Genomic DNA, 72089 nt, shown 5'->3' with positions numbered 1-72089 from the left:
CTTTCCCTTTTCCGTCCACGCCCTGGATGTAGCACATCCTCGCCATGGATTGGTCTCCCAACATCACGGCGATCCCTTTATCGGTCGGGAACTTCATCATCAGGTGGTACGTGGACGTTATGGCCTTCAACCGATTGAGAGTCGGGCGGCCGACGATGATGTTGTAAGCCGAGGGCTGATCCACCACTAGGAACGACACGATGTGGGTAACCTCGAGCCCCCCCGGCGTACCGAAGGTAATCGGGAGGTCGATAGTTCCCTCCGTCATAACCCTCTCCCCAGAGAAGCCGAAGAGCGGGGTTGAGATCGGGGTCGGTCTTACCCCGGATAGCTTCATCCTGTCCAACGCCGATTTGAAGATTATGTCGGCGGAGCTCCCATTGTCAATCAGGATTCTCCGGACGAGGTTGTTGGCGACCGGGGCAGAGACTACTATCGCGTCGTTGTGTGGATGGAGAACTCGCGTTGCTTCTTGTCCGGTGAAGAACATGGACTCGAAGGGGGCCGGAGGAGGGACCTCGTACGTGTGGTTGATGTAGTGCGCTATTTTCCCTTGGAAAACTTCGCGCACGTACTTCTTCCTTTGCGTAGCCGAGTCTCCGAACTCCGGGCCACCCAAGATTGCACCCATGACGTGAAGTTGCGAGCTCTCCGGCTCTTCGTTTGTCGCGCGGTCCGTGACAGTCACCGTCGCCGGGCCTTTCTTCCCTTGCCACGGGCGACCTCCGTGCGCCGCGGCCGTCCCGATAGTTGTCAGGACGTACTCTTTCAGCTTCCCATCTTGAATCAGGGCCTCAATCTGACGCTTAAGTTGATAGCATTCGGATGTCAGGTGCCCGTGATCTTGATGGTAGTCACAGTACTTGCTTTGATCCCTCTTGGCGGGATCCTTCGTGAGCGGGGTCGGGCTCCCCAACTTGTCACAGTGCAGAGCTAGGATTTGCTCCGGCGGAGTGTTCAGAGGAGTGAATGGCGAGAACCTCCGGAAGCTGTCGACATGCGACGGCTTCGGCCCTGGGAGGGAACGGCCGTTAGGGGCCTGGCTTCCCTTATTCCTCCTCTTTCGGGGGTCGGGACGATCTTCATCTCGATCGTCGCGGCGGCGACTCCCCTGTCCTCCTGCCTTTCGGCCATCTCGGCCATCGAGATAGTCCTCGACTCCCATGTATGCGCGGGCTCTTGTCATCAGCTCCGCCATGTCACGCGGGACTTCGCCAACAATAGACTTGAGGAAGTCGCTAGTGCGCACTCCCTCGGTGATCGCCGTGATGGCGTCCCTGTCGTCGAACCCTTCGACCTTGTGAGACTCCTCGGTGAAGCGAGCGAGGTATTGTCTCAACGTCTCGTCTCTTCCTTGTCGGTTAGAGAGGAGGTGGGTCTTCGGCTTCTTTTGCGCCACGAGGGTGGCGAATCGGGCGAGGAAAGCCTCTCGCAAGGCCCGGAAAGACGGGATGCTTCCCGGCCTCAAGCTTCGGAACCATTCAAACCCCGAGCCTGTGAGGGTCAGGCTGAAGGCTTGGCAGAGGGTGGCGTCCGCCTGCCCCTGCATAGTCATCCACGTCTCATAGTGTTGGACGTGGAAGTGGGGGTCCGTACGTCCATCGTAGGGGGGAATGGACGGTAACTTGAAGTTCCCCACGCATGGTTGCGCGAGGATTTGCGCGGCGAAGGGAGAGTATGATTCCTCGATCCCTCCGTACGGCCTTTGCCTCCCCGACTCCCTCATTTCGATGATTTGATTCTGGAGGCTTTGAATCATCGTGACCATGTCGAGCCCGTTAGCGGGGCCGACCGTCGGGGCCACGGGAGTCACCGGTTGGCGTTCGTTGGACGCTTGGTCCACGACATTGGCCTGCGGCCGGCCGAGAGTTGTGGCGGGGAGTGCGTCCCTTCGAGAGTTTAGCCTTTGGCGGAGATCCTCCCCTCGGGAGTTTCTCTGCGCCGTCAAGCGCTCTCTAAGGTCCGCACTCGGTGCGGGGCGAGGTGAGGTCGCCCTTGGTCGGGCCGTCCGGCGGGCGCTTCGGCTGTCGGCCCCATCGTCTACCAGAGTCGCTCTCTCCTCGGCGAGGGGCCGTGTCCGGCCACCTCTTGAAACCGAGGGGGCGAGTCCCCGGGAATGTGACCCTGCCTGCTGCCGCGCTAGGTGCGACGGCCCGGCCAAAGCATCGTTGGGCCTCTCGGGCCGCGAAGGGGCGAGGCTAGGCGTTGCCTCGTTGGTCCTCGACTCCCCCACATATTCGGAGTCGGAGTAGTCTTTGGCGGACCTATCTTCAACGTCATAGCCGAGGAGGTCGGCTATGAGCTCCGCAAGCCGCCGGGCCGTGTCCTCTCGGAGCACGGCCTCGGGGTCAATCATCGGGACTAGAGAATGGACTCCTCTATTTATAGGCGACCAAGAGACGTGTTGAGGGTCCCTTGGCCGAGTGAGGCTGAGTCGGCCATCGGCCGAGTGAGGTTGGGCCGGCCGATGGCCGAGTGAGATGATGGTCGCCGAGGGAGATTCACTCGGCCAATGGCCGAGTGAAGGAATGGACGCCGGGTGAGCTTGACTCGGCCATCGGCCGAGTGATGGCCGAGCGAAGAGTCTGGGCCGAGAGAAGACTCACTCGGCTGTTGACCGAGTGAGCTGTTGGGCCGGCAGGGGTCTTCATTCGGCCTTCGGCCGACCGAGCGTGCTGGGCCGCCCGGGGCCTCACTCGGCCATTGGCCGAGCGAGCATGGTGGGCCGGCTGGAGACTTCATTCGGCCTTTGGCCGGGCGAACACACTGGGACGTCTGAGGCTTCATTCGGCCTTGGGCCGAGTGAGCATGGTGGGCCTCGTTCGGCCATTGGCCGAGTGAACATATGGAGAAGTTCACTCGGCCATTGGCCGAGTGATGGGCTTGGACCGAGAGAAGGCTCACTCGGCCATTGGCCGAGTGAGTTGACGGGCCGGCCGAGTGTGGGCTGGAAGTAGGGTTTCACTCGGCCAATGGCCGAGTGAGCTTGCCCGGCCGCCCGAAATGCCGATCGAGTCGTCGGACCTCGTCGGGCCGATAACAAATCCCACAAGGTCGAAGGGTTCGATGACAAGGACGCCATCACGGCGATCATAGAGGGAGCTCGTGCAAGCGACTTCCTCAAGTCTATTGTTGGAAAGGTCCCTCGGGACATGGCAGAGCTGATATCGAGAGCCCGCACCTACATGGGGATCGAGGACTACCTCGATGGCTGAGACCGCCAGAAGTCTGGGGGACAAAGCGGTCGTCGTCGTGATGATCAGGACGGAGATCGTCCCTGTTGGAATTGATCTAGGGTTTAAGAAAAAGTTTAACGCTTCGCAAAGCGGCGGAATTTTAAAAATTTTCTTTTCAAGTAAAAACGGTTTTTACTAACCTAGACAAAGAGCAAGCACATGTAAATAAAAACTATTATGAGCATAGAAGTTTACTAACCTTTCTTGAAGCTTGAACTTTGAGAAGCTTTTGGAAAGTTGCAACGCTCGTCTCCCTCGCATCACGTCTCTCTTTCTTTCCTCGGCACCTCGAGCAACCACGAAAGTTTCTATCACTAAATCACTCGAAATAAAAGGAATTAGTGAGTCAGCACTTTTAAACACTACGACTTAAGAACGAGTCTTGAAGTCGCAGAGCTAAACTCTAGGTCAAATGAGGACCTAGGTGCCAAAACAATAAAACGAAATTGAAGAGAGAGGGAGAGACAGGATCGGTCAAGTCTAGAGAGAGTAGCTCTCAATCTCTAAAACTTGGAATGAATAAAAGTGAGGAATGAGGCTCCTATTTATAGGAGAGGTCTCACCTTCAATAAGGTAGTTTCCTCTTCTATAGAATATCACATATTCATGAGCCAATTTCCTCTTTTTCCCTTTGAGATACTCGGCCAACACAAGCCTTCTAGAGGCCTTGATTTGTTTCCTTTTTTTGTTCCTTTCTAGCCTTGACCGATTCCCCTAATGCATCCATATGCAAATTTGTTTCCTCTTTTTCTTTTGGCAAGTATCTTGATACATTTATGCACAAAATAATCTCTCCTATTTCTCTATAGGGTAGGCGCCAAAATGTTGGAATTGATCTAGGGTTTAAGAAAAAGATTAAACGCTTCGGGAAGCGGCGGAATTTTAAAAAATTTCTTTTCAAGTAAAAACAGTTTTTACTAACCTAGACAAAGAAGCAAGTACATGTAATTAAAAACCAATATGAGCTAAGAGTTTACGAACCTTTCTTGAAGCTTGAACTTTGAAGAAGCTTTTGGAAAGTTTGCAACGCTCGTCTCCCCTCGCAGCACGTCTCTCTTCCTTTCCTCGGCACCTCGAGCAACCACGAAAGTTTCTATCACTAAATCACTCGAAATAAAGGAATTAGTGAGTGGGCACTTTTAAACACTACGACTTAAGAATGAGTCTTGAAGTCGCAGAGCTAAACACTAGGTCGAGTGAGGACCTAGGTGCCAAGACAAGAAAAATCGAAAATAAACTAGAGAGAGAGAGAGAGGATTTTCGGCCACAAGTTCTAGAGAGAGAGTCTCTCAAATCTCTTAAACTTGGATGAATGAAATGTGAGGAAATGAGGCTCCTATTTATAGGAGAGGTCTCACCTTCTATAAGGTAGTTTCCTCTTCTATAGAATATCACATATTCATGAGCCAATTACCTCTTTTCCAACTTGAGATGCTCGGCCAACATAGGCTTCAATAAGCCTTGGATTTGTTTTCTATTTTGTTCCAAGCCTTGCTTTGTCTCTCTCTTGGCCGAAGTTATGCTTTCCTTCTAGAGGAAATTTGTTTCCTCTTTTTCTTTTGGTAAGTATCTTGATACATTTATGTACAAAATAAACTCTCTTTCCTTGGATATTATGGGCGCCTATTCTCATCTAGAAGGAGCTTCTCGAAGCTTCTTCATTTGTTCATGACAACATGAGAAAAGCCCATTAAGAATTTTCAATAAAATTCTTATGAAATGAAATTAATTCACAAGGCCCAATAATCAAGTTATGGCCGAGTGACATTAAGTCATCAAATGAACTTGTCAAAAAATTTATTGACATTCATTTCATCATATGTCTCAAAAGACAAAAATACCCTTTTGACTATTTTCGTTCTTGTTTTGACTTAGCTTCCAGTTTAACTATTCCTATCGATGTGATTCGTGACAGTGACCTCATGGACCCAAATGAACAAAGCTTGAGCTAAACACTTGGACTCAAAAGTTCACAAACCTTTTCCAAGTTTAGCTTAATGCCAACTGACTCCACTAAAGAGCTGACACTGAAAATCTCTCGGTTCAAATGAATTTGTTTTCTACTCAAGAATTCGACCTAATTATGATGAGCGGATCCACTGAATATTATCTATGTTTACCCTTCATGAATGTCATCAGCTAGTCGGGATTTACTAAATTACCATTTTACCCTTCTAGCTGTTATTTCCTCAACTCCTTTGTCGCTTGTGAATAAGTTAGGAACAATGTATTGACGAGGAGCTAACAAGTCACATTGTTTCATCCAAAAGAGTCAGGACTCAATTTGGACACTGGCCAGTTCATTTATTCACACTCCATGGAACAAAGCATGAGGTGACATACATTGCATTTCAGCAATCTTGTACATGAATTCCATATCTATGAGAACTTCACAAAGTTACTCATGACAGACTCACAACTTAGTACTTCACCAATAGGCCTTGTTCGGAATCACATAGTGAGTCCGAACTTTGACTTTCTCAAATGAGAATACTAAGGTGTGAAATGGCATGTCTCATTTCAGGATTAAGGTAAGCATGATGCAATTCATACATAGTGACTTCGAGACACAGGAGGTTAAATGGTTTGTTCTTATATTGTCTCTAGAAGTGCACTGGTCAATTCAGTACCTTCGGAAGATATCTAGAAGAACTATAGAGTCCCCAACTCTCAATGCCTCATAACCAGACATAGATTGTTCTAACAATCGTACTGAGGTCAATAGTCCTTTGACCCTAAGATTGCGAATATATCGTTTTAAGCAAACTACGAAGAGTTTGTTCATGCAAATCTACATTTGTCTCTTCGTAAGTTGTTTAGTTTGTTTATGGACTAAAAGACTAAGGTTTTATCATAAAGCTTCATGCAAGGAAGATTGAATGAACGTTTCAACTTTTTATTCATGAATAAGCAATTACAAGCAAGAGTCTTCGTAAGACTATATGACATCAAATGTACATAAATACACACTACAACTCTTCTTGTGGGCACCATTGACAACAAACTCCCACTTGACTCAAAGAAGATGTGTGTAGTCCTTCATGCCTAATCCCTCTCGAAGTTGGTCGAAGACCTTGTTCGCTAGGGCCTTGGTGAATGGATCTGCCAGAGATCTACTTCACCTCCACGTCTCCGCGCTGCGCGATCTCTCGAATCAAATGGTATTTCCTCTCAATATGCTTAGAGCGCTTATGGCTTCGAGGTTCCTTTGAGTTAGCGACAGCCCCACTATTATCACAATAAAGGGTCATGGGCTCGTCGACGTTTGGAACAACTTCCAAATACTTAAGGAATTTTCTAAGCCATACAGCCTCTTTGGATGCTTCACAAGCAGCCACATATTTTGCTTCCATTGTGGAGTCAGCAATGCAAGATTGCTTAATACTTCTCCACACAACAGCTCCACTATTAAGGATGAACACAGATCCCGAAGTGGATTTCCTGGAATCCTTATCCGCTTGAAAATCGGAGTCGGTATATCCTGTCATAGTCAGGTCACTACCTGAGTATGTAAGCATCAAGATCCTAGTTCTTCGAAGATACTTAAGAACATGCTTAACAGCAATCCAGTGCTCGGGTCCAGGGTTCTATTGGAAACGGCTAACTACGCCAACGGCGAAACATATATCAGGTCTAGTGCAAAGCATAGCATACATGAGGCTTCCTACGGCAGAAGCGTAAGGAATTTTCCTCATATCTTCAATCTCTTGTGCACTCTTGGGAGACTGGTCCTTAGAGAGTGAAACTCCATGCCTAAAGGGTGTTTGGCTCTTCTTGGAGTCTTGCATCGAGAAGCGATCCATCACCTTATCAATATAAGATGCTTGAGAGAGCGACAGGGTCCGGTTTTTCCTATCTCGAAAGATTTGGATTCCCAGAATGTACGCGGCTTCTCCTAGATCCTTCATATCGAATTGCTTTGCCAGCCAGACCTTAACCTCAGATAACTTACCCACGTCATTACCAATGAGTAGTATATCATCGACATATAGTACCAGAAACACAACTTTGCCTTCGCGTATTAACTTGTAAACACAAGGCTCATCTATTTACTGTTCAAAGCCGAAGCTCTTTACAGTTTCATCGAATCTAATATTCCATGACCTAGATGCTTGCTTTAGTCCATAAATGGATTTAAGCAACTCACAAACCTTGGTCTCTTGACCTTTATCCACGAAACCGTCTGATTGAGCCATGTAAATGCGCTCGTCAAGATTGCCATTCAGAAAGGCTGTCTTGACATCCATTTGCCAGATCTCATAGTCGAGAGCTGCAGCTATGGATAGGAGTATGCGGATGGATTTAAGCATCGCGACTGGCGAGAAGGTTTCTTCATAGTCAATCCCTTCTTGTTGGGTATAACCCTTCGCCACAAGTCGTGCTTTGAACGTCTCGACGTTCCCATCAGGACCCCTTTTCTTCTTGTATATCCACTTACACCCTACGGGTTTAATCCCTTCAGGAAGGTCTACAAGTTTCCAGACTTTGTTGACATACATCGAGTGCATTTCAACTTTCATGGCGTCAAGCCAAAGGTTTGATTCAGAACAAGCCATCGCTTGGCTATAGGAAACAGGGTCATCCATGTCGGAGACGGCTACAAGAGAGTCTCCATAAGACATGTACCTGTCAGGCTGTTGAGTAGCCCTCGCACTACGTCTAAGTACTACTTGACGAGATTCTGATGAGTTAGGTTGTGTTTCAGTTGGGGTAAGAACAGTTCTTACAGATGAGGTAGAAGCTTCCTCACCCAACTTTTCTTCAAGCACAATTTTTCTTCTAGGTTTCGCATCCTTCATAAAGTCCTCCTCAAGGAAACGAGCATTCGTGCTAACGAAAGTCTTATCGTCCTCAGGACTATAGAAAGTAAAACCTTGGTTTCCTTCGAATATCCTATAAACAGGCACAATTCTAACCTACTAGCCAACTTGCTAGTCTTTTGCCTTAGCACGTGTGCAGGGCAACCCCAAATTCTGATGCGGCCAAGATTCACTTTACGGCCAGTCCATCGTTCATAAGGAGTACCAGGAACCGTCTTGGACGGAACTTGGTTCAGAATGTAAGCGGCTGTTTCGAGGGCATATCCCCAAAAGGAAAGAGGGAGCGATGAGTAACTCATCATTGATCTAACCATCTCCATAAGAGTTCGGTTTCTTATCTCTGACACTCTGTTTTGTTGAGGTGTGCCAGGTGCGGTAAGCTGAAAAGCGATAACTTTTTCTTTAAGAAAGTCATCGAACTCTCCAGACATATACTCACCACCTCGATCAGATCGAATGGTTTTGATCACTTTGCCAGTTTTCTTTTCCACTAAAGCCCTAAAGACCTTAAATATGTTAAAGGTCTCGGATTTGTGTTTGAGCAAATAGACAAAACCATATCGCGAGTAATCATCGGTGAAGGTAACGAAGTATTCGTATCCTCCACGTGCCTGTTCGCTGAGCGGACCACATACATCAGAATGTACTAGTTCCAGCAACTCAGTGGCTCTTCGACCCTTATCGGAGAAAGGTCGCTTAGTCATTTTTTCCTTCTATGCAGGATACAAAAGTAGGTAGTGAACCTATTGCAGAGGCTTGGAGTGGACCATTGTTGTCAATGGTGCCCACAAGAAGAGTAGTAGTGTCTATTTATGTACATTTGATGTCATATAGTCTTACGAAAACTCTTGCTTGTAATTGCTTATTCATTAATAAAAAGTTGAAACGTTCATTCATTCTTTCTTTGTTTGAAGCTTTATGATAAAACCTTAGTCTTTTAGTCCATAAACAAACTTAACAACTTACGAAGAGACAAATGTAGATTTGCATGAACAAACTCTTCGTAGTTTGCTTAAAACGATATATTCGCAATCTTAGGGTCAAAGGACTATTGACCTCAGTATGATTGTTAGAAGAATCTATGATGTCAGGTTATGAGGCATTGAGAGTTGGGGACTCTATAGTTCTTCTAGGTATCTTCCGAAGGTACTGAATTGACCAGTGCACTTCTAGAGACAATATAAGAACAAACCATTTAACCTCTTATGTCTCGAAGTCACTATGTATGAATTGCATCATGCTTACCTTAATCCTGAAATGAGACATGCCATTTCACACCTTAGTATTCTCATTTGAGAAAGTCAAAGTTCGGACTCACTATGTGATTCCGAACAAGGCCTATTGGTGAAGTACTAAGTTGTGAGTCTGTCATGAGTAACTTTGTGAAGTTCTCATAGATATGGAATTCATGTACAAGATTGCTGAAATGCAATGTATGTCACCTCATGCTTTGTTCCTTGGAGTGTGAATAAATGAACTGGCCAGTGTCCAAATTGAGTCCTGACTCTTTTGGATGAAACAATGTGACTTGTTAGCTCCTCGTCAATACATTGTTTCTAACTTATTCACAAGCGACAAAGGAGTTGAGGAAATAACAGCTAGAAGGGTAAAATGGTAATTTAGTAAATCCCCTAGCTGATGACATTCATGAAGGGTAAACATAGATAATATTCAGTGGATCCGCTCATCATAATTAGGTCGAATTCTTGAGTAGAAAACAAATTCATTTGAACCTTGAGGCTCTGCGAAAGGATGTGAGTGATCAAACCTATTTAAAAGGTGGCTAGTCAAAATAGATGTATTGACATTGTTACCGATCCGTCTCGGTCCCGTAGATCGAAGACGGCCACGCTGGCGGCTGTCCTGAGCCCGGCGCTCGTCCGGGGTCGGCACTCGCCATGGCCGGCTCTCCATGGCCGGCTCTCCAAGGCCGGCCCTCCAGGACCGGCGCTCCAGGGCCGGCGCTCCAAGGCCGGCGCTCCAGGACCGGCGCTCCAAGGCCGACGCTCCAGGACCGGCGCTCCAAGGCCGGCGCTCCAGGACCGGCTCTCCAGGGCCGGCGCTCCAGGACCGGCTCTCCAAGGCCGGCGCTCCAGGGCCGGCTCTCCAGGGCCGGCGCTCCAGGGCCGGCGCTCCAGGGCCGGCTCTCCAGGACCGGCGCTCCAGGGCCGGCGCTCCAAGGCCGGCGCTCCAAGGCCGGCGCTCCAAGGCCGGCGCTAAAAGGCCGGCTCTCCATGGGCGGCGCTCCAATGCCGGCTCTCCATGGCCGGCTCTCCAAGGCCGGCCCTCCAGGACCGGCGCTCCAGGACCGGCGCTCCAAGGCCGACGCTCCAGGACCGGCGCTCCAAGGTCGGCGCTCCAGGACCGGCTCTCCAGAGCCGGCGCTCCAGGAACGGCGCTCCAAGGCCGGCGCTCCAGGGCCGGCTCTCCAGGGCCGGCGCTCCAGGGCCGGCTCTCCAGGACCGGCGCTCCAGGGCCGGCGCTCTAAGGCCGGCGCTCCAAGGCCGGCGCTCCAGGGCCGGCGCTCCAAGGCCGGCTCTCCATGGCCGGCGCTCCAATGCCGGCTCTCCATGGCCGGCGCTCCAAGGCCGGCTCTCCAAGGCCGGCGCTCGGCCGAGGGGTTCCCCAAACCCCCTCTAGCCGCCTATAAATATGAGGGTCTCTCCCTCGACCCAGGTAATCCGAATTTGAGTACTGAAACGCTGTCAAACTCGTACCTCGCTCGTTTCTCTCAAGTCTCGACCTCTAAACACTAAACCCTCTAAAAACCACCTCAATCCTACTAATGTTGAGCGTCGGAGAGGTAAACAGAGGCAACCCCTCTGTTTCCCCTTTGTAGTTCACACCTTTCTGTTCACGTTTCAGGTGCTTGGACGAGATAGAGATCACCTACAGCTAAGGGACGGCTTGGGATACCAAGCCCGACACGCTCGAGTCGAGACGAGACCACTTGGTCCGGCCTTGGGTCTAACCGTCTGCGACTCCTAAATCGTTGTCCGAAAAACTGCGACAACATTTTGGCGCTAGAAGGAGGGGATCTCTCGACCTTGACGACGCATTCCCTCTACCAGTCTTCTCCCTTTGTTCTCAGGACTCTCGAGAGATGAGTCACATTCCCACCACCTCCGCGGGTACCCGAGCGACGAGCTCGAGGTACGGTCTCCGACGCCTCACACATCGTCTTGAAGGGCAACCTCGCGATAGCGAGAGCCAGCCCCAAGACCCGATGATTGACCCCGAGGCCGAGCTCCGAGAGGACACGGCCCGGTGGCTTGCAGAGCTCCTTGACCGCCACGGCGTCGACGGTACGCTCATAGCCGACCTCCTCGGCTATGACATTGAAGATAGGTCCGCCCAAGACGACTCCGACCCCGAATATGTGGGGGAGTCGAGGACCAATGAGGCAACGCCCAGCCTTGCCCCTTCACGGCCCGAGAGGTCTAACAATGCTTTGGCCGGGCTGTCGCACCTAGCGCGGCAGCAGGCACGGTCACATTCCTGGGGACTCGCCCCCTCGGTTTCAAGAGGCGGCCGGACACGGCCCCTCGCCGAGGAGAGAGCGACTCTGGTAGATGATGGGGCCGATAGCCGAAGCGCCCGCCGGACGGTCCGACCAAGGGCGACCTCGCCTCGCCCCGCACCAAGCGTGGACCTTAGAGAGCGCTTAACGGCGCAGAGAAACTCCCGAGGGGAGGATCTCCATCAAAAGCTAAACTCTCGAAGGGACGCGCTCCCCGCTGCAACTCTCGGCCGGCCTCAGGCCAATGTCGTGGACCAAGCGTCCAACGAGCGCCAACCGGTGACTCCCGTGCCCCCGACGGTCGGCCCCGCTAACGGGCTCGACATGGTCACAATGATTCAGAGCCTCCAAAATCAAAGCATAGAAATGAGGGAGTCGGGGAGGCAAAGGCCGTACGGAGGGATCGAGGAATCATACTCTCCGACAAGGAAGAGACGAGACGTTGAGGCAATACCTCGCTCGCTTCACCGAGGAGTCTCACAAGGTCGAAGGGTTCGACGACAGGGACGCCATCACGGCGGTCACTGAGGGAGTACGCACGAGCGACTTCCTCAAGTATATTGTTGGCCAAGTCCCACGAGACATGGCGGAGTTAATGACGAGAGCCCGCACGTGTATGGGAGTCGAGGACTATCTCGATGGCCGAGATGGCCGAAAGTCAGGAGGACAGGGGAGTCGCCGCCGCGACGATTGAGATGAAGATCGTCCCGACCCTCGGAAGAGGAGGAATAAGGGAAACCAGGCCCCTAACGGCCGCTCCCTCCCCGGGCCGAGGCCGCCACATGTCGATAGCTTCCGAAAGTTCTCGCCATTCACTCCTCTGAACACTTCGCCGGAGCGAATCCTAGCTCTGCACCGTGACAAGTTGGGGAGTCCAACCCCTCTCACGAAGGATCCCGCCAAAAGGGATCAAAGCAAGTACTGTGACTACCATCAGGATCACGGGCACCTGACATCCGAATGCTATCAACTCAAACGTCAGATTGAGGCCCTGATTCAAGATGGGAAGCTGAAAGAATTCGTCCTTAGCACTATCGGGACGGCCGCGGCACACGGAGGCCGCCCGCGGCAAGGAAAGAAAGGTCCAGCGACGGTGACCGTCACGGACAGCGCGACAAACAAAGAACCGGAGAGGTCACAACTTCACGTCGTGGGCGCGATCTTGGGCGGCCCTGAGTTCGGAGACTCGGCTACGCAAAGGAAGAAGTACGTGCGCGAAGTTTCCCAAGGGAAAATAGCGCACCACATCAACCATACGTACGAGGTCCCTCCTCCGGCCCCCTTCGAGTCCATGTTCTTCACCGGACAAGAAGCGGCGCGAGTACTCCATCCACACAACGACGTGATAGTCGTCTCTACCCCGGTCGCCAACAACCTCGTCCGGAGAAGCCTGATCGACAATGGGAGCTCCGCCGACATAATCTTCAAGTCGGCGTTGGACAGGATGAAGCTATCCGGGGTGAGACCGACCCCGATCTCAACCCCACTCTTCGGCTTCTCTGGGGAGAGGGTTATGACGGAGGGAACTATCGACCTCCCGGTTACCTTCGGTACGCCGGGGGGGCTCGAGGTTACCCACATCATATCGTTCCTAGTGGTGGATCAGCCCTCGGCTTACAACATCATCGTCGGCCGCCCGACTCTCAATCGGTTGAAGGCCATAACGTCCACGTACCACCTGATGATGAAGTTCCCGACCGAGAAAGGAATCGCCGTGATGTTGGGAGACCAATCCATGGCGAGGATGTGCTACATCCAGGGCGTGGACGGAAAAGGGAAAGGAAAGATGGTGAGCACCATCTTCCAACTCGGGGACAAATTCCCGTGCAAGTTAGAGGAGGGAGGCACCTTCGGAGAGCTAGACCAAAGGGACGAAGTCGAGCGTCGGAAGGTGGAGACACCGGACGACCTCGTTCCCGTCGTGTTGGACGACGCCAAGCCTGACCAAGTGGTCAAGGTAGGCGCCCAAATCTCGTCTGTAGTCCGAACCGAGCTCGCCGCTTTCCTCCGAGAGCACAAAGATGTCTTCGCGTGGACACATGCCGACATGCCGGGGATCGACCCCGAAATCATGGTTCATCGTCTCAACGACGACAAGAAAGTGGCCGAGCGCGTCCAACCGCGGCGTGCGTTCAGTGGGGAGAGGTACCAAGCCATTGGTGAAGAAGTTGACAAACTTCTCGCCGCCGACTTCATCAGGGAGGCGGAGCACCCCAAGTGGGTGTCCAATGTGGTGATGGTCAAGAAGCCAAACGGGAAGTGGCGGATCTGTATCGATTACAAAGATCTCAACAAAGCCTGCCCGAAAGACAGCTTCCCTCTCCCGAGGATCGAGCAGCTCGTGGACGCCACGGCGGGCCACGAGTTGCTGAGCTTCATGGACGCCTATTCAGGCTACAACCAGATCCGCATGCACGAGCCGGATCAGATTAAGACCACCTTTGTTACGAACCGCGGGCTCTACTGTTACAAGGTCATGCCCTTTGGCCTCAAAAACGCGGGAGCAACGTATCAAATGTTGGTGAACCGAATGTTCGCCAATCAAATTGGCAAAACCATGGAGGTCTATGTGGACGACATGCTTGTCAAAAGCCTCAAAGCCCACGACCACGTTCGAGACCTTAGGGAAATGTTCACGATCCTGCGACGCTACAAAATGAAACTCAACCCCAACAAGTGCGCTTTCGGTGTCGAGTCTGGAAAGTTTCTGGGCTACATGGTGAGCCGCCGCGGGATCGAGGCCAATCCTGAGAAGATTAAGGCGATCTTAGAGATGAGGTCGCCACAAAAGGTCAAAGAAGTTCAAAGCTTGACGGGAAGGATCGCCGCCCTGACACGATTCGTTTCCAAACCCACTGATAGGTGCCAACCATTCTTCAAGGCACTGAAGAAGACCGACGGGTTCGTGTGGACGGAGGAGTGCGAGGGAGCATTCCGCGATATGAAAGCATATTTCACCTCCCCCCCGTTCCTGGCGAAGCCAAAGAATGGCGAAACCCTGTACCTCTACCTCGCGGTTTCTGATAGGGCCGTGAGCGCGGTCCTCATACGCGAGGAAGACAGGGTACAATGGCCGGTCCACTACGTTAGCAAGGCGCTCCTCGACGCCGAAACCCGATACCCGGAGATCGAGAGACTGTCCCTCGCCCTCGTCATGAGCGCGAGAAAACTCCGGCCCTCCTTCCAAGCGCACCCCATTGTGGTCTGCTCGGGACATCCCATCGAGAAGGCCCTTCAAAAAGGGACCTCCTCTCGAGTGGCGATATGGTCCCAAGAGCTGGGCGAGTACGGGATCGAGTTCTAGCCGAGAACCGCCATTAAGGGTCAGGCCCTTGCCGACTTCATCGCCGAGTTCACAAGCGCGCCCCCAACCAACGAGGGCGACGAGAGTAGTAAGAGCACGGAACACAAGGAGGACGACCACAGCGAGTCGTCGAAGAAGAGGACCAACGACCCGATAGGGCCGGTCTGGGACTTGCACGTGGATGGCGCGTCAAACGCCCGGGGGGCTGGCGCCGGCGTTGTGCTCACAAATCCCGATAGGGAAAAGCTGAGATACGCCCTGCGGTTCGAGTTCAAGGCTTCCAACAACGAGGCTGAGTACGAGGCTCTGATCGTTGGCTTGGAGCTAGCGAACAAGTTAGGCGCCCAAAACCTACGCATCCATTGCGACTCGCAAATGATTGTGAACCAGGTTAAGGGCGACTACGCCGCGAAGGAGCCACACATGATCGCATACCTGTCCAAGGCCCAAAAGAATCTAGAGGCCCTGTCGTGGTTCGAGATCGTCCAAGTTCCTCGAGAGGCGAACATTGACGCTGACGCCCTGGCTCGCCTCGCGTCGGGGATAGACGAGGAGGGCGAGGGTAGCGTCCCAATCGAAGTGTTGACCCGACCCTACGTCTCGAGATGTGACGTAGGGGTCGTTGATGAGACTCCGCCTCCCTCATGGATGACGCCGCTCGTGGAATTCCTTAAGCGAGGAGTCGTTCCCGAAGACAAAGAAGAGGCTAGAAAGCTGAGAAGCTTGGCGCCGAAGTACACAATGAGGGAGGACAACTTGTTCAAGAGAGGCTACGCCATGCCCCTTCTCCGCTGCCTAACCGAAGTCGAAGCGAGAAAGGCGCTCCGCGAAGTGCACGAAGGGGTGTGCGGGAACCACGCCGCTGGGCAATCGTTGGCAATGAAGCTACTAAGACTTGGATATTTTTGGCCGACCTTGAAAAAGGACTCCCACGAGTGGGCCAAAAAGTGTGATAAGTGCCAAAGGTTCGCCCACATCCCGCGTCAAGCACCGGCCCCATTATGTCCAATCATTGTGCCGCAACCTTTCGCGAAGTGGGGAATCGACCTCATTGGTGAGCTACCTATGGCCCCAAGGCAATACAAGCACGCAATCGTGGCCATCGATTACTTCACCAAGTGGGTAGAGGCCGAGCCGCTAGCAAAGATCACTGAGGCGAACACGACGAGCTTCATTTGGAAAAGCATCATCTGCCGCTTCGGGATCCCCGCGTCAATTGTAACCGACAATGGGAAACAATTTGACAATGCGCGCCTCTGGGAAATGTGCGAACAACTGGGCATTAGCAAGACTTTCTCCTCTCCTCGCCATCCTCAAGCTAACGGTCAAGTCGAGGCGGTTAACAAGACAATCAAAGAGAACTTGAAGAAGAAGCTGGAGGAAAGAAAGGGAGCTTGGACCGACGAGCTCCCCACGGTCTTGTGGGCGTACCGCACCACCGCTCGAAATGCGACCGGCGAAACCCCCTTCACTCTCGCGTTCGGCATCGAGGCCGTGGTACCCGTCGAGACCAAGCTACCAACCTTGCGCATCGAGGAGTACGAGGAAGCCACCAACGACGACGCAATCAGGCTCGAGCTAGACCTCATAGACAAAAGGAGGGCGGACGCACTCACCCGGCTTGCTGCGCAAAAGAGGAAAGTTGAGAAGTACTACAATTCAAAGATCAAGCTACGGAAGTTCTCCGACGGGAGCCTCGTTCTTCGAAGGGTGTTCCAAAACACCAAGGTGCAAGGTGCGGGAGTTCTAGGCCCCACCTGGGAAGGCCCGTACCGTGTGCGCCGAGCCATCCACAACGGCACGTACGAGCTCGAGAACATGGAGGGACTCGTGTTCACACACCCGTGGAATGCGGAGCACCTTCGGCAATATTACCAATAGATGTTCATTCATCCATTTTTACGCTTTGTTGTTCTCATGTAATTTTCGATTCTAGCAAAGTCAATTTTAAATTTCAAGTTTGGCCAACGGCCTGGGATGTAATTTTTGAACCATTTCAATAATTTAATGAATTACATTTCACTTCGGGACATTGTATCTTAGTTTCTAGCCTCCTCTACGAGCACCCAAGAAACTTGGGGGGCTAAGGGGGATAAGGCGAGAGTAACAAGCTCGCTTACTCCACTTTCCACGCACCAAGCGGTAACAAAACACCCATAAATCGGATCCGCGCACCGGACCTCCGACTTCGTACCCTCCTCGTCCGACGCTCTCGCACGGGTTGAGGCCGTACGCCGAGAGATAGCGAAACGTCGACAGGTTGGATCCGCGCACCGGACCTCCGACTTCGCACGTCTTTTGCTGCGACCCTCTCGAGCGACGATGCACCTTGCACACCAATAGGCAGCAGGGCATCAATGGATCACGTCCGCGCACCGGATTGTCGATCCCGGCAGTCAAAACCCAAAACGTGACACGCGTACCGACATGTACCACGCTCACTGAGAACTGCGAGCTCGTCGCGATACGCACGCCGATAGGTAGCGTACTCGCTGGAAAATGAGCGTGACGGCCGCCCAGCTCACGCACGCCGATAGACAGCGAGTCACGAATGGATGGCCGAAAATCGCACCCGCCGGATGAAACCGGTCTAGCCGGCGTCCGCGGGAAACTTCGCCGCCAAATGCGGCAGTAAGCCGTGCCAACCGGTTATGCTAAACATAGTAAGCCGAGTTCGTAAGACACGCACCAGTCAAAATTGCGCAAATCGATTACACTAAGCATAGCGAGTCGAGAAAATAAGACGCACAATAAGAAGAAAGCTTCCAAAAAAGCAAAACGATGTTGCACAAACAACCCGACGAGGAAAGTACGAAAGTCCGGCACATGTCAAACATAAAAGAAATCCGAAAGAAAATGTAAAGCGAGAGCTAAACAAATGCGCAGAAAACCAAAGAAAACTTGGCTACTCTGAGCCGTAGTCGACCTGCTCTTCGTCGTCTTCAAGGTGAGGGGCGCCAACGGTTTCTCCACCGGGCCGACAGTTTGACGACTGGGCAGCCTCCGCAGGGACCTCGGGAGGCAGGTCATCCTCTGGCAACTCGTCTTCCAGGGGAGGAAACATGGCGTCAAAGAAGGAAAACGTGATCCCTCGAGACGCGTTCTCCTCCGCGGTCGCGTCTTTGACCCGCATGGCCACCTCGTAACGGGCCACCTCCAGCGAAAGATCCCAGTCCTCCTCCAACTCCGTCTTCGATCGCACGGTGTCATCCTTCTCCTCGACGAGGGTCTGCACCTCCGCTCGCAAGGTTTCCCTCTCCCTCTTGGCCTTGACCCGGGAGATCTCGCTCGCCGACAGTCGGGCGTGGACGATGTTCAGCTCTTCGTCTTGGCTCGAGAGTACCGCCTGGAGCTTCTTTGTCTCCCCTAAGAAAGTATCGGCCGCCTGCTCAGCCTTCTCCCGAGACGCCTTCTCGGTCGCCGCCTTCTCACGAGCTCGCTTTAGTTCCTCCTCAAGCGCCTGAAACTTTTGGACGGTGCGGACCCCCGCCAAAGCGGCGGCATGGGCGGCCGCCGTGTTCTCCTTGTCTTTTTCCATGATCTGCATGCGACGCAGCAAGTCCCGGAGAATACGGTCGCTCCGTTCTTGGCGCGCGAGCATCTGTGGAAACAAACAACGTACATGCGATCGAAATAAGCACAATAATCACAAATAAGGCAAACAAGCAAATCATACATTTCGGGCGTCGCCGATCCCGCTCTGGAAATGCTCGAGGTCGCTCGCCGTCAGGAGACTCTTGAAATCCCGTAGAGAGGTTTCAAGGATCCCTCGAGAACATTGGTCCCTCAGCTCCGCCGCCTCCGGCAAGAGCATCGACTCCCTGCCGTCTGACGTCGCCGACGTGTGAGCGCGCTTGTGGCCGGAGGACGAGCCGGAGAGGGTCGTCGACGATGGTTGCTTATTCGAGGAGTTCGCCTCGGTCCTCGCCCGCGTTGAAAGCTCTCCATGACGGGCCTCAGCTTGTGGTTGAGCCGGGGTCACGGCCTCAGCGTCGAGCGCCACCCTTGGTGCCTGCGTGCGCGGTCGGTGTCGCCGGGTCATGGTATCTGAAAAAGATAAAGAGATGACAGGTTAGAGTACAACACAATGGAACGTGCACTAACTGGAAGCATGTGTGTGGTCGGTACCCCCCACGTCAGGGGGAGGGGCAGACGAGCCCCCCGCCTCTGATTCAGGGTCCTCCGTAGCCTCCGCGCCGAGGCCCAAGCACGGAGGAGCCTCGCCTCCAGGCGTGAACCACCCAGTCCTTGCCATTAGGTCTGGGGATTCAAAGTGCGGCCCTTGCCGCCTCGATTCCGGGATCGCCTTGATCACCGCGTGGAGCTCTGAACCCTCGATATCGCCCACGGGTGGGAAATCAGCCGCGAGACAGAAGAAGAGAGGCGCGACCCCGAAGGCTGACTCGGACACCCATATCCAAGGATATCTATGCTTCGAGTTAACATTGCTGACGATGACGAAACGCTTGCGATGTAGCGCTAGGTAGAAGCCCGGCTTCCCCCGCACCCCTCGTATCGTCATAAGGTCCTGGATGTCGTCGGCGGTGACGGCCCTCTTCTTCGCCCGATAAAGCATCATATGGCACGCCGCGACCAGCAGGTAGAAGGCCGGAGACATCTGTAAAGCGTGAACCCCCAGTCGAGCTAACAACTCCTGGATAACCGGCTGGAAGGGCAACCTTAGTCCCCCGCGAAGACTCGCCTCGTGGACCGCGGCATACCCCTTTCGAGGGCGGGACGGAAGATTGTCGGGCAACGGTCTGAGGATTGACACAGAATCCGGGATGCTGTAGCGTTTCCTAAGGCTCTTGAAGCTGACGATGGAGATTAAGCTCGGGACATCGACACCCGAGCAGTCGAGGTTGCCCCGCAAGACTGATTCTCCTATCGGGAAGGTTGAGGTCCGCGTTTCCTCCTGCGCAGTGGAAGAAAGTCCCCTCGCCGCAGATGCTGCACGATGGCTAGATGAGTCGCCGGAGCGCTCGGAGCCTGGGACGTTACCCGAGCGCTCGACTGGTTGCCGGTCGGCCAGGTCACTGCCCTCGGGCCGGCCCATCCTGTGGTCGGCAGCGCTCCCCCCCGTGTGCACGTCGAGCCCGAGGACCCAGCCTGTCTCCTGGCTGGGTGGTTCCTCCACGCACGGTCCAGGCGGCTTCCGGCCTTCGGCACGCGCGTCAGGCCCGTCGGCCCGGCCCGCCCCTCGGCCGGTTGGGTCTCTGGCACTTGAGGCCTGCCCGGGCGTCCCAGCGATCGTCCCAGGCGCGTCCGGCCCCTCGGCCCGGCCCAGCTCATGGTTTGCTGGGCCGTCCTCACGCGCGCACAGCCCAGCGGCCTCGTCCGGCCTCTGGCCGATTGGGCCTTCCTCGCGCGCACCGGCCCGGCCCGACTCCTGGCCGGCTGTACTCTCCTCGCCCAGGCCCGGCCCAATGGGGCCCAGGGTTTGCCCTAGGGCTGGGCGAGTGGCCGTCCCCTGGCCGGCGCAACCCGGCGGCGCCACCTCCTGCCCGGCGCCGGCCCCTCCCTGGGCGGTGTCTCCCGGCGCCGGCGGTCCTTCAGCGGCGCGCACCATCGCCGGCGCGGCCAGGCCCGGCGGGCTATGCTCCCGCGCGTCACCTGTCGGCCGCCCGACGGCCGCCACCAGCCGAGCACCGGCCTCCCCCGCTTCAAGACCGGCCCAGACAGCGCCGAGATCGGCCGGCGCGCCCCTGTCGGCGCCGACTTCGCCGCGCGCGGCCGCCCCGGGCTCTCTCACGTCGCCCGGGCGTTTCCCCTCGTCGACGCGCCTGGTGAGCGCCTGGTCGGCCCGGCCCAGGCGGGGTAGGGCTTCCCCGAGGCTGGGGTCGACCCAGGTCGCGTCCTGCCTGGTCGGCGCGTCCCCCCCGACGTCGCCCTCCTCCGGCACGTCTCCTCCAGCGACGGCCGCTCCGGGCGCGGCCGTCTCCGGCACACGCGCGCCGCCCAAGTTACCAGCGGGGAAGGGGTTTCGCCTCCCGGCCTGGGCAGGTCCTCCCCGACGCCTCCAGCGCCGCCGGCGCCGTCCTGGTCCAGGGCGCCTCCTCCAGCGCGCGCGCTGCCCCCGGGGTCTCCCTGCCGGCGCTGGCCGTCTCCGGCACGCGCGCCCTCGCCCTCGTCGGCCAACCACGCTTCCACCAATGAAAGATCCTCTCCGGTCATCTCGATAACGTTGAACGAATGCGACGAGTGTCGTGTGTCGGGAGGTGTTGATGGGGGCAAAAATTGAGCCCAAAAAGCATCCAAATCCACGTGGTTCTCCTCAAACAAATCGTGTAAGCCTTCATCAATGGTCCCACACCCCGATAGGTGGTCAATGGGGTCCATGGGCGCGAATAGCAAGGCGAGTACGATCGACAAAAAAAAATATAATAATAAAAATAATATGAAAGGACGTCTAAGCATACCTCTTGACGGCGGGCTTCTCCGATGGGCAAACGTTGGACTTTGAGTTTACCACGCGATTTACAATCGATGATAAACTCGGGGGGCTAATGTTACCGATCCGTCTCGGTCCGGTAGATCGAAGACGGCCACGCTGGCGGCCGTCCTGAGCCCGGCGCTCGTCCGGGGTCGGCACTCGCCATGGCCGGCTCTCCATGGCCGGCTCTCCAAGGCCGGCCGTCCAGGACCGGCGCTCCAGAGCCGGTGCTCCAAGGCCGGCGCTCCAGGACCGGCGCACCAAGGCCGGCGCTCCAGGACCGGCGCTCCAAGGCCGGCGCTCCAGGACCGGCTCTCCAGGGCCGGCGCTCCAGGACCGGCGCTCCAAGGCCGGCGCTCCAGGGCCGGCTCTACAGGGCCGGCTCTCCAGAACCGGCGCTCCAGGGCCGGCGCTACAAGGCCGGCGCTCCAAGGCCGGCGCTCCAGGGCCGGCGCTCCAAGGCCGGCTCTCCATGGCCGGCGCTCCAAGGCCGGCTCTCTATGGCCGGCGCTCCAAGGCCGGCTCTCCATGGCCGGCGCTCCAAGGCCGGCTCTCCAAGGCCGGCGCTCGGCCGAAGGGTTCCCCAAACCCCCTCTGGCCGCCTATAAATATGAGGGTCTCTCCCTCGACCCAGGTAATCCGAATTTGAGTACTGAAACGCTGTCGAAATCGTACCTCGCTCGTTTCTCTCAAGTCTCGACCTCTAAACACTAAACCCTCTACAAACCACCTCAATCCTACTAATGTTGAGCGTCGGAGAGGTAAACAGAGGCAACCCCTCTGTTTCCCCTTTGTTGTTCACACCTTTCTCTTCACGTTTCAGGTGCTTGGACGAGATAGAGATCACCTACAGCTAAGGGACGGCTTGGGATACCAAGCCCGACATGCTCGAGACCACTTGGTCCGGCCTTGGGTCTAACCGTCTGCGACTCCTAAATCGTTGTCCGAAAAACTGCGACAACAGACATCTTGGCTTAGCATTAATGATGTGTCATTTACTTATAAAAGGAGATTTTTTACGGCCTACTCTTGAGGGAGTAAATTATCGTTTGGTTTATAACACCTTTGGATTTTATAAAAGTCTTAATAAAACTTAAATCCTAAACCAAAGACTAATCATAAACTTGTTTCAACTTTTATAGGCAATATGTCTCTCAACCCTTTCTCAACCATTCTTTCCTCGAATAAACTCGAAGGCGACAATTACGTCGACTGGAAACGTAACCTCGACATAGTCCTTACTGTCGACAAGCACAAATGGGTTCTCACCACCCCCTGTCCTCAAACGAATGATGATTCGACGCAAGAGGAGAAAGACGCCCTGGCGGCCTGGCTTCGATCCGATGAGATTGCGAGATGCTATATTTTGGCATCGATGAACAATGTGTTGCAACAACAACATCGTGATTACGAAACTGCCACCGATATGCTCTACAATCTCCATGAGATGTTTGGAGGGCAAGGACGTCAAGCTAGGCAACAAGCGGTTCGACAATTCATGAACTGTCGTATAAAGGCTGGAACTCCCGTTAGAGATCATATGATGCTGATCATTAGCTATCTCAACGAGATGGAGATCCTTGGATCTGAGATTGATGGGGAGACTAAAATAGATATGATCTTGGAAACTCTCCCCGAAACCTTTGATACCTTCAAGTTGAATTATTCCATGAACAAGCTAGAATACACTGTTACCGAGCTCATGAAGGAACTTCAAACCGCTGAGGCACTCACTAAGAAAAAGAGGGCTCAAGGAGAAGTACATGCTACTGCCTCCACCTCTGGATCTAAGAAGAGACCTTGCAATGCCGAGAAGAAGAACCAACCTAAGGTTCAAACGAAGAAGAAGGCGCCAAAGGCTCCGAAGGTGGACAAGTCTAAAGACAAGTGCCACCACTGCAATGAGCCTGGTCACTGGCGTAGGAACTGTCCTGCCTACCTCAAAACCAAAGTAAAAGGTATTGTACTTGTTACTGAAGCTCGTTTAGTAGCTGATAATGTATCATCGTGGATTATTGACTCCGCTGCTACTAACCATATTTGCTGCTCCTTGACTGGTTTTAGGAAAAGCAAAAGCCTAGAGGATGGCGACTTCTGCTTCAAATGGGGTGATGGGAGCGTGGTGTCTGCGAAGGCTGTGGGATCCGTGACGCTATCTTTTGAAGATCGAACTTTAAATTTGAATAATGTTTATTATGTTCCTTCCTTTGGGAAAAACCTAATATCTGTTGCTCAACTTTTCGAGCAAAATTATTGTTTAAAGTTTATAATGAATGGAATTCGTATTTCTTTTTCTAATTCTTTTGTCACTGATGCATGTATGAAGAATGGTCTTTTTTACATCTATCCCACTTAACCTTCTCTTTTAGACACCGAAATAGATAACGATCTAATTAGGGAGCCGAAGAGGATCAAACTTTCTGAATCCTCCGATCTAACAAAATCTACATACCTATGGCACTTAAGACTTGGTCATATCAGTCTGGATAGGATTAAGAGACTTGTGAGGGATGGTCCACTCCAAGCCTCTGCAATAGGTTCACTACCTACTTGTGAATCCTGCATAGAAGGAAAAATGACTAAGCGACCTTTCTCTGATAAGGGTCGAAGAGCCACTGAGTTCCTGGAACTAGTACATTCTGATGTATGTGGTCCGCTCAACCAACAGGCACGTGGAGGATACGAATACTTCGTTACCTTCACCGATGATTACTCACGATATGGGTTTGTCTATTTGTCAAATACAAATCTGAGACCTTTAACGTATTTAAGGTCTTTAGGGCTTTAGTGGAAAAGCAAACAGGCAAAGTGATCAAAACCCTTCGATCTGATCGAGGTGGTGAGTATATGTCTGGAGAGTTCGATGACTTTCTTAAAGAAGAAGGTATCACTTCTCAGCTTACCGCACCTGGCACACCTCAACAAAATGGAGTGTCAGAGAGAAGAAACCGAACTCTTATGGAGATGGATAGATCAATGATGAGTTACTCATCACTCCCGCTTTCCTTTTGGGGATATGCCCTTGAACCAGCCGCCTATATTCTGAACCAAGTTCCGTCCAAAACGGGTCCTGGTACTCCTTATGAACGATGGACTGGCCGTAAAGTGAATCTTGGCCGCATCCGAATTTGGGGCTGCCCTGCACACGTGCTGAGGCAAAAGACTAGCAAGTTGGCTAGTAGGTCAGAATTGTGCCTGTTTGTGGGATATCCAAAAGAAACCAAAGGTTTAATTTCTATAGTCCCGAGGACGATAAGACTTTCGTTAGCACGAATGCTCGTTTCCTTGAGGAGGACTTTGTGAAAGATGCAAAACCTAGAAGCAAAATTGTGCTTTAAGAAAAGTTGGGTGAGGAAGCTTCTACCTCATCTGTAAGAACTGTTCTTACCCCAACTGAAACACAACCTAACTCATCAGAATCTCGTCAAGTAGTACTTAGACGTAGTGGGAGGGCTACTCAAAAGCCTGACAGGTACATGTCTTATGGAGACTCTCTTGTAGCCGTCTCTGACATGGATGATCCTGTTTCCTATAGCCAAGCGATGGCTTGTTCTGAATCAAACCTTTGGCTTGACGCCATGAAAGTTGAAATGCACTCGATGTATGTCTACAATGTCTGGAAACTTGTAGACCTTCCTGAAGGGCTTAAACCCGTAGGGTGTAAGTGGATATACAAGAAGAAAAGGAGTCCTGATGGGAACGTCGAGACGTTCAAAGCACGACTTGTGGCAAAGGGTTATACCCAACAAGAAGGGATTGACTATGAAGAAACCTTCTCGCCAGTCGCGATGCTTAAATCCATCCGCATACTCCTATCCATAGCTGCAGCTTTCGACTATGAGATCTGGCAAATGGATGTCAAGACAGCCTTTCTGAATGGCAATCTTGATGAGCGCATTTACATGGCTTAACCAGACAGTTTCGTGGAAGAAGGTCAAGATACCAAGGTTTGTGAGTTGCTTAAGTCCATTTATGGATTAAAGCAAGCATCTAGGTCATGGAATATTAGATTCGATGAAACTGTAAAGGGCTTTGGCTTTGAACAGTCAATAGATGAGCCTTGTGTTTACAAGTTAATACACGAAGGTAAAGTTGTGTTTCTAGTACTATATGTCGATGATATACTACTCATTGATAATGACGTGGGTAAGTTATCTGAGGTTAAGGTCTGGCTGGTAAAGCAATTCGATATGAAGGATCTAGGAGAAGCCGCGTACATTCTGGGGATCCAAATCTTTCGAGATAGGAAAAACCGGACCCTGTAGCTCTCTCAAGCATCTTATATTGATAAGGTGATGGATCGCTTCTCGATGCAAGACTCCAAGAAGGGCCAAACACCCTTTAGGCATGGAGTTTCACTCTCTATGGACCAGTCTCCCAAGACTGCACAAGAGATTGAAGACATGAGGAAAATTCCTTACGCCTCTGCCGTAGGAAGCCTCATGTATGCTATGCCTGATATATGTATGCTATGCTATGCTATGCTAGACCTAATATATGTTTCGCCGTTGGCGTAGTTAGCCGTTTCCAATCGAACCCTGGACCCGAGCACTGGATTGCTGTTAAGCATGTTCTTAAGTATCTTCGAAGAACTAGGAACTTGATGCTTACACACTCAGGTACTTACCTGACTATGACGGGATATACCGACTCCGATTTTCAAGCGGATAAGGATTCCAGGAAATCCACTTCGGGATCTGTGTTCATCCTTAATGGTGGAGCTGTAGTGTGGAGAAGTATTAAGCAATCTTCCATTGCTGACTCCACAATGGAAGCAGAATATGTGGCTGCTTGTGAAGCATCCAAAGAGGCTGTATGGCTTAGAAAATTCCTTAAGTATTTGGAAGTTGTTCCAAACGTCGACGAGCCCATGACCCTTTATTGTGATAATAGTGGAGCTGTCGCTAACTCAAAGGAACCTAGAAGCCGTAAGCGCTCTAAGCATATTGAGAGGAAATACCATTTGATTCGAGAGATCGTGCAGCGCGGAGACGTGGAAGTAGAGAAATCTCAACGGTGGACAACCTCGCAGATCCATTCACCAAGGCCCTAGCGAACAAGGTCTTCGACCAACATCGTGAGGGATTAGGCATGAAAGACTACACACATCTTCTTTGAGTCAAGTAGGAGTTTGTTGTCAATGGTGCCCACAAGAAGAGTTGTAATCTTTATTTTGTACATTTGATGTAATAAAGTCTCATGAAGACTCTTGCTTGTAATTGCCTATTCATTCATTAATAAAGTTGAAACGTTCATTCATTCTTTCTTTGTTTGAAGCTTTATGATAAAACCTTAGTCTTTTAGTCCATAAACAAACTTAACAACTTACGAAGAGACAAATGTAGATTTGCATGAACAAACTCTTCGTAGTTTGCTTAAAACGATATATTCGCAATCTTAGGGTCAAAGGACTATTGACCTCAGTACGATTGTTAGAAGAATCTATGATGTCTGGTTATGAGGCATTGAGAGTTGGAGACTCTATAGTTCTTCTAGGTATCTTTCGAAGGTACTGAATTGACCAGTGCACTTCTAGAGACAAGATAAGAACAAACCATTTAACCTCTTATGTCTCAAAGTCACTATGTATGAATTGCATCATGCTTACCTTAATCCAGAAATGAGACATGCCATTTCACACCTTAGTATTCTCATTTGAGAAAGTCAGAGTTCGGACTCACTATGTGATTCCGAACATGGCCTATTTGTGAAGTACTAAGTTGTGAGTATGTCATGAGTAACTTTGTGAAGTTCTCATAGATATGGAATTCATGTACAAGATTGCTGAAATGCAATGTATGTCACCTCATGCTTTGTTCCTTGGAGTGTGAATAAATGAACTCTCCAGTGTCCAAATTGAGTCCTGATTTTTTTTGGATGAAACAATGTGACTTGTTAGCTCCTCGTCAATACATTGTTTCTAACTTATTCACAAGCGACAAATGAGTTGAGGAAATAACAGCTAGAAGGGTAAAATGGTAATTTAGTAAATCCCGACTAGCTGATGACATTCATGAAGGGTAAACATAGATAATATTCAGTGGATCCGCTCATCATAATTAGGTCGAATTCTTGAGTAGAAAACAAATTCATTTGAACCGAGAGATTTTTCAGTGCCAGCTCTTTAGTGGAGTCAGTTGGCATTAAGCTAAACTTGGAAAAGGTTTGTGAACTTTTGAGTCCAAGTGTTTAGCTCAAGCTTCGTTCATTTGGGTCCATGAGGTCACTGTCACGAATCACATCGATATGAATAGTTAAACTGGAAGCTAAGTCAAAACGAGAACGAAAATAGTCAAAAGGGTATTTTTGTCTTTTGAGACAAAGGATGAAATGAATGTCAATAAATTTTTTGACAAGTTCATTTGATGACTTAATGTCACTCGGCCATGACTTGATCATTGGGCCTCGTGAATTAATTTCATTTCATAAGAGATTTATTGAAAATTCTTAATGGGCCTTTCTCATGTTGTCATGAACAAATGAAGAAGCTTCTAGAAGCTCCTTCTAGAGAGACTTGGGCGCCTACCCTATAGAGAAATAGGAGAGTTTATTTTTTGCATAAATGTATTTAGATACTTGCCAAAAGAAGAAGAGGAAACAAATTTTCCACACATGCTTGTAGGGAATCGGCCAAGTTGAGAAAAAGGAAGGCAAGGAACAAAAATGGAAACAAATCCAAGCCTTCTAGAAGGCATCCTTGGCCGAGTATCTCAACGGGAAAAAGAGGAAATTGGCTCATGAATATGTGATATTCTATAGAAGAGGAAACTACCTTATTGAAGCTGAGACCTCTCCTATAAATAGGAGCCTCATTTCCTCACATTTCATTCATCCAAGTTTAAGAGATTTGAGAGACTCTCTCTCTAGAACTTTGGCCGAAACTCCTCTCTCCCTCTCTAGTTTATTTTCGATTTTTCTTGTTTTGGCACCTAGGTCCTCACTCGACCTAGTGTTTAGCTCTGCGACTTCAAGACTCGTTCTTAAGTCGTAGTGTTTAAAAGTGCCCACTCACTAATTCCTTTATTTCAAGTGATTTAGTGATAGAAACTTTCGTGGTTGCTCGAGGTGCCGAGGAAAGAAAGAGAGACGTGCTGCGAGGGGAGACGAGCGTTGCAAACTTTCCAAAAGCTTCTTCAAAGTTCAAGCTTCAAGAAAGGTTAGTAAACTTCTAGCTCATATTAGTTTTTAATTACATGTACTTGCTCTTTGTCTAGGTTAGTAAAAACTGTTTTTACTTGTAAAGAAATTTTTTAAAATTCCGCCTCTTCCCGAAGCGTTTAATCTTTTTCTTAAACCCTAGATCAATTCCAACAAAAAGGACCAAGCTTTAATTATTTCTTTTTCTTCGAGCTGGAGTAAACCCACAGTAAAAGTGGCATAACTCTCTGGTCAGAAATCAAAATTTAATGATTCTTGAATAAAATTAAAGCTCTGTCTGTCCTCTGTCCAATGCCACCGGTTTCAAGTCAAAAGGACATCGGAGCAGCCAGTTAAGGCGATTTTACTCCGAGGTGCCCGGCTGATCCGAAACTCCAGTTTTTTAGAATTCCGGATTTTCAGCCCCACTACCATGAGTTATAGAACTCTAATGAGAAAAAATTTCTTGAGCAAAAATGTTTTTCATAAGATTATAAACATGATGTGTAAGATTAAAATGTTTTGATTTTTGAAAGTTTAATTGAAATTGAATTTTTACAAAACTAGTTTAATTTTGAAAAACCGTTTTCGCTTTCACACTTTAAAAATATTTTGTCATCCAAATCAAATAAATTTTCAAAATGTTTTCAAAACTATATCTATATCACATATGTTCAAAATCTATATGCTCTTGAAAATTTGAGTGGGAGGTCTCCTTATAGACAAGACGAAAAATAAAAAGATGTGTAATCTCAAACGTTCAAGTGTTCGAGTGAGTTGAAGTTCACACTTCCCTCATGCACTTTCCCGAAATAGAAAATAGGAAAAGATCGAGTATGTACCTTGTGCCTTTATGCACTAACACTGTTCTGAACATGATGATCTAGGATTCTCTTCTAGTTGTCCGCTCTGTCGCTCTCTAACTAGGAAATCCGTTTCCGAACTTACAAGAGTCGATGAACCAACTCCAAAAACTAAGTGGGAGGGTTATACTTGTTGTTTGTAACCCACGATCCCCAACACTAATGAAAGAAGCAATTAACGTGGGACTAAGAGCCGCTCTTGTGACCCTCTCTTAAATGGGAGTACTCGAAGGCGTTTTTGCTTCTATCATTGCTCAATGAGCTACGTCCGAGAGTGAGACGATGATGACAAGGCCTCCCCTTGGGGGATTGTTTTTCAAAGTTGATCTTTTCGACTAAGTGGTTGGTTGCACACTTAGGCTCAATCCCTAGTAATCCTCCCTTGAGGCTCTGCGAAAGGATGTGAGTGATCAAACTAATTTAAAAGGTGGCTAGTCAAAACTGATGTATTGACATCTTGGCTAAGCATTAATGATGTATCATTTACTTATAAATGGAGAATTTTTGCGGCCTTCTCTTGAGGGATTAAATTATCGTTTGGTTTATAACACTTTTGGATTTTATCAAAGTCTTAAATAAAACTCAAATCCTAAACCAAAGACTAATCATAAACTTGTTTCAACTTAAATAAGCAACATGTCTCGCAAACATCCCTCAATCATCCTTTCCTCGAACAAACTCGAAAACAAAAACTGCGTAGATTCGAAACATAACCTCGACATAATCCTTACCAAGCACAAATGGTTGTCGCTGATTTTTGGACAACTATTTAGGAGCCCAGAGGGGTTAGACCCAAGGCCGGACCAAGTGGTCTCACTCCGGCTCGAGCGTGTCGGACTTGGTATCCCAAGTCGTCCCTTAGCTGTGGGTGAAGCTCACCTCGTCTCGATACATGAAAAGCAAACAAGAGATTGTGAACTACAAAGGGGAAACAGGGGGGGTGCCCCTGTTTACCTCTCCGACGCTCAACATTAGTGGGATTGAGGTGGAGTATAGAGGTTTTAGGGGTGTTTAGAGGCCGAGACTTGAGAGAAACGAGCGAGGTACGAGTTCGACAGCGTTTCAGTACTCAAGAATGGATTACCTGGACCAAGGGGGGTGCCTTGGTATTTATAGGAAGCCAAGGGGTGGTTTGAAGACCCCTTGGCCGAGTGAACAAGTTTGGGTCGGCCAATGGCCGAGGGAAGGCTCTAGAGCCGGCCATTGGCCGAGGGAAGGCTCTAGAGCCGGCCATTGGCTGAGGCAAGACTCTAGAGCCGGCCAATGGCCGAGGGAAGGCTCTAGAGCCGGCCATTGGCCGAGGCAAGGCTCTAGAGCCGGCCAATGGCCGAGGCAAGGCTCTAGAGCCGGCCAATGGCCGAGGCAAGGCTCTAGAGCCGGCCATTGGCCGAGGCAAGGCTCTAGAGCCGGCCAATGGCCGAGGCAAAGTTCTAGAGCCGGCCAATGGACGAGGCAAGGCTCTAGAGCCGGCCAATGGCCGAGTCAAGGCTCTAGAGCCGGCCATTGGCCGAGGCAATGCTCTAGAGCCGGCCATTGGCCGAGGCAAGCCTTGGGCCGGCCAATGGCCGAGGCAAGCCTTGGGCCGGCCAATGGCCGAGGCAAGCCTTGGACCGGCCAATGGCCGAGGCAAGCCTTAGGGCCGGCCAATGGCCGAGGCAAGCCTTGGGCCGGCCATTGGCCGAGGCAAGCCTTAGGGCCGGACAATGGCCGAGGCAAGCCTTGAGCCGGCCAATGGCCGAGGCAAGCCTTGGGCCGGCCAATGGCCGAGGCAAACCTTGGGCCGGCCATTGGCCGAGGCAAACCTTGGGCCGGTTGCATGGTTGGCCCTTGGTTTGGGCCGGCCCCTGATTGGGTCAGGGCCTTGCCGTTCAAGACCTCGTACCGGCCACGAGGGTCGAGGAAATACCTTTGTCCTCGTCGGCCCTAGACGGGCCGACAACATTAGCCCCCCGAGTTTCCGGTCGAGCGTAGATCGAGTGGAAACTCAAAATCTACGCCTTTATACGGATGCGGGATGAACGCTCTCGGGTTTGTGTCATGAGGAATGGCCTTCGCGAGTCGCGAGGGACGGCCTTTGTGCATCGCGAGGGACGACTTTTTGTTTCGGGTTGATCGTGCGTGGCTTATTTTCTCGATATGCCAATGAGGGCGTGATCGATTAGCACGGCTTTATTGTATCGTGCGCGTCTTATTTTCTCGACTTGCCAACGAAGGCATAACCGATTTGCACGTCTTTGTTGTCTTGTGCGCGTCTTTTGTTCTCGATTTGCCACCGAAGGCATAATCGATTTGCACGTCTTTTTTGTATTGTGTGCGTCTTGTTTTCTCGATTTGCCAACGAAGGCATAATCGATTTGCACGTCTTTTTTGTATTGTGCGCGTCTTGTTTTCTCGATCTGCCAACGAAGGCATAATCGATTTGCACGTCTTTTTTGTATTGTGCGCGTCTTATGTTCTCGATTTGCCACCGAAGGCATAATCGATTTGCACGTCTTTGTTGTATTGTGCGCGTCTTGTTTTCTCGATTTGCCAACGAAGGCATAATCGATTTGCACGTCTTTTTTTTGGACGCAGACCTTGAACCCATTTGTAACTCATTGCCAATCGGCCGATGAGCTGGGCGGCGAGCGCGATGCCACATTTGTGTGGTGAGGTTTCCCGTGGACGCTGGCTAGACCAGATACGCCCTGCGGACGCAGACCTTGAACCCATTTGTAACTCGTTGCCTATCGGCCGACGAGCTGGGCGGCGAGCGCGATGCCACATTTGTGTGGCGAGGTTTCCCGTGGACGCTGCCTAGACCAGATACGCCCTGCGGACGCAGACCTTGAACCCATTTGTAACTCGTTGCCTATCGGCCGACGAGCTGGGCGGCGAGCGCGATGCCACATTTGTGTGGCGAGGTTTCCCGTGGACGCTGGCTAGACCAGATACGCCCAGCGGACGCAGACCTTGAACCCATTTGTAACTCGTTGCCTATCGGCCGACGAGCTGGGCGGCGAGCGCGATGCCACTTTTGTGTGGCGAGGTTTCCCGTGGGCGCTGGCTAGACCAGATACGCCCAGCGGACGCAGACCTTGAACCCATTTGTAACTCGTTGCCTATCGGCCGACGAGCTGGGCGGCGAGCGCGATGCCACTTTTGTGTGGCGAGGTTTCCCGTGGGCGCTGGCTTGACCAGATACGCATTGCGGACGCAGACCTTGAACCCATCTGTAACTCGTTGCCTATCGGCCGACGAGCTGGGCGGCGAGCGCGATGCCACATTTGTGTGGCGAGGTTTTCTCGTGGACGCTGGCTAGACCAGATACGCCCTGCGGACGCAGACCTTGAACCCATTTGTAACTCGTTGCCTATCGGCCGACGAGCTGGGCGGTGAGCGCGATGCCACATTTGTGTGGCGAGGTTTCCCGTGGACGTTGGCTAGACCAGATACGCCCTGCGGACGCAGACCTTGAACCCATTTGTAACTCGTTGCCTTTCGGCCCACGAGCTGGGCGGCGAGCGCGGACTCAAGACTCAACTCGAGGGCTCATGTAGAGCCTGCACGAGGAATAGTTAGTTGACTTGTGGACTTGGGACTCAACTCGAGGACTCATGTAAAGCCTGCAAGAGGAGTGGTTAGTTGGCTTGTGGACTTGGGACTCAACTCGAGGACTCACGTAGAGCTTGCACGAGGAGTTTTGTGAAGAGTCGGCGCGAGGAGTATTGGTCGACTCGCGGACTCGTAGCTCGACTCGAGGAATGAATTCATCTCGAGGAGACATGTGAAGAGTTGGCACGAGGAGTATCAGTCGACTCGTGGAATCAAACTCGACTCGAGGACTCACGTAGAGCCTGCACGAGGAGTTTCGTGAAGAGTCGGCGCGAGGAGTATCGGTCGACTCGCGGACTCGTAGCTCGACTCGAGGAACGAATTCATCTCGAGGAGACATGTGAAGAGTTGGCACGAGGAGTATCAGTCGACTCGTGGACTCGAACTCGACTCGAGGACTCACGTAGAGCGTGCACGAGGAGTTTTGTGAAGAGTCGGCACGAGGAGTATCAGTCGACTCGCGGACTCGTAGCTCGACTCGAGGAACGAATTCATCTCGAGGAGACATGTGAAGAGTTGGCACGAGGAGTATCAGTCGACTCGTGGAATCGAACTCGACTCGAGGACTCACGTAGAGCCTGCACGAGGAGTTTCGTGAAGAGTCGGCACGAGGAGTATCGGTCGACTCGCGGACTCGTAGCTCGACTCGAGGAACGAATTCATCTCGAGGAGACATGTGAAGAGTTGGCACGAGGAGTATCAGTCGACTCGCGGACTCGTAGCTCGACTCGAGGAACGAATTCATCTCGAGGAGACATGTGAAGAGTTGGCACGAGGAGTATCAGTCGACTCGTGGACTGAACTCGACTCGAGGACTCACGTAGAGCCTGCACGAGGAGTTTCATGAAGAGTCGGCGCGAGGAGTATCGGTCGACTCGCAGACTCGTAGCTCGACTCGAGGAACGAATTCATCTCGAGGAGACATGTGGAGAGTCTCTCTTATTTTTATTTTTCGAGTTGTTGTTGAATTGTTTTTTGATTGAGCGTTGGTCCCTGTTAGCCCCCCGAGTTTCTTGCGTTTGTGAGACAAAGGTTGAGAAACTCTCGCGTTAGAGGTATACAATAGTATGCGTTACATTTTTTCATGTGTGAAATAACTCTTTATTGCAATAAGGGGGTCATTACAGTTTGTCATGGCATTTGGCCTTCTTTGAAAAAAGGAAATTACATTTTTGAAATGAAAGTGACCACGAAGCCGATCGAGTTCGGGCGTGAATTTAAATGTCGAAGTCTCGACAATCATGGCTTGCTAGTAGATGCGACGAATTCCCTGAGATTCCCAACTCGAATTAGGGAATCAATTCGCTTCTTAAGCTGCTTGCATTCGATCGTCACGTGCCCGTGATCTTTGTGGTATTCGCAGAACCTGCTTCGATCTCGCTTCGCGGGGTCCTTTGTGAGTGGAGCGGGGCTTCCCAGCTCATCGCGGCGTAAGCACAGGATCCGGTCGGGCGTTGTGTTGAGCGGGACGAAGGATCGCTTCGGGGTCGGAGAAGGGTGGTCGTTAGGGACTTGACCCTTCCGACGCCTTTTCCTTCGTGACTCGGGACCAACGGCCGGTTTCACACCCACGGCTGCGCGCTTTTGGTTGGGTGCTTGATCAATGTTGGGTGGTCGTTGCCCCAAGACGATCGCGGTCTCACGTTGAGCGTCGAGTTTTTCTCTCAAGTCGAACTCGTGATCCTCTCTTTGAGAGTTGAGGCGGTCTCTCAAGTCTCCGGAGGCCGTCCCTATCACCCTTGTTAAGGGCGCGTCGTTCAGGCGACGCCTTTGGCGGAGGCCGAGACCATCGACGTTGTCACCTTTGTTGTCAATGGTGCCCACAAGAAGAGTTGTAGTCTTTATTTTGTACATTTGATGTAATAAAGTCTCATGAAGACTCTTGCTTGTAATTGCCTATCTATTCATTAATAAAGATGAAACGTTCATTCAATCTTCCTTGTCTGAAGCTTTATGATAAAACCATAGTCTTTTAGTCCATAAAAGAACTAAACAACTTACGAAGAGACAAATGTAGATTTGCATGAACAAACTCTTCGTAGTTTGCTTAAAACGATATATTCGCAATCTTAGGGTCAAAGGACTATTGACCTCAGTATGATTGTTAGAAGAATCTATGATGTCTGGTTATGAGGCATTGAGAGTTGGGGACTCTATAGTTCTTCTAGGTATCTTCCGAAGGTACTGAATTGACCAGTGCACTTCTAGAGACAATATAAGAACAAACCATTTAACCTCTTATGTCTCGAAGTCACTATGTATGAATTACGTCATGCTTACCTTAATCCTGAAATGAGACATGCCATTTCACACCTTAGTATTCTCATTTGAGAAAGTCAAAGTTCGGACTCACTATGTGATTCCGAACAAGGCCTATTGGTGAAGTACTAAGTTGTGAGTCTGTCATGAGTAACTTTGTGAAGTTCTCATAGATATGGAATTCATGTACAAGATTGCTGAAATGCAATGTATGTCACCTCATGCTTTGTTCCTTGGAGTGTGAATAAATGAACTGGCCAGTGTCCAAATTGAGTCCTGACTCTTTTGGATGAAACAATGTGACTTGTTAGCTCCTCGTCAATACATTGTTTCTAACTTATTCACAAGCGACAAAGGAGTTGAGGAAATAACAGCTAGAAGGGTAAAATGGTAATTTAGTAAATCCCGACTAGCTGATGACATTCATGAAGGGTAAACATAGATAATATTCAGTGGATCCGCTCATCATAATTAGGTCGAATTCTTGAGTAGAAAATAAATTCATTTGAACCGAGAGATTTTCAGTGTCAGCTCTTTAGTGGAGTCAGTTGGCATTAAGCTAAACTTGGAAAAGGTTTGTGAACTTTTGAGTCCAAGTGTTTAGCTCAAGCTTTGTTCATTTGGGTCCATGAGGTCACTGTCACGAATCACATCGATAGGAATAGTTAAACTGGAAGCTAAGTCAAAACAAGAACGAGACAGTTTTACGAAAATTGTCAAAAGGGTATTTTTGTCTTTTTGGACATAGGACGAAAAGAATGTCAATAAATTTTTTTGACATTGTCATATGATGACAAATGAAATAAATATTACTCAGCCATATTAGTGTAATTGGGCCTTGAGGATTAATTTCATTTCATAGAATTTTACTTGAAAATTCTTAATGGGCTTTTCTTATGTTGTCATGAACAAATGAAGAAACATCTAGAAGCTCCTTCTAGAAGCTCAAATTTCGTCCAACCCAAGGAAAATAAGGCTGAATTTCGTTCATGCCATAGTGGGAAAGAGAGTTTATTTTGTGCATTGATGTATGAAGATACTTGCCAAAAGAAAAAGAGGAAACAAATTTCCTTAAGAAGGAAAGTGCATTTTCGGCCAACTAAGAGGAAATCAAATGAGGAAACAAATCCTAAGCCTTCATGAGGCATGTTGGACGTGCAAGGCAATAGGAAAAGAGGAAACTACCTTTTGAAGGTAATCCTCCTCCTATAAATAGGAGCCTCATTCCTCACATTTCATTCATCCAAGTTTAAGAGATTTGAGAGACTCTCTCTCTAGAACTTGTGGCCGAAATCCTCTCTCTCTCTCTCTAGTTTATTTTCGATTTTTTCTTGTCTTGGCACCTAGGTCCTCACTCGACCTAGTGTTTAGCTCTGCGACTTCGAGACTCGTTCTTAAGTCGTAGTGTTTAAAAGTGCCCACTCACTGATTCCTTCTTTTCGAGTGATTTAGTGATAGAAACTTTCGTGGTTGCTCGAGGTGCCGAGGAAAGAAAGAGAGACGTGCTGCGAGGGGAGACGAGCGTTGCAAACTTTCCACAAGCTTCTTCAAAGTTCAAGCTTCAAGAAAGGTTAGTAAACTTCTATCTCATATTGGTTTTTAATTACATGTACTTGCACTTGTCTAGGTTAGTAAAAACTGTTTTACTTGTAAAAGAAAATTTTTAAAATTCCGCCGCTTACCGAAGCGTTAATTATTTTCTTAAACCCTAGATCGATTCCAACAAATGGTATCAGAGCTATGGTCAAATATTAGCATGTACATGTTTTTAAAATTATGAGCTTGAAAATCGTTTTCGAAAGTTTACTAATTTTGTGACAAGTTAGAATTGTTATCTTAGATTTTTTTTTAATTTATTGCTATTGCCTTTAAATTAAAAAGCATGTTGATTTTTTATGAGTTTGGGATGTTTTTAAAACACATTAGAATCAGTTCTAAAATTTTTTAATTTTTTATATTGAAAAACGTGTTTTAAAGGTTTGAGAAATTTCGAGTAAAATTTTGTGACTAGTTATATTGTCTTGCTAGTTTCGTTTATTTACTTGAATCGTTTTATGCATGTTGTTATTTCTTTTATTCTATGTTATTACCCTGCTAATAAAACACAAATAAAAGCTTTAAACAACATCTTAAAACGTTCCGTTGCACTTGATTCTTTTTCGCACCTAAAAAGGACCAAGCTTTAATTTATTTCTTTTTCTTCGAGCTGGAGTAAACCCGCATTAAAAGTGGCATAACTCTCTGCTCAGAAATCTAAATTTAATGATTCTTGAATCAAATTAAAGCTCTGTCTGTCCTCTGTCCAATGCCACCGGTTTCGGCTCAAAAGGACATCGGAGCAACCAGATATGGCGATTTTTCTCCGAGGTGCGCGGCTGTTCCGAAACTCCAGTTTTTTAGAAATCCGGATTTTCAAACCCCACTACTATGAGTTATAGAACTCTAATGAGAAAAATTTCTTGAGCAAAATTTTTTTTCATATGATTATAAACATGATGTGTAAGATTAAAATGTTTTGATTTTTGAAAGTTTAATTGAAATTGAATTTTTACAAAACTAGTTTGAATTTTGAAAAACCGTTTTCACTTTCAAACTTGAAAATATTTTGTCATCCAAATCAAATAAGTTTTCAAAATGTTTTCAAAACTATATCTATATCACATATGTTCAAAATCTATATGCTCTTGAAAATTTGAGTGGGAGGTCTCTTTGTACACAAGCCGAAAAATAAAAAGATGTGTAATCTCAAACTTTCAAGTGTTCGAGTGAGTTGAAGTTCACACTTCCCTCACGCACTTTCCCGAAATAGAAAATAGGAAAAGATCGAGTATGTACCTTGTGCCTTTATGCACTAATACTGCTCTGAACATGTCGATCTAGGATTCTCTTCTAGTTGTCCGCTCTGTCGCTCTCTAACTAGGAAATCTGTTTCCGAAATTATTAGAGTCGATGAACCAACTCCAAAAACTAAGTGGGAGGGTTATACTTGTTGTTTGTAACCCACGATCCCCAACACTAATGAAAAGTGCAAGTGTCGCCGGACTAAGAGTCACCCTCGTGGCCCTCTCTTAAATGAGAGTACTCAAGGGCGCTTTGCTCTGATCATTGCTCAATGAGCTACGTCCGAGAGTGAGACGATGATGACAAGGCCTCCCCTCGGCGGATTGTTTTTCAAAGTCAATCTTTTGGACTAAGTGGTTGGTTACACACTTAGACTCAATCCCTAGTAATCCTCCCTCGAGGCCCTGCGAAAGGATGTGAGTGATCAAACCAATTTACAAGGTGGCTAGTCAAAATTGATGTATTGACATCTTGGCTATGCATTAATGATGAGTCATTTACTTATGAAAGGAGACTCGTTGCGGCCTTCCCTCGAAGGAGTAAAGTGTCATTTCGTTCATAACACCTTTGGATTTTATAAAGTCTTAAACAAACTTAAATCCTAAACCAAAGACTAATCATAAACTTGTTTCAACTTTTATAGGCAATATGTCTCCCAACTCTCTCTCTTTCATTCTTTCCTCGAACAAACTCGAAAACGAAAACTACATAGACTCGAAACGTAACCTCGACATAATACCTACCGTTAACAAGCACAAATGGGTACTCACCACCCCGTGTCCTCCTCTGACGAATGATGATTCAACTCAAGAGGACAATGACGCCTTAGCGGCCTGGCTTCGATCCGATGAGATTGTGAGGTGCTATATCATGGCATCTATGAACAATATGCTGAAAGAGCAACATCGTGACATCGAGACTGCCGCCGAAATGCTCTACAATCTCCTAGAGATGTTTGGAGGGCAAAGGCGTCAAACAAGGCTACAAGCAGTCCGACAGTTTATGAACTGTCATATGCAGGCTAGGACTCCTGTTGGAGACTTCATGATACTGATCATTAGTTTTCTAAATAAAATGGAAATCCTAGGATCTGAGATTGATGGGAAGAATATCATAGATATGATCTTAGAAACTCTCCCCGCATCTCTTGATACCTCCAAGATGAACTACTCCATAAACAAGCTAGAGTACACTGTTACCAAGCTTATGAAGGAACTTCACACTGCTGTAGATCTCACTAAGAGAAAGAGGAATCAAGGAGAGGCACATGCTACTGAGCAAAAAGCCTCCGCCTCTGGAACTAAGAAGAGACCTCACAAAGCCGATAAAAGGAACTGTCCTGCCAATCTCAAAGCAAAGGAACATAGTATTGTACTAGTTACTGAAGCATGCTTAGTAGGTGATAATGTATCAACGTGGATTCTTGACTCCGCTGCTACTAACCATATTTGTTGTTCCTTGAATGGTTTCAAGAAAACCAAAAGCTTAGAGGAAGGCGAGTTCTGTTTCAAATGGGGTGATGGGAGCCTGGTGTCTGCAAAGGCTGTGGGATCCGTGACGCTGTCTTTTGAAGACCGCACTTTAAACTTGAATAATGTTTATTTTGTTCCTACCTTTGGGAAGAACTTAATATCCGTTGCTCGTCTTCGTGAGCAAGATTATTGTTTAAAGTTCATTAAGAATGGAATTCGTATTTCGTTTCCTGATAATTCTTTTGTCACTGATGCATGTATGAAGAATGCTCTTTTCTACATCCATCCCACTCAACCTTCTCTTTTAGACACCGAAATAGATAATGATCTAATTAGGGAGCCAAAGAGGATCAAACTTTCTGAATCCTCCGATCTAACAAAATCAACATACCTCTGGCACTTAAGACTTGGTCATATCAGTCTCGATAGGATTAAGAGACTTGTGAGGGATGGTCCACTCCAAGCCTCTGCAATAGGTTCACTACCTACTTGTGAATCATGTATAGAAGGAAAAATGACTAAGCGACCTTTCTCCGATAAGGGTCGAAGAGCCACTGAGTTGCTGGAACTAATACATTCTGATGTATGTGGTCCGCTCAACCAACAGGCACGTGGAGGATACGAATACTTCGTTACCTTCACTGATGATTACTCAAGATATGGGTTTGTCTATTTGCTTAAACACAAATCCGAGACCTTTAACGTATTTAAGGTCTTTAGGGCTTTAGTGGAAAAGCAAACTGGCAAAGTGATCAAAACCCTTCGATCTGATCGAGGTGGTGAGTATATGTCTGGAGAGTTCGATGACTTTCTTAAAGAAGAAGGTATCACTTCTCAGCTTACCGCACCTGGCACACCTCAACAAAACGGAGTGTCAGAGAGAAGAAACCGAACTCTCATGGAGATGGTTAGATCGATGATGAGTTACTCATCACTCCCGCTTTCCTTTTGGGGATATGCCCTCGAAACAGCCGCCTACATTCTGAACCAAGTTCCGTCTAAAACGGTTCCTGGTACTCCTTATGAAAGATGGACTGGCCGTAAAGTAAGTTTGGGCCACATCCGAATTTGGGGTTGCCCTGCACATGTGCTAAGGCAAGAGACTAGCAAGTTGGCTAGTAGGTCAGAATTGTGCCTGTTTGTGGGATATCCAAAGGAAACCAAAGGTTTCATTTTCTATAGTCCTGAGGACGATAAGACTTTCGTTAGCACGAATGCTCGTTTTCTTGAGGAGGACTTTATGAAGGATGCGAAACCTAGAAGCAAAATTGTGCTTGAAGAAAAGTTGGGTGAGGAAGCTTCTACCTCATCTGTAAGAACTGTTCTTACCCCAACTGAAACACAACCTAACTCATCAGAATCTCGTCAAGTAGTACTTAGACGTAGTGGGAGGGCTACTCAAAAGCCTGACAGGTACATGTCTTATGGAGACTCTCTTGTAGCCGTCTCCGACATGGATGACCCTGTTTCCTATAGCCAAGCGATGGCTTGTTCTGAATCAAACCTTTGGCTTGACGCCATGAAAGTTGAAATGCACTCGATGTATGTCAACAAAGTCTGGAAACTTGTAGACCTTCCTGAAGGGATTAAACCCGTAGGGTGTAAGTGGATATACAAGAAGAAAAGGGGTCCTGATGGGAACGTCGAGACGTTCAAAGCACGACTTGTGGCGAAGGGTTATACCCAACAAGAAGGGATTGACTATGAAGAAACCTTCTCGCCAGTCGCAATGCTTAAATCCATCCGCATACTCCTATCCATAGCTGCAGCTCTCGACTATGAGATCTGGCAAATGGATGTCAAGACAGCCTTTCTGAATGGCAATCTTGACGAGCGCATTTACATGGCTCAACCAGACGGTTTCGTGGATAAAGGTCAAGAGACCAAGGTTTGTGAGTTGCTTAAGTCCATTTATGGACTAAAGCAAGCATCTAGGTCATGGAATATTAGACTCGATGAAACTGTAAAGAGCTTCGGCTTTGAACAGTCAATAGATGAGCCTTGTGTTTACAAGTTAATACACGAAGGCAAAGTTGTGTTTCTGGTACTATATGTCGATAATATACTACTCATTGGTAATGACGTGGGTAAGTTATCTGAGGTTAAGGTCTGGCTAGCAAAGCAATTCGATATGAAGGATCTAGGAGAAGCCGCGTACATTCTAGGAATCCAAATCTTTCGAGATAGGAAAAACCGGACCCTGTCGCTCTCTCAAGCATCTTATATTGATAAGGTGATGGATCGTTTCTCGATGCAAGACTGCAAGAGGGGTCAAACACCCTTTAGGCATGGAGTTTCACTCTCTAAGGACCAGTCTCCCAAGACTGCACAAGAGATTGAAGACATGAGGAAGATTCCTTACGCCTCTGCCGTAGGAAGCCTCATGTATGCCATGCTTTGCACTAGACCTGACATATGTTTCGCCGTTGGCGTAGTTAGCCGTTTCCAATCCAACCCTGGACCCGAGCACTGGATTGCTGTTAAGCATGTTCTTAAGTATCTTCGAAGAACTAGGAACTTGATGCTTACATACTCAGGTACTGACCTGACTATGACGGGATATACCGACTCTGATTTTCAAGCGGATAAGGATTCCAGGAAATCCACTTTGGGATCTGTGTTCATCCTTAAAGGTGGAGCTGTTGTGTGGAGAAGTATTAAGCAATCTTGCATTGCTGACTCCACAATGGAAGCAGAATATGTGGCTGCTTGTGAAGCATCCAAAGAGGCTGTATGGCTTAGAAAATTCCTTAAGTATTTGGAAGTTGTTCCAAACGTCGACGAGCCCATGACCCTTTATTGTGATAATAGTGGGGCTGTCGCTAACTCAAAGGAACCTCGAAGCCATAAGCGCTCTAAGCATATTGAGAGGAAATACCATTTGATTCGAGTGATCGCGCAACGCGGAGACGTGGAAGTGAAGTAGATCTCTGGAAGATCCATTCACCTAGGCCCTAGCGAACATGGTCTTCGACCAACATCGTGAGGGATTAGGCATGAAGGACTACACACTCCTTCTTTGAGTCAAGTGGGAGTTTGTTGTCAATGGTGCCCACAAGAAGAGTTGTAGTCTTTATTTTGTACATTTGATGTAATAAAGTCTCATGAAGACTCTTGCTTGTAATTGCCTATCTATTCATTAATAAAGATGAAACGTTCATTCAATCTTCCTTGTCTGAAGCTTTATGATAAAACCATAGTCTTTTAGTCCATAAAAGAACTAAACAACTTACGAAGAGACAAATGTAGATTTGCATGAACAAACTCTTCGTAGTTTGCTTAAAACGATATATTCGCAATCTTAGGGTCAAAGGACTATTGACCTCAGTATGATTGTTAGAAGAATCTATGATGTCTGGTTATGAGGCATTGAGAGTTGGGGACTCTATAGTTCTTCTAGGTATCTTCCGAAGGTACTGAATTGACCAGTGCACTTCTAGAGACAATATAAGAACAAACCATTTAACCTCTTATGTCTCGAAGTCACTATGTATGAATTGCGTCATGCTTACCTTAATCCTGAAATGAGACATGCCATTTCACACCTTAGTATTCTCATTTGAGAAAGTCAAAGTTCGGACTCACTATGTGATTCCGAACAAGGCCTATTGGTGAAGTACTAAGTTGTGAGTCTGTCATGAGTAACTTTGTGAAGTTCTCATAGATATGGAATTCATGTACAAGATTGCTGAAATGCAATGTATGTCACCTCATGCTTTGTTCCTTGGAGTGTGAATAAATGAACTGGCCAGTGTCCAAATTGAGTCCTGACTCTTTTGGATGAAACAATGTGACTTGTTAGCTCCTCGTCAATACATTGTTTCTAACTTATTCACAAGCGACAAAGGAGTTGAGGAAATAACAGCTAGAAGGGTAAAATGGTAATTTAGTAAATCCCGACTAGCTGATGACATTCATGAAGGGTAAACATAGATAATATTCAGTGGATCCGCTCATCATAATTAGGTCGAATTCTTGAGTAGAAAATAAATTCATTTGAACCGAGAGATTTTCAGTGTCAGCTCTTTAGTGGAGTCAGTTGGCATTAAGCTAAACTTGGAAAAGGTTTGTGAACTTTTGAGTCCAAGTGTTTAGCTCAAGCTTTGTTCATTTGGGTCCATGAGGTCACTGTCACGAATCACATCGATAGGAATAGTTAAACTGGAAGCTAAGTCAAAACAAGAACGAGACAGTTTTACGAAAATTGTCAAAAGGGTATTTTTGTCTTTTTGGACATAGGACGAAAAGAATGTCAATAAATTTTTTTGACATTGTCATATGATGACAAATGAAATAAATATTACTCAGCCATATTAGTGTAATTGGGCCTTGAGGATTAATTTCATTTCATAGAATTTTACTTGAAAATTCTTAATGGGCTTTTCTTATGTTGTCATGAACAAATGAAGAAACATCTAGAAGCTCCTTCTAGAAGCTCAAATTTCGTCCAACCCAAGGAAACTAAGGCTGAATTTCGTTCATGCCATAGTGGGAAAGAGAGTTTATTTTGTGCATTGATGTATGAAGATACTTGCCAAAAGAAAAAGAGGAAACAAATTTCCTTAAGAAGGAAAGTGCATTTTCGGCCAACTAAGAGGAAATCAAATGAGGAAACAAATCCTAAGCCTTCATGAGGCATGTTGGACGTGCAAGGCAATAGGAAAAGAGGAAACTACCTTTTGAAGGTAATCCTCCTCCTATAAATAGGAGCCTCATTCCTCACATTTCATTCATCCAAGTTTAAGAGATTTGAGAGACTCTCTCTCTAGAACTTGTGGCCGAAATCCTCTCTCTCTCTCTCTAGTTTATTTTCGATTTTTTCTTGTCTTGGCACCTAGGTCCTCACTCGACCTAGTGTTTAGCTCTGCGACTTCGAGACTCGTTCTTAAGTCGTAGTGTTTAAAAGTGCCCACTCACTGATTCCTTCTTTTCGAGTGATTTAGTGATAGAAACTTTCGTGGTTGCTCGAGGTGCCGAGGAAAGAAAGAGAGACGTGCTGCGAGGGGAGACGAGCGTTGCAAACTTTCCACAAGCTTCTTCAAAGTTCAAGCTTCAAGAAAGGTTAGTAAACTTCTATCTCATATTGGTTTTTAATTACATGTACTTGCACTTGTCTAGGTTAGTAAAAACTGTTTTACTTGTAAAAGAAAATTTTTAAAATTCCGCCGCTTACCGAAGCGTTAATTATTTTCTTAAACCCTAGATCGATTCCAACAACCTTCACAAGGGTTTTGGATGCGGACGGTGAGCTTGGAGCGTCCCTTTTGGGACCTCGAGGCCGAGCGTCCTCGGGCATTGCGTGAGCCTTGATGCCTTGACGTGGTCGCCCGAGGGTGTCCCCTCGAGGGCGCGTGTGGGTGCTCACCAAAAGGTTGATGCTTCGACGCGGCCGCCCGAGGGTGTCCCCTTGGAAGCGTGCGCGCGTGTCCACTTTCGTGAATAGCGTGGTCGAGGTTGGTCTCGTGGTTGATGTCGTCGATGTCGTTAGAGTCGAGGAGGTCGGCGATGAGCGCGTTGGTAACGCCGAGGCGGTCTAGGAGTTCGGCGAACCTTCGAGCCGTGTCCTTTCGGACTGCGGCCTCGGGGTCATTCGCCGGGTCTCGGGGCTGGCTCTCATTATCATGAGGTTGCCCTTCGAGACGGTGCGCAGAGCTTTGGAGGTCGCGCCTCGAGCTAGTCGCTCGGGCGCCCACGGAGGTGGTGGGGCTACGACTCATCTCTCGAGAGTCGTAGAAGTGAGAAGAAGACCGGTAGAAGGGATGTGTTGCCAAGGTCGAGAGATCCCCTCCTTCTAGCGCCAAAATGTTGTCGCTGATTTTTGGACAACTATTTAGGAGCCCAGAGTGGTTAGACCCAAGGCCGGACCAAGTGGTCTCACTCCGGCTCGAGCGTGTCGGACTTGGTATCCCAAGTCGTCCCTCAGCTGTGGGTGAAGCTCACCTCGTCTCGATACCTGAAAAGCAAACAAGAGATTGTGAACTACAAAGGGGAAACAGGGGGGGTGCCCCTGTTTACCTCTCCGACGCTCAACATTAGTGGGATTGAGGTGGAGTATAGAGGTTTTAGGGGTGTTTAGAGGCCGAGACTTGAGAGAAACGAGCGAGGTACGAGTTCGACAGCGTTTCAGTACTCAAGAATGGATTACCTGGACCAAGGGGGGTGCCTTGGTATTTATAGGCAGCCAAGGGGTGGTTTGAAGACCCCTTGGCCGAGTGAACAAGTTTGGGTCGGCCAATGGCCGAGGGAAGGCTCTAGAGCCGGCCATTGGCCGAGGGAAGGCTCTAGAGCCGGCCATTGGCCGAGGGAAGGCTCTAGAGCCGGCCATTGGCTGAGGCAAGACTATAGAGCCGGCCAATGGCCGAGGGAAGGCTCTAGAGCCGGCCATTGGCCGAGGCAAGGCTCTAGAGCCGGCCAATGGCCGAGGCAAGGCTCTAGAGCCGGCCAATGGCCGAGGCAAGGCTCTAGAGCCGGCCATTTGCCGAGGCAAGGCTCTAGAGCCGGCCAATGGCCGAGGCAAAGTTCTAGAGCCGGCCAATGGCCGAGGCAAGGCTCTAGAGCCGGCCAATGGCCGAGTCAAGGCTCTAGAGCCGGCCATTGGCCGAGGCAATGCTCTAGAGCCGGCCATTGGCCGAGGCAAGCCTTGGGCCGGCCAATGGCCGAGGTAAGTCTTGGGCCGGCCAATGGCCGAGGCAAGCCTTGGACCGGCCAATGGCCGAGGCAAGCCTTAGGGCCGGCCAATGGCCGAGGCAAGCCTTGGGCCGGCCATTGGCCGAGGCAAGCCTTAGGGCCGGCCAATGGCCGAGGCAAGCCTTGAGCCGGCCAATGGCCGAGGCAAGCCTTGGGCCGGCCAATGGCCGAGGCAAACCTTGGGCCGGCCATTGGCCGAGGCAAACCTTGGGCCGGCTGCATGGTTGGCCCTTGGTTTGGGCCGACCCCTGATTGGGTCAGGGCCTCGCCGTTCAAGACCTCGTACCGGCCACGAGGGTCGAGGAAATACCTTTGTCCTCGTCGGCCCTAGACGGGCCGACAACAGGTACTCACCACCCCGTGTCCTCCTCTGACGAATAATGATTAAACTCAAGAGGACAAAGACGCCTTGGCGGCCTGGCTCTGCTCCGATGAGATTGTGAGGTGCTATATCTTAGCATCAATGAACAATGTGTTGCAACAACAACATCGTGACATCGAGACTGCCGCCGATATGCTCACCAATCTCCATGAGATGTTTGGAGGGCAAAGGCGTCAAGCAAGGCAAAAAGCAGTCCGACAATTTATGAACTGTCGCATGAAGGCTAGGACTCCTGTTGGAGACTTTATGATATTGATCATTAGTCATCTTAGTAAAATGGAAATCCTAGGATCTGAGATTGATGGGAAGAATGTCATATATGTGATCTTAGAAACTCTCCCCGCATCTCTTGATACCTCCAAGATGAACTACTCCATTAATAAGCTAGAGTACACTGTTACCAAGCTTATGGAGGAACTTCACACTACTGTAGGTCTCACTAAGAGAAAGAGTAATCAAGGAGAGGCACATGCTACTGAGCACAAAGCCTCCGCCTCTAGAATTGAGAAGGGACCTTACAAGGCCGATAAAAAGAACTGTCCCGCCTATCTCAAAGCAAAGGAACATAGTATTGTACTAGTTACCGAAGCATTCTTAATAGCTGATAATGTATCAATGTGGATTATTGACTCCGCTGCTACTAACCATATTTGTTGTTCCTTGAATGGTTTCAAGAAAATCAAAAGCTTAGAGGAAGGCGAGTTCTGTTTCAAAAGGGGTGATGGGAGCCTGGTGTCTGCGAAGGCTGTGGGATCTGTGACGCTGACTTTTGAAGACCGCACTTTAAACTTAAATAATGTTTATTTTGTTCCTACCTTTGGGAAGAACTTAATATCCGTTGCTCGTCTTCTTGAGCAAGATTATTGTTTAAAGTTCATTAAGAATGGAATTCGTATTTCGTTTCCTGATAATTCTTTTGTTAATGATTCATGTATGAAGAATGCTCTTTTCTACATCTATCCCACTCAACCTTCTATTTTAGACACCGAAATAGATAATGATCTAATTAGGGAGCCAAAGAGGATCAAACTTTCTGAATCCTCCGATCTAACAAAATCAACATACCTATGGCACTTAAGACTTGGTCATATCAGTCTAGATAGGATTAAGAGACTTGTGAGGGACGGTCCACTCCAAGCCTCTGCAATAGGTTCACTACCTACTTGTGAATCCTGCATTGAAGGAAAAATGACTAAGCGACCTTTCTCCGATAAGGGTCGAAGAGCCACTGAGTTGCTGGAACTAGTACATTCTGATGTATGTGGTCCGCTCAATAAACAGGCACGTGGGGGATACGAATACTTCGTTACCTTCACCGATGATTACTCGCGATATGGTTTTCTCTATTTGCTCAACCACAAATCCGAGACCTTTAACGTATTTAAGGTCTTTAGGGCTTTAGTGGAAAAGCAAACTGGCAAAGTGATCAAAACACTTCGATCTGATCGAGGTGGTGAGTAAATGTCTAGAGAGTTCGATGACTTTCTTAAAGAAGAAGGAATCGCTTCTTAGCTTACCGCACCTGGCACACCTCAACAAAACGGAGTGTCAGAGAGAAGGAACCGAACTCTTATGGAGATGGTTAGATCAATGATGAGTTACTCATCACTCCCTCTTTCCTTTTCGGGATATGCCCTCGAAACAGCCGCTTATATTCTGAACCAAGTTCCGTCCAAGACGGTTCCTGGTACTCCTTATGAACGATGGACTGGCCGTAAAGTGAATCTTGGCCGCATCAAAATTTGGGGTTACCCCGCACACGTGCTAAGGCAAAAGACTAGCAAGTTGGCTAGTAGGTCAGAATTGTGTCTGTTCGTTGGATATCCAAAGGAAACCAAAGGTTTTACTTTCTATAGTCCTGAGGACGATAAGACTTTCGTTAGCATGAATGCTCATTTCCTTGAGGAGGACTTTATGAAGGACGGAAAACCTAGAAGCAAAATTGTTCTTGAAGAAAAGTTGGGTGAGGAAGCTTCTACCTCATCTGTAAGAACTGTTCTTACCCCAACTGAAACACAACCTGACTCTTCAGAATCTCGTCAAGTAGTACTTCGACGTAGTGGGAGGGCTACTCAAAAGCCTGACAGGTACATGTCTTATGGAGACTCTCTCGTAGCCGTCTCTGACATGGATGATCCTGTTTCGTCTAGCCAAGCGATGGCTTGTTCTTAATCAAACCTTTGGCTTGACGCCATGAAAGTTGAGATGCACTCAATGTATGTCAACAAAGTCTGGAAACTTGTAGACCTTCCTGAAGGGATTAAACCCGTAGGGTGGAAGTGGATATACAAGAAGAAAAGGGGTCTTGATGGGAACGTCGAGACGTTCAAAGCACGACTTGTGGCGAAGGGTTATACCCAACAAGAAGGGATTGACTATGAAGAAACCTTCTCGCCAGTCGCGATGCTTAAATCCATCCGCATACTCCTATCTATAGCTGCAGCTCTCAACTATAAGATCTGGCAAATGGATGTCAAGACAGCTTTTCTGAATGGCAATCTTGACGAGCAGATTTACATGGCTCAACCAGACGGTTTCGTGGAAGAAGGTCAAGAGACCAAGGTTTGTAAGTTGCTTAAGTCCATTTATGGATTAAAGGAAGCATCTAGGTCATGGAATATAAGATTCGATGAAACTGTGAAAAGCTTCGGCTTTGAACAGTCAATAGATGAGCCTTGTGTTTACAAGTTAATACACGAAGGCAAAGTTTTGTTTCTGGTGCTATATGTCAATGATATACTACTCATTGGTAATGACGTGGGTAAGTTATCTGAGGTTAAGGTCTGGCTGGCAAAGCAATTCGATATGAAGGATCTAGGAGAAGCGGCGTACATTCTGGGGATCCAAATCTTTCGAGATAGGAAAAACCGGACCCTATCGCTCTCTCAAGCATCTTATATTGATAAGGTAATGGATCGCTTCTCGATGCAAGACTCCAAGAAGGGTCAAACACCCTTTAGGCATGGAGTTTCACTCTCTAAGGACCAGTCTCCCAAGACTGCACAAGAGATTGAAGACATGAGGAAAATTCCTTACGCCTCTGCCGTAGGAAGCCTCATGTATGCTATGCCGTTGGCGTTGGCGTAGTTAGCCGTTTCCAATCCAACCCTGGACCCGAGCACTGGATTGTTGTTAAGCATATTCTTAAGTATCTTCGAAGAACTAGGAACTTGATGCTTACATACTCAGGTACTGACCTGACTATGACGGGATATACCGACTCTGATTTTCAAGCGGATAAGGATTCCAGGAAATCCACTTCGGGATTTGTGTTCATCCTTAATGGTGGAGCTGTTGTGTGGAGGAGTATTAAGCAATCTTGCATTGCTGACTCCACAATGGAAGCAGGATATGTAGCTGCTTGTGAAGCATCCAAAGAGGCTGTATGGCTTAGAAAATTCCTTAAGTATTTGGAAGTTGTTCCAAATGTAGACGAGCCCATGACCCTTTATTGTGATAATAGTGGGGCTGTCGCTAACTCAAAGGAACCCCGAAGCCATAAGCGCTCTAAGCATATTGAGAGGAAATACCATTTGATTCGAGAGATCGTGCAGCGCGGAGACTTGGAAGTGAAGAAGATCTCAACGGTGGACAACCTAGCAGATCCATTCACAAAGGCCCTAGCGAACAAGGTCTTCGACCAACATCGAGAGGGACTAGGCATGAAGGACTACACACATCTTCTTTGAGTCAAGTGGGAGTTTGTTGTCAATGGTGCCCAAGAGAAGAGTTGTAATCTTTATATTGTACATTTGATGTAATAAAGTCTCACGAAGACTCTTGCTTGTAATTGCGTATTCATTAATAAAATTTTGAAACGTTCATTCATTCTTCCTTGTCTGTTTGAAGCTTTATGATAAAACATTATTATTTAGTCCATAAACAAACTAAACAACTTACGAAGAGACAAATGTAGATTTGCATGAACAAACTCTTCGTAGTTTGCTTAAAACGATATATTCACAATCTATGGGTCAAAGGACTATTGACCTCAGTATGATTGTTAGAAGAATCTATGATGTCTGGTTATGAGGCATTGAGAGGTGGAGACTCTATAGTTCTTCTAGGTATCTTCCGAAGGTACTGAATTTACCTGTGTACTTCTAGAGACAAGATAAGAACAAACCATTTAACCTCTTATGTCTCGAAGTCACTACGTATGAATTGCATCGTGCTTACCTTAATCTTGAAATGAGACATGTCATTTCACACCTTAGTATTCTCATTTGAGAAAGTCAGAGTTCGGATTCACTATGTGATTCCGAACAAGGCCTATTGGTGAAGTACTAAGTTGTGAGAATGTCATGAGTAACTTTGTGAAGTTCTCATAGATATGGAATTCATGTACAAGATTGCTGAAATGCAATATATATCACCTCATGCTTTGTTCCTTGGAGTGTGAATAAATGAACTGGCCAGTGTCCAAATTGAGTCTTGACTCTTTCGGATGAAACAATGTGACTTGTTAACTCCTCGTCAGTACATTGTTTCTAACTTATTCACAAGCGACAAAGGAGTTGAGGAAATAACAGCTATAAGGGTAAAATGGTAATTTTTGTGGATCCCGACTAGCTGATGATATTCATAAAGGGTAAACACTGATAATATTTTGTGGATCCGCTCATTACAATTAGGTTGAATTCTTGAGTAGAAAATAAATTCATTTGAACCGAGAGATTTTCAGTGTCAACTCTTTAGTGGAGTCAGTTGGCATTAAGCTAAACTTGGAAAAGGTTTGTGAACTTTTGAGTCCAAGTATTTTAGCTCAAGCTTTGTTCAATTGGATCCATGAGGTCACTGTCCCGAATCACATCGAATAGGAATAGTTAAACTGGAAGCTAAGTCAAAACAAGAACGAAATGGATGAAATGAATGTCAATAAATTTTTTGACATGGTCATTTGATGACAAGTAATACTCGGCCATAATATGATTTATTGGGCCTTGTGGATTAATTTCATTTCATAAGAATTTTATTGAAAATTGTTAATGGGCCTTTTTCATGTTGTCATGAACAAAATGGAAAAGCTTCTATAAGCCCCTTCCTCTCTCTCTCTAGTTTATTTTCGATTTTTTGTTTTGGCCCCTAGGTCCTCATTTGACCTAGCGTTTAGCTCTGCGACTTCGAGACTCGTTCTTATATCGTAGTGTTTAAAAGTGCCCACTCACTAATTCCTTTATTTCTAGTGATTTAGTGATAGAAACTTTCATGGTTGCTCGATGTGCCGAGGTAAGAAAGAGAGACGTGCTGCGAGGGGAGACGAGCGTTGCAAAGTTTCCAAAAGCTTCTCAAAGTTCAAGCTTCAAGAAAGGTTAGTAAACTTCTATGCTCATATTAGTTTTTATTTATATGTACTTGCTCTTTGTCTATGTTAGTAAAAAACTGTTTTTACTTGAAAAGAAATTTTTTAAAATTCCGCCGCTTAACGAAGCGTTAAACTTTTTCTTAAACCCTAGATTAATTCAAACACGAACTCTGACTTTCTCAAATGATAACACGTAAGTTGTGAAATAGCATGTCTCATTTCAGGATTAAGGTAAGCATGATGCAATTCATGTAGTGACTTCGAGACGTAAGAGGTTAAATGGTTTGTTCTTAATTTGTCTCTAGAAGTGCACTGGTCAATTCAGTACCATCGGAAGATACCTAGAAGAACTATAGAGTCTCCAAATCTCAATGCCCCATAACCAGACATCATAGATACTCCTAACAATCGTACTGAGGTCTAGTCCTTTGACCCTTAGATTGCGAATATATCGTTTTAAGCAAACTACGAAGAGTTTGTTCATGAAAATCTACATTTGTCTCTTCGTAAGTTGTTAAGTGTTACCGGTCCGTCTCGGCCCGGTAGATCGACGACGGCCACGCTGGCGGCCGTCACGAGGCCGGCGCTAGCCAAGGCCGGCTCTCCAAGGCCGGCGCTAGCCAAGGCCGGCTCTCCAAGGCCGGCGCTAGCCAAGGCCGGCTCTCCAAGGCCGGCTCTCCAAGGCCGGCTCTAGCCAAGGCCGGCTCTCCAAGGCCGGCGCTAGCCAAGACCTGCTCTCCAAGGCCGGCTCTCCAAGGCCGGCTCTCCAAGGCCGGCTCTAGCCAAGGCCAGCTCTCCAAGGCCGGCGCTAGCCAAGGCCGGCTCTCCAAGGCCGGCGCTAGCCAAGGCCGGCTCTCCAAGGCCGGCTCTAGCTAAGGCCGGCGCTAGCCAAGGCCGGCTCTCCATGGCCGGCTCTCCAAGGCCGGCGCTAGCAAAGGCCGGCGCTAGCAAAGGCCGGCTCTCCAAGGCCGGCGCTAGCCAAGGCCGGCTCTCCAAGGCCGGCGCTAGCCAAGGCCGGCTCTCCAAGGCCGACGCTCGGCCGAAGGGTTCCCCAAACACCCCTTGGCCGCCTATAAATATGAGGGTCTCTCCCTTGACCCAGGTAATCCGAATTTGAGTACTGAAACGCTGCCGAACTCGTACCTCGCTCGTTTCTCTCAAGTCTCGACCTCTAAACACTAAACCCTCTACAAACCACCTCAATCCCACTAATGTTGAGCGTCGGAGAGGTAAACAGAGGCAACACCTCTGTTTCCCCTTTGTAGTTCACACCTTTTCTGCTTGCTTTTCAGGTGCCTGGACGAGACAGATACCACAGACAGCTAAGGGACGACTTGGGATACCAAGTCCGACACGCTCGAGTCGAGACGAGACCACTTGGTCCGGCCTTGGGTCTGACCGTCTACGACTCCTAAATCGTTGTCCGAAAAACTGCGACAACATTTTGGCGCTAGAAGGAGGGGATCTCTTGACCTTCATGACGTATTCCCTCTACCCGTTTTCTCCCTTTGTTCTCACGACTCTCGAGAGATGAGTCACATTCCCACCACCTCCGCGGGTACACGAGCGACGAGCTCGAGGTACGATCTCCGACTCCTCGCACACCGTCTTGAAGGGCAACCTTGCGATAGCGAGAGCTAGCCCTAAGACCCGGTGAGCGACCCCGAGGCCGAGCTCCGAGAGGACACGGCCCGGCGGCTCGCGGAGCTCCTTGACCGTCCCGGCGTTGACGGCTCCCTCATCGCCGATCTCCTCGGCTACGACGTCGAGGATCGATCCGCTCAGGACGACTCCGACCCCGAATACGTGGGGGAGTCAAGGACCAGCGAGGCCATCCCTAGCCTCGCTCAAGCACAGCCCGAGAGGGCCAATGGTGCGTTGGCCGATCCTTTATACCCGGCGCAACGACAGGCATGGTCACAGTCCCGGGGACTCGCCCCCTCGGTTTCAAGAGGTGGCCGGACACGGCCCCTCGCCGAGGAGAGAGCGACTCTGGTTGACGATGGGGCCGATAGCCGAAGCGCTCGCCGGACGGCCCGACCAAGGGAGACCTCGCCTCGCCACGCACCTAGCGCGGACCTTAGAGAACACTTGACGGCGCAAAGAAACTCCCGAGGGGAGGATCTCCGCCAAAGGCTCAATTCTCGGCGGGACGCGCTGCCCGCCGCAACTCTCGGCCGACCTCAGGCCAATGTCGTGGACCAAGCGTCCAACGAACGCCAACCGGTGACCCCCGTGGCCCCGACAATCGGCCCTGCCAACGGGCTTGATATTGGCACGATGATTCAGAGCCTCCAAAACCAAATCATCGAGATGACGGAATCGGGGAGGCAAAGATCATATGGAGGGATCGAGGAATCATACTCTCCCTTCGCCGCACAAATCCTCGCGCAGCCTTGCGTGGGGAACTTCAAATTGCCGTCCATCCCTCCCTATGATGGATGGACTGACCCGAACTTCCACATCCAACACTACGAGACGTGGATGACGATGCAAGGATAGTCAGATGCGACCCTCTGTCAAGCCTTCAGCCTGACCCTCACAGGGTCGGGCTTTGAGTGGTTCCGGAGTTTGAGGGCTGGAAGCATCCCGTCCTTCCGGGCCTTGCGAGAGGCTTTCCTTGCCCGCTTTGCCACGCTTGTGGCACAAAAGAAGTCGAAGACCCACCTCCTCTTCATTCGACAAGGGAGAGATGAGACATTGAGACAATACCTCGCTCGCTTCACCGAGGAGTCTCACAAAGTCGAGGGTTCGACGACAAGGACGCCATCACAGCGATCACCGAGGGAGTTCGCACGAGCGACTTCCTCAAGTCCATTGTCGGGCAAGTCCCGCGAGACATGGCGGAGCTGATGACGAGAGCCCGCACACATATGGGAATCGAGGACTATCTCGATGGCCGAGATGGCCGAAAGTCAGGAGGACAAGGTAGTCGCCACCGCGACGAACAGGACGAAGATCGTCCCGGCCCTCAGAGGAAGAGGAGCAAGGGAGCCCGGGCCCCTAACGGTCGCCCCCTTTCCGGTCCGAGATCGTCGCACGTTGATAGCTTCCGAGCGTTATCAACGTACACCCCTCTGAACACTCCGCAAGAGCGGATCCTAGCTCTGCACCACGACAAGCTAGGAAGTCCGGCTCCTCTGGCGAAGGATCCCGCGAAGAGGGATCGAAACAAGTTCTGTGAGTACCACCAGGATCACGGGCATCTGACGTCCGAGTGCTATCATCTCAGGCGTCAGATCGAGGCCCTGATTCAAGACGGGAAATTAAAAGAGTATGTCCTGAGAACGGTCGGGACGGCCGCGGTGCACGAAGGCCGTCCACGGCAAGGAAGGAAGGGTCCAGCGACGGTGACTGTCACGGACCGGGCAGCGATTGAAGAACCGGAGTGCTCACAGCTGCATGTCGTGGGCTCGATCATGGGTGGCCCGGAGTTTGGGGACTCGTCCACGCAAAGGAAGAAGTACGTGCTCGAGGTTTCCCGAGGAAAAATTGCGCACTACATCAACCATACGTACGAGGCTCCCCCTCCGGCCCCGTTCGAGTCCATGTTCTTCACCGGCCAAGAGGCGACACGAGTTCTCCACCCGCACAATGACGCAATAGTCGTCTCGGCCCCGGTCGCCAACAATCTCGTCCGAAGAATCCTGATTGATAACGGCAGCTTCGCCGACATAATCTTCAAATCGGCGCTAGACAGGATGAAGCTATCCGGAGTGGGACCGACCCCGGTCTCGACTCCGCTCTTCGGCTTCTCCGGGGAGAGGGTCATGACGGAGGGAACCATCGACCTCCCGGTCACCTTCGGAACACCGGGGGGGCTCGAGGTCACCCGCATCGTGTCCTTCCCAGTTGTGGACCAGCCCTCGGCATACAACATCATTATCGGCCGCCCAACTCTCAACCGGCTGAAGGCCATAACGTCCACCTATCACCTGATGATGAAGTTCCCGACTGAGAAAGGGATTGCCCTCATGTTGGGAGACCAGTCAATGGCGAGGATGTGCTACATCCAAGGCATGGATGGGAAAGGGAAGGAAAAGATGGTGAGCGCCATCCTCTAGCTCGGTCAAGCTGCAGAAGCTGGCACTGCGGTGGAAGCCCGCTCCCTTTTCTCATTATGTCATTTTATTTCCGATTTTAAGACAGTTTCAAATTTCAATAAGGCCGATGGCCTGGGAATGTAATTTTTGACTACTTCTACATGGTAATTAGATTACATTTCACCTCGAAGTCTTTATCTCGTTGCATTATAATTTCTATTCTCCTCTACGAGTACACGAGAAACTCGGGGGGCTAATGGGAAACAATGATCAACGAAACTAGAGCTCGCTCGCTCAACAAAAAAAAAACAACTCAAAAACAAAAACAAAAATATAACAAAGTCTCAAGGGGCCGATGGTTAGGCCAGAGGTCCCAAGAAAAGTCTTATCACATAACTCCTCGTTCAGGCTCTACGTGAGTCCTCGAGTTTAGTCCGAGTCCACGAGTTGACTAATACTCCTCGTGACGACTCTCCACGTAACCCCTCGAGATGAGTCCATTCCTCGAGCCAAGTTCGAATCCACGAGTCGACCGATACTCCTCATGCCGATTCCCCCGAGGCCAAAGTCGTGCTAATCGATCACGCCTTCATTGGTGGGTCGAGAAAATAAGACGCGCACAGTATAGTCGTGCTAATCGATCACGCCTTCATTGGCAGGTCGAGAAAATAAGACACGCACAATAAAGTCGTGCTAATCGATCACGCCTTCATTGGCAAGTCGAGAAAATAAGACACGCACAATAAAATCGTGCTAATCGATCACGCCTTCATTGGTAAGTCGAGAAAATAAGACATGCGCAATAAAGTCGTGCTAATCGATCACGCCTTCATTGGTAAGTCGAGAAAATAAGACACGCGCAATAAAGTCGGGCTAATCGATCACGCCTTCATCGGTAAGTCGAGAAAATAAGACACGCGCAATAAAGTCGTGCTAATCGATCACGCCTTCATTGGCGAGTCGAGAAAATAAGACGCGCACAATAAAGTCGTGCTAATCGATCACGCCTTCATTGGTAAGTCAAGAAAATAAGACACGCGCAATAAAGTCGTGCTAATCGATCACGCCTTCATTGGTAAGTCGAGAAAATAAGACACGCGTAATAAAGTCGTGTTAATCGATCACGCCTTCATCGGTAAGTCGAAAAAATAAGACACGCGCAATAAAGTCGTGCTAATCGATCACGCCTTCATTGGCGAGTAGAGAAAATAAGACACGCACAATAAAGTCGTGCTAATCGATAACGCCTTCATTGGTAAGTCGAGAAAATAAGACACGCGAAATAAAGTCGTGCTAATCGATCACGCCTTCATTGGTAAGTCGAGAAAATAAGACACGCACAATAAAGTCATGCTAATCGATCACGCCTTCATTGACAAATCGAGAAAATGGCCCCACACCCCGATAGGTGGTCAATGGGGTCCATGGGCGCGAATAACGAGGCAAGCATGATCGACAAAAAATAAAAAAAATAAAAAATATATATATATAGTAAAGGACGTCGTAGCATACCTCTTGGCGGCAGGCTTCTCCGATGGGCCAACGTTGGACTTTGAGTTTACCACGCGATTTACAATCGATGATAAACTCGGGGGGCTAATGTTACCGGTCCGTCTCGGCCCGGTAGATCGATGACGGCCACGCTGGCGGCCGTCTCGAGGCCGGCGCTAGCCAAGGCCGGCTCTCCAAGGCCGGCGCTAGCCAAGGCCGGCTCTCCAAGGCCGGCTCTCCAAGGCCGGCGCTAGCCAAGGCCGGCTCTCCAAGGCCGGCGCTAGCCAAGGCCAGCTCTCCAAGGCCGGCTCTAGCCAAGGCCGGCTCTCCAAGGACGGCTCTCCAAGGCCGGCGCTAGCCAAGGCCGGCTCTCCAAGGCCGGCGCTAGCCAAGGCCGGCTCTCCAAGCCCGGCGCTAGCCAAGGCCGGCTCTCCAAGGCCGACTCTCCAAGGCCGACTCTCCAAGGCCGGCGCTAGCCAAGGCCGGCTCCCCAAGGCCGGCGCTAGCCAAGGCCGGCTCTCCAAGGCCGGCGCTAGCCAAGGCCGGCTCTCCAAGGCCGGCACTAGCCAAGTCCGGCTCTCCAAGGCCGGCTCTCCAAGGCCGGCGCTAGCCAAGGCCGGCTCTCCAAGGCCGGCTCTCCAAGGCCGGCGCTAGCAAAGGCCGGCTGTCCAAGGCCGGCGCTAGCCAAGGCCGGCTCTCCAAGGCCGGCTCTCCAAGGCTGGCGCTAGCCAAGGCTGGCTCTCCAAGGCCGGCGCTAGCCAAGGCCGGCTCTCCAAGCCCGGCGCTAGCCAAGGCCGGCTCTCCAAGGCCGGCACTAGCCAAGGCCGTCTCTCCAAGGCCGGCTCTCCAAGGCCGGCGCTAGCCAAGGCCGGCTCTCCAAGGCCGGCGCTAGCCAAGGCCGGCTCTCCAAGGTCGGCTCTCCAAGGTCGGCGCTCGGCCGAGGGGTTCCCCAAACACCCCTTGGCCGCTTATAAATATGAGGGTGTCTCCCTTGACCCAGGTAATCCGAATTAGAGTACTGAAACGCTGCCGAACTCGTACCTCGCTGGTTTCTCTCAAGTCTCGACCTTTAAACACTAAACCCTCTACAAACCACCTCAATCCCACTAATGTTGAGCGTCGGAGAGGTAAACAGAGGCAACCCCTCTGTTTCCCCTTTGTAGTTCACACCTTTTCTGCTTGCTTTTCAGGTGCCTGGACGAGACAGATACCACAGACAGCTAAGGGACGACTTGGGATACCAAGTCCGACACGCTCGAGTCGAGACGAGACCACTTGGTCCGGCCTTGGGTCCGACCGTCTACGACTCCTAAATCGTAGTCCGAAAAACTGCGACAACATGAAGTTTGGTTATGGACTAAAGAATATTGTTTTATCATAAAGCTTCAAACAGACAAGGAAGAATGAATGAACGTTTCAAAATTTTATTAATGAATAAGCAATTACAAGCAAGAGACTTCGTGAGACTTTATTACATCAAATGTACAAAATAAAGGCTACAACTCTTCTTGTGGGCACCATTGACAACATTATGCTCGATTGTTTTCATTTTATTTCCAGTTTTGAGACAATTTCAAGTTCAAATAAGGCCAACGGCCTGGGAATGTAAAATTTTGCCTATTTTGGCGTAGTAGTGGGATTATATTTCGCCTCAAAACCTTTGTCAGATATTGGTATAATTTTTAGTCTCCTCTACGAGTACGCAAGAAACTCAGGGGGCTAACAGGATACCTCGTTTTGCGTGAAGTTCTCGCACGATTTGATGCTTCACACGCCGAAAGGTAGCGAAACCTCAACAGGTCTCGTCCGCGCACTGGAACGCTGATCACGTCTCTTTTCGCGCGACGCTCTCGCACGATTTGATGACTCTCACGCCGATAGGTAGCGAGACATCGACGGGTCTCGTCCGCACACCGGAACGGTGATCCTAAAGCGGCAGTCAAAACCCAAAACGTAACACACGTATCGACAGGTACCGCACTCTGTGGGAACTGTACTTGCCTCGAACCCGTCCTGGTACATGACACACACGCCGATAGGTAGCGTACACGGCGGAGGATGGCCGCGATAGCCGTCCAGCTTGCGCGCGCCGATAGGCAGCGAGTCACGAATGGGAGGCCAAGACTCGCACCCGCCGGACGAAATGGTCTTGCCAGCGTCCACAGTAGACCTCGCCAATAAGTGTGGCACTAAGCTGTGCAAATCAGTTATGCTAGACATAGTAAACCGGGGGTCGTAAGACACGCACTAGTCGGATTGCACGAATCGATTACGCTAAACATAGTAAATCGAGAAAATAAGACGCATAATAAATTGGGTAAAGCTTTAACGAAAACAAGCAATGTTTTGGAGACAACCCAACGAAAGAAAAAAAGAGTACGACAATTATGCGAAATGAAAACAAAGTCAAGAGCTAAACAAACGCGTGGAAAATTAAAATAAAGCCAACTACTCAGAACCGAAGTCGACCTTCACCTCATCAGTATCGGGCGGAAGGACGCCCGACCTGTTAGTGCCCTCTCCGTCAGCCGGGCAGTTCGTCGATTGAGCAGCCTCTGTAGGAGCCTGGGGACGAGGGTCGTCTGCCTGCGGCATGTCGTCGATAGGAGGGAACATGCCATCGAAGAAAGAAAAGGTGGTCCCGCGGCACACGTTCTCCTTCGCGGTCGCATCACGAACCCACACGGCCGCTTCATAACGGGCTTCCTCCAGGGCGATGTCCCAGTCGTCCTCTAAGTCCGCCTTAGCTCGCACGGCGTCGTCCTTCTCTTCGATGATGGCTTGCATCTCCACCAGCAGGGTGTCCCTTTCCCTCTCCACCTTGACGCGAGAGATTTCACTCGCCGATAGTCGAGAATGGACAATCTTCAGCTCCTCGTCCCGGCTCGAAAGCGACGCTTGGAGCTTCCTCGTCTCCCCTATGAAAGTGTCGGCCAACTGTTCCGCCTTCTCGGCGGCTAGCTCGCTTAGACAAGACACGTCCTCGTGGGTCCGCTACAACTCCTCCTCGAGTGCCTGAAACTCCTGAGCGGTTCGGACCCCTGTCAGGGCAACGGCATGATCGGCCGCTGTGCTCTCCATGTCCGTCTTCATAATCTGCATCCGCCGCAACAGGTCCCGAAGAATGCAGTCGCCCCACTCTTGTCGTGCGAGCATCTACGAAAATAGGTGGCATATGCGCAGTCAGGATGAGTAGAACGACTACATACGAACTAAACGACGAATCATACCTTCCGAGCGTCGCTGATCCCGTTTTGGAACTATTCAATGTCGCTCGTCGTCAGGAGACCCTTAAAGTCTCGAATGGGGGCTTCAAGGATTCCCTGGGAGCATCGGCCCCTCAATTTTGCCGCCTCCGCTAGGAGCATCGAGTCCATGCCGTCTTGTGTCACCGACATGTGAGCGCGCTTATGGCTGGAAGCCAAACTGAGAGAGATTGACGACGACGGTCGCTTGTTCGAAGAGATCGCCTCGTTCTTCGCCCGCACCGGTGATCCCCCACGACGGGACTCTACTTGAGAACGGGCCGCAGCCACAGCTTCGGCAGTAAGTTGCACCCTTGGCACCCGCGCACGCGAACAATCCCGAGCCATGGTATCTGTCGTAAAGGACGACAATCAGTTAGAATATAACAATAAACGTAAACAAAAGAGTACTGCGTTAGCATAAAAGATATATATTATTAATACACCCCGCATCGGGGAGGGGAGCAGAGGAACCCCCTGCCTCAAACTCGGGGTCTTCCACGGTCTCCGTGCCGAGGATAGGGCGTCGGGGAACTTCATCGCCAGGCACATACCATCCGGTAGTCGCCATGAGGTCCGGGGACTCGAATAGCGACCCTTGTCGCCTCGAGTCCGGAACATCTCCGATCACGAGTGCGAGTTCAGAGCTCTTGATGCCGCGGTCGGCCGGGAAGTCAGCCGCAGGTCCAAAGACCAGAGGCACCATCCCAAAGGTGGATTCGGACACCCACAGCCAACGGTAACGATTCTTGGAAGATAGCTTCGTGAGTATGGGGAAGCGCTTGCGATGTTGAACTTTGTAGAAGCCGGGCTTCTCGGGGACATCATAAACAGACACAAGATACCTGATATCGTCGGTCGACACGGCCAGGCCCTTCGCTTGATAGAACATCATGTGGCACACAGACACCACGCGGTAGTAGGATGCAGACATCTGGGACGCATGGACGTTCAATCGAACCAGAAGATCTTGGATCACAGGCTGGAAAGGCAACCGTAGACCCCCGCGGAGGCTCGCCTCGTGGATAGCGGCGTATCCCCTTCGCGGATGAGTCGGAAGGTCGTCGGGTAGCGGTCGCAATAGCGATACGGATGATGGAATGTGGAATCGCTTCCTCAAACCCCTGAATCTTCACAACTTAGTACTTCACCAATAGGCCCTGTTCAGAAAGACATAGTGAGTCCGAATTCTGACTTTCTCAAATGAGTATACGTAACCTTGTGAAATGGCATGTCTCATTTCAGGATTAAGGTAAGCATGATGCAATTCAGATGTAGTGACTTCGAGACATAAGAGGTTAAATGGTTTGTTCTTATTTTGTCTCTAGAAGTGCAGTGGTCAATTCAGTACTTTCAGAAGATACCTAAAAGAACTATAGAGTCTCCAACTCTCAATGCCCCATAACTAGGCATAATAGATTCTCCTAACAATCGTACTGAGATCAATAGTCCTTTGACCTTAGATTGCGAATATATCGTTTGAAGCAAACTACGAAGAATTTGTTCATGAAAATCTACATTTGTCTCTTCGTAAGTTGTTATGTTTGTTTATGGACTAAAGAATAATGTTTTATCATAAAGCTTCAAACAGACAAGGAGGAATGAATGAACGTTTCAACTTTTTATTAATGAATAAGCAATTACAAGCACGAGTCTTCGTGAGACTTTATTACATCAAATGTATAAAATAAAGACTGCAACTCTTCTTGTGGATTGACAACATTATGCTCGATTGTTTTCATTTTATTTCCAGTTTTGAGACAATTTCAAGTTCAAATAAGGACAACGGCTTGGGAATGTAAAATTTTTCCAATTTTGGCGTAGTAATGGGATTACATTTCGCCTTAAACCCTTTGTCGTATATTGATATAATTTCTAGTCTCCTCTACGAGTACACAAGAAACTCGGGGGGCTAACAAGATACCTCTTTTCGCGCGACGCTCTCGCACGATTTGACGCTTTGCACGCCGAAAGGTACCGAAACATCAACAGGCCTCGTCCGCGCGTCGTAACGATGATCACATCTCTTTTCGTGCGACACTCTCGCACGATTTGACGCCTCACACGCCGATAGGTAGCGAAACGTCGATGGGTCTCGTCCGCACACCGTAACGCTAATCCTCAAGCGGCAGTCAAAACCCAAAACATAATACACGTACCGACAAGTACCGCACTCGGTGTGAACTGCACTTGCCTCGAACCCGTCCTGGCACACGCCACGCACGCCAATAGGTAGCGTACACGCCAGAGGATGGGCGCGATAGCCGTCCATCTCGCGCGCGCCGATAGGCAGCGAGTCACGAATGGGTGGCCAAGACTCGCACCCGCCGGACGAAACTGGTCTAGCCAGCGTCCACGGGAGACCTCGCCACTAACTTTGGCACTAAGTCGTGCAAACCGGTTATGCTAGACATAGTAAACCGGGGGTTGTAAGACACGCACTAGTCGGATTGCATGAATCGATTATGCTACACATAGTAAATCGAGAAAATAAGACGCATAATAAATTGGGAAAAGCTTTAACGAAAACAAGCAATGTTATGGAGACAACCAAACGAAAGAAAAAAAGAGTACGGCAAGTATCCGAAAGGAAAACATAGTCAAGCGCTAAACAAACGCGCGGGAAATTAAAATAAAGCCAACTACTCGGAACCGAAGTCGACCTGCTCCTCATCAGTCTCTGACGGAAGGACGCCCGACCCGTCAGTGCCCTCTCTGTCAGCCGGGCAGGTCGTCGATTGAGCAGCCTCTGTAGGAGCCTGGGGATGAGGGTTGTATGCCTGCAGCACGTCGTCCAAAGGAGGGAGCATGCCATCGAAGAAAGAAAAGGTGGTCCCGCGGGACACGTTCTCCTTCGCGGTCGCATCACGAACCCGCACGGCCGCTGCATAACGAGCTTCCTCCAGGGCGATGTCATAGTCGTCCTCTAAGTCCGCCTTAGCTCGCACGGCGTTGTCCTTCTCTTCGATCAGGGATTGCATCTCCACCAGCAGGGAGTCCCTTTCCCTCTCCACCTTGACGCGAGAGATTTTGCTCGCTGATAGTCGAGCATGGACAATCTTCAGCTCCTCGTCCCGGCCTGAAAGTGACGCTTGGATCTTCCTCGTCTCCCCCAGGAAAGTGTCGGCCGATTGTTCCGCCTTCTTTCGAGAAGCCTCCTCGTGGGTCCGCTTGACCTCCTCCTCGAGTGGCTGAAACTCCTGAGTGGTTCGGTCCCCTGTCAGGGCGACGGCATGATCGGCCGCTGCTCTCTCCATGCCCGTCTTCATAATCTGCATCCGCCGCAACAAGTCCCAAAGAATGCGGTCTCCCCGCTCTTGTCATGCGAGCATCAGCGAAAGTAGATGGCATATGCACCGTCAGGATGAGTAGAATGACTACATACGAACTAAACAACGAATCATACCTTCCGAGCGTCGCTGATCCCGTTTTGGAACTATTCGAGGTCGCTCGTCGTCAGGAGACCCTTAAAGTCTCGAAAGGGGCCTTCAAGGATTCCCTGGGAGCATCGGCCCCTCAATTCTGCAGCCTCTGCTAGGAGCATCGAGTCCATGTCGTCTTCTGCCGCCGACATGTGTGCGCGCTTATGGCTGGAAGGCGAACTGAGAGAGATTGACGACCACAGTCGCTTGTTAGAAGAGATCGCCTCGTTCTTCGCCCGCACAGGTGATCCCCTGCGACGGGCCTCAATTCGAGAATGGACCGCAGCCACAGCTCCGGGAGAAAGTTGCCCCCTTGGCACTGGCGCACGCGAACGATCCCGAGACATGGTATCTGTTGTAAAGGACGACAATCGGTTATAATATAAAAATAAACGTAAACAAACGAGTACTACGATAGCAAGAAAGATATATATGATTAGTACCCCCCGCATCGGGGAGGGGAGCAGAGGAACCCCCTGCCTCAGACTCGGGGACCTCCACAGTCTTCATCGCCAGGCACAACCCATCCGGTAGTCGCCATGAGGTCCGGGGACTCGAATAGCGACCCTTGTCGCCTCGAGTCCGGAACAGCTCCGATCACGAACGCGAGTTCAGAGCTCTCGATGCCGCGGTCGGCCGCAGGGCTAAAGACGAGAGGCGCGGTCCCAAAGGCAGATTCAGACATCCACACCCTAGGGTAACGATTCTTGGAATATAGCTTGGTGAGTATGGTGAAGCGCTTGCGATGTTGAACTTTGTAGAAGCTGTTGTCGCTCATTTTGGGACAACTATTTAGGAGCCCAAAGTGGTTAGACCCAAGGCCAGACCAAGTGGCCTCACTTCGGCTCGAGCGTGTCGGACTTGGTATCCCAAGTCGTCCTTTAGCTGTAGATGAAGCTCGCCGCGTCTCGATACCTGAAAAGCAATAGAGACTACGTGAACTACAAAGGGGAAACAGAGGGGTTGCCTCTGTTTTCCTCTCCTACACTCAACATTAGTAGGGTTGAGGTAGAATGTAGAGGGTTTTGGTATTTAGAGGCCGAGACTTGAGAGAAACGAGCGAGGTACGACTTCGACAGCGTTTCAGTACTCAAATTCGGATTACCTTTGGGAGAGGGTGGACCTCTCTATTTGTAGGCGACCAAGGGGTGTTTGGGGAACCCCTTGGCCGAGTGAGTCTCTTTGGTCGGCCATTGGCCGAGTGAACTTGTTGGAAGGTTCGCTCGGCCATTGGCTGAGTGAAGTGCTTGGCCGGCTGAAAGGTACACTCGGCCAATGGCCGAGTGAACTGCTTGGGAGGTTCACTCGGCCATTGGCCGAGTGGACTGCATGGCCGGCTGAAGGTTCAGTCGGCCAATGGCCGAGTGAACTGCTTGGGAGGTTCACTCGGCCATTGGCCGAGCGAAGTGCATGGCCGGCTGAAGGTTCACTCGGCCAATGGCCGAGTGAATTGCTTGGGAGGTTCACTCGGCCATTGGCCGAGTGAAGGGGCTGAACCTTCGGCCGGCCATTGGCCGGCTGACCCATGGGCCGGCCATTGGCTGGCTGAGAATTTGGTCGGCCATTGGCCGGCTGGACCATGGGTCGGGCATTGGTTTTGGCCGGCCAATGGCTGAGTCAACCTTGGGCCGGCCAATGGCCGACGCAAGGTTTCGCCGTCCGAGGCCTCGCGCCGGTCGTGTGGGTCGAAGTGACGCCTTTGTCCTCGTCGGTCCGAGACGGGCCGACAACAGAAGCCTGGCTTCCCGGTGACATCATAGACAGACTCAAGATACGTGATATCGTTGGCCGACACGGCCCGACCCTTCGCTCGATAGAACATCATGTGGCACGCAGACACCACGCGATAGAAGGATGGAGACATCTGCGACGTGTAGACATTCAATCGAACCAGAAGATCCTTGATCACAGGCTGGAAAGGCAGCTGAGCCACCCGCGGAGGCTCGCCTCGTTGATAGCGGCGTATCCCCTTCGCGGACGAGTCGGAAGGTCATCGGGTAGCGGTCGCAATAGCGATACGGATGACGGAATGTGGAATCGCTTCCTCAAGCCCCTGAATCTTGCAAGCGGAAGGGAGCTCGGGATGTCGACTCCGAAACAGTCAAAGTCACCTTGAATCGCCGATTCCCCGATAGGGAATGATGAGGCGCGTTCCTCCTCTCGGGCAGTCAAAGTGCGCACCTCGGCCGCCGATGAGCGAAGTAGAAGAGACTCACCTGAACCTTCCGGGTCCGTCAAGTCTTCAAGGCCAGTCAGGGCGTCAACAGTGTGACCCATAGGGTCGGCAAGATCATCGTCCCAGCGCGCGCCTGGACCGGCAAGGCGGGCTTCCACGCCCACGCCCGAGCCGGCCAGATGGGTCTCCTCGCCCGCGCCTGGGCCGGCGGGGTGGTCCCTCACGCCCGTGCCCGGGCCGGCTGAACGTGCTTCCTCACCCACGCCTGGGTCGACCAGACGGGCCTTCTCGCTCGCGCTTGGCCCGGTCAGACAGAGCCCCTCGTGCGCTCCCTGCCCAATGGACCCGTTCGGGCCCCCTCCTTGGGTGCCCTAAGGAAATGGGCTGGCCTCACCAGCCCCCTGCCCGATGGCACGCTCCCCCGGCCCGGTGACGTGCTCCTCCGCCCCAGCAACGCGGCCCGGCCCATGGCTGGGCGGGCTGTCCTCGCACGGCCCAGGCCCGCAAACCCCTAGGGTTTGGGAGGGGCAGCATCTCAGCCGTCGCCCCTCGGCCGGCGCCTCCCAGCCGGCGCAGCCCATCGCCGGCGCTAGCATCTACACGGCCGCCCTCGTCCCTGGCACGCTCTCGGCCTGACGCGGCCCTGCCTGACGCGTGCAGTCCCTCAGCGTCGCTGGCGCGTAGCCAATCGAGCCCCGCCACCTGGGGCGCGGCTCTCGCACGGCCCAGGCCACGCAGGGCCCTCGCCGCGCTCCCCTCGTCCGGGGGACGCTCGTCCCGGTGCGCGCCTCGCCCAGTGCCGCGCCTGCGTCGCCCGGGGCTTTCTCGGCGGCGCGATAGCTTCGTCGGCCGCCGGGTGGACGTCCTCACCGGTCAATCACGCGTCCATGGAGGAGAAATCACTGTCGCCTGAGCCCATCGTCGCCCGGCCGGAAAAATCTAAGCCCAAAGTTGAGAGAAATTAGTGATCGACGGGAGACGGTGAAAATTAATCCAAGAGATCGTCTAGGGTCTCATACGAATTTTCAAGAAAAAAGGTGAAAATGTCCTCAGGGGGCCCACATGCCGATAGGTGATTAGGGGACCCCATGAGCACGTGTAACGAGAAACACGACGGAAAACGAATAAAATAATGGTAAAAAGGGCTTACCGGTTCAACACGAGGTGGTCCGACAAGACGACGAAAGGCGAAGCTCACTTTAGTTTACCACACGGGCTACGCCCAGCAGCAAACTCGGGGGGCTAATGTTATCGGCCCGACGAGACCCGATGAAGCTTTCGGCCATTCGAGCGGCCGGACAAACTCACCTGGCCAATGGCCGGCCCAGACTCACTCGGACATTGCCCTGCCCAGGCCCTTCACTCGGCCATTGGCCGATCAAAACTCAGCCGGCCAATGGCGGGCTCAGTTTCACTCGGCCATTGGACGGACCAGACGCTTCACTCGGCCAATGGCCCACCGAAACTAACTCGGCCAAGGGCCGATCCAACTTCAATCAGCCAATGGCCGACCGAAACTCACCCGGCCAAGGGCCGTTCCAACTTCACTCGGCCATTGGCTGGCCCAGACGCTTCACTCGGCCAATGGCCGATCGAAACTCACACGGCCAATGGCCGGCCCAATTTCACTCGGCCATTGGCCGAGTGAATCTCATTCAGCTGATGGCCGGCCCAACTCACTCGGCCATCGGCCGGACCAAGCTCCTCACTTGGCCATTGGCCGATCGAGTCTCACTCGGCCAATGGCCGGCTCAACCTCACTCGGCCAAGGGACCTTCAAAACGTCCCTTGGTCGCTTATAAATACGAGGCTCGACCCTTCGAGACAGGTAATCCGAAATTGAGTACCGAAACACAGCTGAACTCATGACTCACTCGTTTCTCTCAAGCTTCGACTCTCTAAACACCTAACCTCTTTTACCCACCTAAATCCTACTAATGTTGAGCGTCGGAGAGGTAAACAGAGGTACCCCCTCTGTTTCCCCTCTGTAGTTCACGCGTTCTTTCTCGCTTTTCAAGTGTTGGGACGAGACAGACATCATCAATAGCTAAGGGAAGACTTGGGATACCAGGTGTTGGGCCTGCCTCGGCCATGGGTCGTCCCTATGCCAGACTCGGCAACTGGCCGGCCCAAGGGCCAGCCCTCGGGTACTGGCCGGCCCAGGTGAAACCTTCGACCAATGACCGGCTCAAGCGAAGTCCCGGCCATTGGCCGGCCCAGAGTCATCATTGGCCATTGGTCGTCCCGGGTGATTCTTGGCCAATGGCCGAGTCAAACCCACGCCAGGCCATCGGCCGACCTAACCTATACTCGGCCGATGGCCGGCTCCAACTTCACTCAGCCAAGGGGTCGCCTATAAAAACGGGGATCCGTCCATCGAATCAGGTAATCCAACTTTGAGCACTGAAACGCTGTCGAACTCATACTCCACTCGTTTCACTCATCTTTGGCCCCTAAACACTCAAACCCTCTTATCCACCTCAATCCCTCTAATGTTGAGCATCGGAGAGGTAAGCAGGGGCAACCCCTCTGTTTCCCTTTGATAGCCTCTTGTTTACCCTTTTTCAAGCACAACGACGGCAGACACCACCACCACAGCTGCTAAAGTAGACTTGGGATACCAAGTCTAAGACGCTAGAAGCTCGAACGCGACCATTTGGTGCGACCTTGGGTCGAACCATTGCGGGTGATTAATAGTTGTGCGAAAACGAGCGACAACATTTTGGCGCTAGAAGGAGGGGATCTCCAACCTTGGCAACGCATTCTCTCTACCACTCCATCTTTTCTCCACAACAAACAAAGACTCTCGAGCGATGAGTCACGTACCAGCAACCTCCGCATGTACCCGAGCGACTAGATCGAGGTACAGCCTCAGGAGCCTAGCGTATCACATTGGAGAGCAGCATCGTAACAACGAGAGCCATCCTCAATACCCAACCGCCGACGCCGAGTCTGCTCTCCGAGAGGACACGGCTTGGAGGCTCACCGAGCTCCTAGATCGGCCGGGCGTGGATGGCACGCTCATTCCCAACCTCCTCGACTACGACGTTGAGGGTGGTTCCAACCACGACGACTCTGATCCCGACAACAAGGGAGAGTCGAGAACCGACGAGGCAATCCCTAGCTTCGTCCGCTCCCGGTCCGAGAGGACGAGGGAGGCCACGGCCAGACCAGCCCCATCGGCAAGCCAATGGCTCGCGCTCCCATTCTCCAGGGCCTGCTCCCTCGGTTTCAAGAAATGGTCGTGTTTTAAATGGTGCCTACAAGAAGAGTAGTAGTCTTTATTTATGAACATTTGATGTAATAAAGTCTCACGAAGACTCTTGCTTGTAACTGATGAATTATTAATAAAAATTGAAAAACAACAAATGAAGAGTCAAATATAGATTTGCGTGAACAAACTCTTCATGGTTTGCTTAAAACAGTATATTCACAATCTCATGATCAAAGGGCTATTTATCTCAGTATGATTGTTAATAGAATCTATGATGTCTGGTTATGGGACATTGAGAGTTGGAGACTCTATAGTTCTTCCTAGGTATCTTCTAAAGGTATTGAATTGACCAGTGCACTTCTAGAGACAGAATAAGAACAAACCATTTAACCTCTTATGTCTCGGAATCACTACGTATGAATTGCATCGAGCTTACCTCAATCCTGAAATGAGACATGTCATTTCATAGCTTACGTATTCTCATTTGAGAAAGTCAGAGTTCTACATTCACTATGTGATATAGACAAGACCTATTGGTGAAGTACAAAGTTATGAAGATGTCATGAAAAACTTTGTGAAGATCTCATAGATATGGAATTCATGTACAAGATTGTTGAAATGCAATGTATATCGCCTCATGCTTTGTTCCTTGGAATGTGAATAAATGAAATGGCCAGTATCCAAATTGTGTCATGACACTTTTGGATGAATCAATGTGACTTGTTATCTCCTCGTCAATACATTGTTTGTAACTTATTCACAAGCGACAAAGGAGTTGAGGAAATAACAACTAGAAGGGTAAAATTGTAATTTTGTAAATTCCCATCTAGTGGATGATATTCATGAAGGGTAAATATAGATAATATTCAATGGATCCACTTATTACAATTAACTAGAATTCTTGAGTAGAAAATATATTCATTTCAATCGAGAATTTAAAGTGTCAACTCTTTAGTGGAGACTCTTGACATTAAGCTAGAACTTTGAAAAGGTTTGTGAACTTTTGAGTCCAAGTATGCTAGCTCAAGCTTTGTTCATTTGGACCCACGAGATCACTACCACAAGTCATTAGACTAATATTAGTTAAACAAGAAAGCTAACTCAAAACAAGTTGAAATGTTGAACTAGAGAAGTTATACAAAAAAATGTCTAAAGAGTAATTTTGTCCTTTTGGACATAGGATGGTATTAATGTCAATAAATATGTTTTTTTGACATTGTCATATGATGACAATGAAATATGTCACACGGCCTTATTGCGAATTTGGGCTTTGAGGATTGAATTTCATTTCATGGAATTTACGTGAAAATTCTAAATAGGTTGTCATGAACAAATATAGAAACATCTAGAAGCATGTTCTAGAAGGCTTAAAACCGTCCAACCCAGGACAGAAAAAGAGATTATTGTGTGCATTGATGTATGAAGATACTTGCCAAAAGTAAAAGCGGAAACAAATTTCCTCTACAAGTAAATGAAGTGGGCGGCCAAGGAGAGAGACAAAGCAAATGGGGAAACAAATCCAAGTGCCATGATGACAAGTTGGACGTGTAAGAGGGGGAGAAAAGAGGAAACACGGATTTGCTCATGAATATGTGATATTCAATAGAGAAGAGGAAACTACCTTTTCAAGATAATCCTTCTCCTATAAATACCCCACCTCATTCACAATTCACAACACACAATTTAAGAGATCGAGACCTTCTATATCTACCTTTGTGGCCGCCCATCTCTCTCTCTCTCTCTCTCTATTTCTTCTTGTTCTTTTGTTTTGGCTCCTAGGTCCTCATTAAACCTAGTGTTTTGTTTGAGCTATTTGGCTCATAGACTAGTTCTTGAGTCATAGTGTTTAAAAGTGCCCACACACTAAAACCAACCTAAACTCTAAAGACTCTAGTGGTAGAAACTTGTGTGGTTGCTCACAGGTTCAATAAGACTAGTAGGAGAGGCGAGATGAGTGGGGAGACGAGCGTTTCAACCTTTCTAAGGCTTCTCAACATTCAAGATCCATTCAAGGTTGGTACCGAGTAAAAACTCAAAGTAGTTTAAAAATTTTAAATTATACGCTCATGCACTTTGTCTAGGTTGTAAAAACGTTTTACGAGTTTTTGAAGACATTTTTATATTCTGCCGCTTGCTAGAAGCTATAATCATTTTTTAAACCCTAGATCTATTCCAACAATCCCGAGTCCAGAAGGCCCAATGCGCCGGTCATTGAAGGTCTCTAAGGCCCGTAAACGGCAGACGAAATGGGCGACACGCCCCTAGAGAAAGGCATGCGCAAGTTCCTTAAAAAGGACGCGCGCGCACAAACCGCACACCATGAAGGGAAGGCACGTGCCATGCCAAGAAGGCTGTGCGCCGCACCAGGACTGCTGCACACCGTCTGGAAAGAATGCCCCGTGCGCAGCACGGGGTGCACCGCGCAAAGCTCCATGCGTGCTGCGCAGGGGCTTCTACGCGCCGCGCACGCGTGCTGCTCCTCCTTTCGAGGAGAGCACGCTCTCCAATCCTACATGGACGAGATACAAGCCCCTTAAGGACCTCCAACTACTATAAATACCCCACGCCCCCAAGTGAGGGGTAATGGATCCCATTCATTTTCTTGAAAACTCATTCTTCTCTCTGCTTCTCTGGATGCCATCTTT

Source organism: Urtica dioica, chromosome 1 (genome assembly GCF_054948205.1).
Source record: "Urtica dioica subsp. dioica isolate 48M chromosome 1, U.dioica_male_clone48M_v1_H2, whole genome shotgun sequence".
NCBI lineage: Eukaryota > Viridiplantae > Streptophyta > Magnoliopsida > Rosales > Urticaceae > Urtica > Urtica dioica.
Note: the sequence above shows the minus strand (reverse complement) of the source record.